Here is a 72,089-nt window from a genome sequence, read left to right as displayed (position 1 = left end):
CTATTTGACCCAGCTATACCACTCCTTGGTCTATACCCAAAGGGCTTAAAAACAGCACACTTCAGGGACACAGCCATATCAATACTTATAGCAGCACAATTCACAATAGCTAAATTGTGGAACCAATCTAGATGCTCTTTAATAGATGAATGGATAAAAAATGTGGCATATATGCACAATGGAATATTATTCAGCAATAAAAGAGAATAAAATCATGGCATTTGCAGGTAAGTGAATAGAGTTAGAGAAGATAATGCTAAGTGAAGTTAGCCAATCCCTAAAAACCAAATGCTGAATGTTTTCTCTGATATAAGGAGGCTGATTCATAATGGGATAGGGAGAGGGAACATGGGAGGAATAGATGAACTCTAGATAGGGCAGAGGGGTGGGAGGGAAAGGGAAAGGTCAGGGGGTTATCAAGGATGGTGAAATGTGATGGACATCATTATTCAAAGTACATGTATGAAGACACGAATTGGTGTGAATATATTTTGTATACAACCAGAGATATGAAAAATTGTGCTCTATATATGTTATAAGAATTTTAATGCATTACACTGTCTCATAAAATAAAAAAAATAATTAAAAATATTCTATTCTCATGTATAACTAAAAAAACAAATAAAAAATAAAAAATTAAAAAAATCAATGGAAAAAATAGTTTTGAGAAAATTAACAAAATTGATTTGATATACCCTTAGCCAAGCTAATGGAAAGAAAGAGGGAAAACTCAAGCTATTAGAATGTCTGATGAAAAAGGAAATATCAATGCAGATACTATTGAAATAAAGAAATTACCAGAAACTTGAAAATTATACTTCAATAAACTAGAAAAATCTTGATGACATCAACACATTCCTAGAAACATGACCTACCCAAATTGATCCAGGAGGATATAAACAATTTAAACAGATCAACTTCAGAAAATGAAATTGAGGAAATCATCAAAAGCTATCAATAAAGAAAAGCCCAGGACCAGATGGACTCTAAGCCAAGTTCTACCAGACCTTCAAAGAAGAACTTACATCAATTCCATTCAAATTATTCCATGAAATAAAAAAGGAGAGAACCCTTCCAGACTCATTTTATGAGGTTAGTATCACCTTGATATCAAAACCAAAGACACATCAAGAAAAGAATACTTCAGACCAATATCACTGATGAATATAGGTGCAAAAATTCTCAATAAAATACTGGCAAATTACATACAAAAACATTAAAAAGATAATACATCATGGTCAAGTGGGTTTCATCCCAGGGATGCAAAGTTGGTTCAACATATCAATATATCAACAAATCAATAAATTTAATTCATCACATCAATAGACTTATAGACAAGAATCATATGATTATTTCAATAGATGCAGAAAAAGCATTTGACAAAATTCAACATCCATTTGTATTTAAAACACTAGAAAAATTAGGGTTAGAAGGAACATACCTCAACATTGTAAATGCTATACACAACAAATGCAAAGCCAACATCATTCTGAATTGAGAACAACTGAGCACTATTCCCTCTAAAAGCAGGAAACAGACACAAAAGACCACTTTCATTATTCCTATTCAACATAGTCCTTGAATCTCTAGCCAGAGCAATTAGGCAAGAGAAGGAAATTAAAGGGATACAAATAGGAAAAGAAGAGCTCAAATTATTTCTGCCAATGACATGATCCTATAGAAGATCCAAAAAAAAAAAAAACTCCACCAGAAAACTTCTAAAACTCGTAAATGAATTCAACAAAGTAGCAGGATACAAAAATCAATACCCACAAATCAATTTGTATATTCCAGTGATGGATCTGTTGAAGAAGAAATTAGGAAAGGTACCCCAATCATACTAGCCTAAAAAAAATAACCCCCAGTGTTTGGGAATCAATCTAACAAATTAGGTGAAGAAGTCTACATTAAAAACTATAGAAAAATAAAAAAAGAAATTGAAGAAGAGCTTAGAAGATGAAAGACCCCCCATTCTTGGATAGGTAGAAATAGTATTGTTAAAATGGCCATACTAATAAAGGTGATTAAGATAACAACATTTCAAAAAGTAAATACTCTCAAACCACTGAGAAACATAAATTCAAGAAATAAGAAAAATTAAAATTAAATATTTCAGATCATAACTTGAGCCAATTTATTATAACTTTCAATTTAATAAGGTAGTATTCCTAAAAGTAAAGACCAAAAATTGGTTCGCCAATTTACACAGAATCATTTTGACATTTTATCAAAGCCAGGATATAAACTCAGTCTTTTTGTTTGGTAAAGCACATGTGTTTTACCATTATATAATGTCTTCATCTTTGCTCTATGTTAGCTTCTTTGTACTCTAACAAATACCTGAGATAATTAACTTTTAAATAAGAGAAAAGGTTTGTTTTGGCTTACAGTTTTGAATGTTTCAGTCTATGAACAGTTGGCTCCATTGCTTTTGGTCCTATGGTGAGACAGTACATCATGGTAGTTCTTTTTTTTTTTTTAATTTTATGATGCTGGAGATTGAACCCAGAGCCTTGTGCATGTGAGGCAAGCACCCTACCTACTGAGCTATATCCCCAGCCCCATGGTAGTAGTTCTTAATGGATAAAACCTTTTACTCTATGTCTGGGAAGCAAAAGAGAGAATGAGGAGGGGCCAGGGTCTCAGTATCCCCTTTTTAAGGGTAAGCCTCCAATGACCTAAAGACCTCCCACTAGGACTAACATTTTAAAGGATTTACTACCTCTCAATAGTGCCAATAGTGCCTCAAAGCCTTTAAAACAGTTATTCAAACCATAACAAACTTGAACTGTGTTTGGTGGTCATCAAGCCATTAACCTCTCTGACCCAATTTTTCTTCCATAAAATAAAATCAGAATGCTACACAAGGTTGAGAATATAAAAATATGAGAAGACACAGATACAAGGGATTTGTAGAGGGCTGGCAGAATGGTAGGAATCATCATGTGATCAGGGAATGTCCACTGACCATTGAATATATACTTTAATTACTCAAAAGCAGTTATTTTTTTCTTTTCTTTTAGAACATTTAAAAATGCATTTATTATGTATTATAGTTATACATAATAGTTGGGTTTACTTTGATATTATTATACATTTATGGAACTTAATTTATTCCATTTCTGTCTATTGACCATCTCCTAACTCATCCTTCTTCCCTTCCCACTATTCCCTTTCTTTTATTGCACTGGTATTCTTTCCACAAGTATTCTTTATTTATTCATTATTAATTGGTGCATTATAAATATAAACATGAAGGTGGGATTAACTGTGGTATATTTATACATGTATTGTTATAGTTTGGATTTGTGGTGTGCCCAAAAAGCTCATGTGTGAGACAATGCAAGAAAGGCTAAAGGTGAAATGATTGGGTTATGATAGTTTTAACCTAATCAGTACATTAATCCTCTGATAGGGATTAACTGGGTGGTAACTGTAGGCAGGTAGAGTGTAGCTGAAGATGTGGTCTCTGAAGGTGTGTCTTTGGGATTTATATTTGTTCTTGTTGAGCAGAGAAGTCTCTGTTTCCTGGTTCCAAGTATGACACTGTTTCCTCCTCAACACCTTTCTGTCATGATTTGATGCACATAGGACCCAAAACAATGGAGTTGGCCATCTATGAACTTAGACCTCTGAAACTGTGAGCCCTGAGTAAACTTTTTATCCTCTAAAATTGTTCACAACAATGAAAAACTGACTAAAGCAGAAATGAGTACCAGGAGTGGGGTCGTTGCTGTAACTAACCTGACCATGTGGTTCATAACTTTTGGATCTTTTTGGAATTTGTGGGAGAAATTTTGAGACATTTAGGGATGCACACAGGAAAAGTTTTAGATTGTTGTAAGTGGAACTTAATGGATGGATTCCTGTGGGAGTTCAGAAGTCCACGATGAGCTGGTTGTTCTGGTGCATGCTTGTAATCCCATTGGCTTGGCAGGCTGAGACAGGAAGATCACAAATTCAAAGCCAACCTCTGATAAAATTAGTGAAACCCTGTCTCAAAATAAAACATAAAAACAGAGTTGGGATGGGGCTCAGAGGTTAAACACCCCTGGATTTAATCCTTGATACAAAAAAAAAAAAGTCCAAGATGCTGACAGGACTGTGGACAGTAGACTGGGTTTGTGAAGTTTCAGAGGAGGAAGAGGTCTCTGTTGGAAATTGGACTAGAGGCCATTCAGGTTACATTTTAGCAAAGAAGTTGTCTACATTTTCCCTAAGAAAATGTTCTCTCTTAAAGTCTTAAAACTTTCTGTGGGGCTGACTTTAAACCTGATAGACTAATTAATCTGAGAAAAGAAGTTTATAGGAAGCACAGCATTCAGGTAGTTGCATGAGTTTTGCTGACAGCTTTTAGCAAAGTTTACTGTGATGAGCAGGAGCAGAAAGCAGAGCAGAAAGATTTGAACAACTTGAAGTTCAGCTAGATAAGTGTAAAACTAGGGCTAAGTACTTTGTAGTCGTTGAAGACTTTATAATCACTACGGTGATTCTAAATACTTTACCCAAAGACACCAGGATGGCTTGAGGGCATCTGAGGAATTGGCAAGATCACACCCATCTGAGTCACAAGGATGTAAAAGTAAAAATTCCTTTGAGAAAATACCACTGGGGTACCCTACTTGCATGAGGGAGGATGGGCAGGAAGTTGTTTCATCAGTTCAGCCAACCAGGCACTCAGAGGCTACTGGAGCCCTGGTTCCAGGAGGTTTGTCTACTGCTAGAGATGGCAGCAGACGTTGACATAAACAATATGATACTAGTTCTGCAGGATTACAGGATACAGGAGCTAGAAGGTAATGAAGGCTTCCACTGAGATTTCAAAAGAAGGCCTAGGAAGCCAATCAAAGTGCAGCAGGGTTGGAGTCCCTGCAGGCAGCCCAGGAGGGGGCAATATGTGAAGATGTGAGAAGGAACCTGAAGCTGCTGTGGAGACTCTCAAATTAAGAAATGCCAGTAGTGCAAAACATGTGCTGAGGAAATCTGGAGAAATAGAGTACAGATAAGCCAAGAGAGAGGCCATGTGGGCTAAAACCAGCAAGGCAATAGGGGTGGACCTATATAAGCCCTTTGAAAAGAATAGCATGATGCCTTGTGCTCCAGACACTGGACATGGTCCTATGGAACTTGTTTGCCCCACTGAAATTTTGGTCTTGCTTTGCTTCCATCCCCTTTTCTATGCCTCTATTTCTTCCTTTTCAATGGATACGTTTACTCTGGGTCTTCATGTAGAAGACATATGTAAATTGCTTTTGATTTTTATGGAGGATCATACTGAGAGTTTGCCTTGAGTCTCAGAGGAAACTTGTAGTTTTTTTTTAAAGAGAGAGAGAGAGAGAGAGAGAGAGAGAGAGAGAGAGAGAGAGAGAGAATTTTTTAATATTTATTTTCTGGTTTTCGACGGACACGACATCTTTGTTTGTATGTGGTGCTGAGGATTGAACCTGGGCCACACGCATGCCAGGCAAGCACGCTACCACTTGAGCCACATCCCCAGCCCGGAAACTTGTATTTTTGATAAGGCTGGAGTTGTTAAGACTGTAGGGATGCTTGAAAATGGACTATTTTGTTTTGTGAGATGGGCATGAGCTTTGGGGGGAAAGGGGTCAAAAGTTATGGTTTAGCTATAAAGTGTTCCTGAAAAGCTCATGTGTGGGACAATGCAAGATAGTTTACAAATGACGTGATTGGATTATGAGAGCTTCAACCTAATCAGTGCATTAATCTTCTGATAGGGATTAACTGGATGGTAACTGTAGGCAGGTAGGGTATAGCTAAAGATGTAGGTTACTAAGGGTATGCCTTTGGGACTTACGTTTCGTCTGTATTGAGCAGAGAAGTCTTTCTCTGTTTCCTGGTTCTAAGTACTAAGCTGCTTTTCTCCTCCACACCTTTTTGACATGATATTCAGCCTCACCTCTGGCCCAAAGCAATGGAATTGGCTATCTATGGTTTGAGACCTATGAAACCATGAGTACCAAATAAACTTTACACTCTCCATAATTGTTCTGGTCATATATTTTCATCACAATCATTAAAAAAACCTGGCTAAAACATGAACATAGAGTATTTTTGTCACATTCATTCCACATTTTCTTCCTTTTCCCATTCCTCCTCCCTATCACTCAATTTCCTTCTTATACTCTATTGGTCTTCCTTTTATCCTCAGAATACTCCTTCCCCCACATTTTTTCCTTACTTTTCTCTAGCTTATGAATAGGAGAGAAAACATTTGACCCTTGACTTCCTGAGTCTGGCTTATTTCACTTAGTATGATGTTCTCTAGTTCTATCAATTTACTGGCAAATGTCATAATTTCATTTTTCTTTATGGCAAAGTAAAACTCCATTATGTATATATGCCACACTTCATTAATCCATTTTTTTCTATTGAAAGATACCTGGGCTGGTTCTATACTTGACTATTGTGAGTTGCAGTGCTATAAAGTTGCATTGATGTGGCTGTATCATTATAGTATGCTATTTTAGTTCAATTGGATAAATGCCGAGTAGTAGCATAGCTGAGTCATATGGTGGTTCCATTTAATTTTTTGAGGCATCTCCATGCTGCTTTCCAGAGTAGTTATACTAATTTGCAGTTTCACTTATAATGTGTGAGTATGTACCTTTCCCCCACATCCTTGCCAGCATTTATTATTTGTGTTCTTGATAATTGCATTCTAACTGAAGTAATATGAAATATTAGTGTAGAATTGATTTGCATATCCTTGATTGCTAGGGATGTTGAACACTTTTTCCCCCCACATATTTGTTGGCCATTTGTATTTCTTCTTTTGAGAAATGTCTTTTTAATTCTTTTGCCCAGGATGTTAAGTTTTTTGAGTTCTTTATGCATTCTGGACATTAATTCCCTGTTAGAAGTGCAACTGGCAAATACTTTCTCCCATTCTGTTGGGGCTCTCTTAAACTCGTTTCCTTTGAACAGCAGATCATTTAACAAATTCTTTTTATTTTTCATAGTTTTTAATTGGTGTATTATAGTTGTAAATAATGGTTGTTACATATTTGTATGTGCACACAATATAATAATATAATTTAGCCAATATCATTTCCAAATGTTTTTCCTTTCCCTTTATTCTCCCTCTCCCTGGGTCCTTTTTATTTACTTTTCTGATCTTCCTTCAATTTTTATGAGACACCCTCTATCTTTCTTTTACTTTTTCCTCTGTAGCTTTCATATATGAGAGAAAATATGCAACCTCTTATCCTTCTGGATTTTGCTTAGCACAATTCTCTCAAGTTGCATCCATTTTCCTGCAAATGACAAAATTTCAGTTTTACTTATGGCTGAATAAAACTCTATTGTGTATATATACACCACATTTTCTTTTTCTGCTCATCTACTGATGCACACTTAGGCTGGTTCCATAGTTTGACTATTGTGAATCATGCTGCTCTGAAAATGGGTATACATGTACTGCTATAGTATGTTAACTTTTATTTTTTAGGATAAATACTGAAGAGTAGAATAGCTAATTCATATCATAGTTTCATTCCTAGTCTTTTGAGGAATCTTCATACTGATTTCAATATTCATTGTACTAATTTACAATCCTACCAACAGTGTAAAAGTGTTCCTTTTTCTTCACATTGTCTCCAGTATTTATTATTGTTTGTATTCTTGATAGCTGCCATTCTGACTGGATTGAGATGAAATCTCAGAATAGTTTTTATTTACATTTCTTTAATTGCTAATGATGTTGAACAATTTTTCATATTTTTTTGGCCATTTGTATTCATTCTATTTAGTTCATAAACTCATTTATTAATTGAGTTATTTTAATTAAAAAATATTTATTTTTTAGTTATAGGTGGACACAATATCTTTATTTTATTTTTATGTGGTGCTGAGGATTGAACCCAGTGCCCCACCCATGCTAGGTCAGCGCTCTACCTCTGAGCCACACCCCAACCCTATTTGATTTTTTGTTAAGTTTTTGAGTTCTTTACATATTCTGGATATTAATGATTTGTCAAATGAATAGCTTGCAAAGATTTTTTCTTATTCTCTCTTCATATTTTTAATTATTTCCTTTGCTGTTCAGAAGCTTCTGAATTTGATGCCATTCATTTATTAGCATGCCATTATTTTCTGAGCTTTGAAAGTTGTTGCCTGTATGTTGAAATGTCAACTCTATGTTTTCTATAAATTGCATAGTATAATTCCTACATCTGTGATCAATTTTGAATTGATGTTTGTGCAGGGTGAGAGATAAGGGTCTAGTCTCGTTCTTCAACATTTGATTAACCATATTTCCTAGGATCATTTGTTTAAGATTGTCTTTTTCTCCAATGTGTTTTTGGTACCTTTGTCAAAGACTGCTTCTAAGTACATTATTTCTGTGTCTTTTATTCTGTACCATTGATCTATGTGTCTATTTTTATGCCGGTACTTTGCAGTTTTTGTTACTATTCTGTGTAGTATAGATTGAAGTCAGGTATTGTTATGCCTCCAGCATTGTTTTATCATCTTAGAATTAGTTTGACTATTCTGGGTCCTTTATTCTTTTAAAAGGATTTTGAAGAATGCTTTTTTAGTACTGTGAAGAATATCATTGATTTTTTAAAAAAAATATCTTTCTTTATTTTTATGTGGTGCTGAGGATCGAACCCAGGGCTTCGCATATGCTAGGCGAGCGCTCTACTACTGAGCCACAACCCCAGCCCCTCATTGATATTTTGATAGGGATTCCATTGGATCAGTATTTTGCTTTTGGTAATATGGCCATTTTAACAATATTAATTCTGTGCCTATCTATGAGAATGAAAGGTCTTTTCATCTTCTTGTCTTCAATTTCTTTCTTCAGTATTCTATAATTTTCGTTGTAGAGGTGTTTCATCTCATTGGTTAGATTTAGTCCTAAGTAGTTTATTTTATTTTTATTTTTTAATGTCTTTTAGTTGTAGGTGGACACATATGTATTTACTTATTTATATATGGTGCTGAGGATCAAACCCAGTGCCTCACACATGATAGGCGAGCACTCTACAACTGAGCCACAATCCCATCCCCCTGTTTTATTTTTTGAAGCTATTGCCGCAGTCTGGCTGGGCACAATCAGGAGCCACTTGTCAAAAGAAACTAACTTTATTTTTAGAACCACACACGCCAAACAAAACAGCCTCTCAGGAAAAACCCTCAGAGCCTCAACTGCCACCACTGGCTTTCCACAAGCCTCTCTCTCCCACACAAGCTTCTCTCCACCTCCCACAATCCTCCTGCTCTTGAGGCCGATTGGCTGGGTCACGTGGGCGGAGCCAAAAAAGTCCCCCAATGAGCAGCTCCGTGGTCTGAAAGGGCAGGGAAACAGCCCAATGAGCATCACCGCAGAGGAGCCAATCAGCTAGATGTTGCTGGGGCTGCTGTGAGCCAATCATCAGCCGGCAGCTGGAAGTTTGCTGGGGCCCCTTCGGCTGTGGCTCTCAACATCTCCCCCTCTCTGTTTAAACAAAAAGCATGTGGCTTAGGGACCGTGCCTGCCTTAGGTTGTCCAATAGTACATATGGTCCTTACCCGTTAGGTTGGTACCATTGCAATTGGATCTTACCCGTCATTGACTACCGGTCCAATATACAGCCACACCTGTGGAGAGGTCTTTGTACCAGCGGGGGGGTGAGGTTCTTTGCCTCACCTCTGTTGGCCCCCAAATTTTAGCTGGACAATCATGACAAGCAGAAGGGAGGAAGATACACCAAGCCAATTGACGGCTCCTTTTGGAAAAATTGTACCACCGATGACATCATCAGCAAAAATACGCCAACACTACCACAAGTCGCTGCACCAACAGATAGTTCACAATGCATACAGGTGAGCTCACAATGTGTCCAGGCAAGTTCTGCAAGCAGTTCAGTGATGGGTATTGTAGAAGCTGTAGATTGGTTTTATCTTTGACTTCACCAGCACTGGGATGAAGATAGGAATTCTGGCAATAATGGCTAAAGAAAAAATTATGTAACATTACAGAAGGCAATAAAAGAAAACAATTTTCTTAACAATTTACATTGTCTTCACCGGCACTGGGATGAAGATAGGAATTCTGGCAATAATGGCTAAAGAAAAAATTATGTAACATTACCGAAGGCACTAAAAGAAAACAATTTTCTTAGCAATTTACATTGTCTTCACCGGCACTGGGATGAAGATAGGAATTCTGGCAATAATGGCTAAAGAAAAAATTATGTAACATTACCGAAGGCACTAAAAGAAAACAATTTTCTTAACAATTTACATTGTCTTCACCGGCACTGGGATGAAGATAGGAATTCTGGCAATAATGGCTAAAGAAAAAATTATGTAACATTACAGAAGGCACTAAAAGAAAACAATTTTCTTAACAATTTACATTATCTTTAAGAGAATTATTAAATATAATGAAAAGGAAAGGTGAAAGTAAACAAACAGATCTGTTAACCTTCTTTTTTGTTTACATATTAAAACAATCCTCAACAGTTGTTTACCCAATTTAAATTAAACCATATAAATCACGTGAAAAAAAAATATTTGGATCCATTTTATCATGAGCGCTCATCATATATGATATATGGACATACATACATACATTCAAACATATAACACAAAACACAAGTGTGCACACATAATATAATACATACAACACATAACATTATAAGTAAGGCCTTATAACTTTTTACAGGTGAAATCTCCATTGCAATGTTTAAAAGCTCTATAGTCAAAAAATAGAACTGATCAGCAAAACATTAACTTAGGTCTGTATGAGCTCAAAAAACAAAATAGAACTTCATGATATGGCAAAGGGCAATAATAAAATAGATATTGAAAAAAGCATCCTGGTTCTGTTGCAGATGTAAGAATAGCCAAACTGGAGTTTTGGATATCAGTTGTTATGGATTTGAGCCAAATCATCTTCTTTTTGGTCTGTAGAAATCACTTTAGTTAATCTTTCTGGAATCCAAATCGGCTGCTGTTCTCCCTGTGGAAACACACAAACAGACCCCCGACTCCAGACAATTACTGGGTCAGGACCTTTCCATTGTCCTGTTAGAATATCCTTCCAAAGTACCTTGGGCTTATGTACATTTTTTGGACACATATGCCTTTCCGCAGCACTAAGTCCTGATGAATCCAAATTTAAAAAGTTTAGAGTAAAAAGGGTTATTTTAAGTTTGTCTTTGGGGAATATATACCCCTTCCCAATTCCTTCTTTTTGCTTTAATAAGTACATTTTAATAGTTTGATGAGCTCTTTCAACTATGCCTTGTCCCTGTGGATTGTATGGGATTCCTGTTATATGAGTAATGCCAAATGTTGAGCAAAATTGTTTAAAAGAGGTAGAAGTATAACCAGGGGCATTATCTGTTTTTAACTGTTTTGGAACACCCACAGTGGCAAAATTTTGTAAGCAATGAGCTATAACATCTTTAGTTTTTTCTCCGGCATGAAAGGAGCCCATCAAAAATCCAGAAGAAGTATCAACTGTAACATGCAAATATTTTAATTTTCCAAATTCTGGCAAGTGTGTGACGTCCATCTGCCAAATATGGTTAGGTATCAATCCTCTAGGATTGACTCCAAGATTAACTTGTGGTAAAAAGGTCACACAATTTTGACATTGTTTTATTATTTGTCTAGCTTGTTCCTTAGTTATTTTAAAACGCTTTTGTAAAGTATTAGCATTGACATGGAACTTTTTATGAAAATTTATAGCTTCTTCTAGTGTAGAGAAAATATGTATGTCATGTGTAGTTTTATCTGCTAAATCATTGCCCAAACTAAGGGCTCCAGGCAATCCTGTATGTGCCCTGATATGTCCTATAAAGAATGGATCTTTTCTGTCCCAGATTAGACTTTGTATAGTGGAAAGCAAAGAGAAAACAGTAGAAGAAGGGGAAATCCTACCAGCATCTTCAAGAGATACTATAGCATTAACTACATACTGACTATCAGAAAATAAATTAAATACAGAATCTTTAAACATCACAAAAGCTTGTAAAACTGCATTAAGCTCTACCTTTTGAGCTGATTGTTTGGGTACTAAAAATGTAAAAGTTTGATCAGGGGTAACTACTGCTGCTGTACCATTATTTGACCCATCAGTGAATATATTTGGAGCATTCATGATAGGTGTTTTTCTTGTCATTTTTGGAAAAATTACAGGATGCAATGACCAAAAAGACAATAAAGGATTAGATGGTAAGTGGTTATCAAATGAAACATTAGATTTGCACATGATTATTGCCCAAGTATTTAACTCATTAGCTAACTCATCAATTTGATTCATAGTATATGGAGTAATAATTTTACTGGGAGAAATTCCAAACACTCCCTTTGCTGCTTTTATTCCTTTGAGTATTAATTGTCCTACAGCCTCAGGATACCTAGTAAGAATAGTGTTAGGAGAATAAGATAAATGTATTTATAATAATGGACCTTCTTGCCAAAATACTCCTGTAGGAATATTTTTTGTTGGTAGTACAATAAATAATAAAGGCAAACTTATATCAATTCTATCCAAATGCGTATTTTCCATATATGTTTCAATGATTTTTAATGCCTTTCTTTCTTCAGGCGTTAACATTCTGGGTGAATTTGGATCTGATGGACCTTTTAGGATATCAAATAAAGGTCCCAACTCTCCTGTTGGTATACCTAAATAAGGCCTTATCCAATTTATGTCTCCTAATAACTTTTGAAAGTCATTAAGTGATTTGAGTTGATCCACTCGTATTTGAATTTTTGGTGGACGGACCATGGTTGAGGATAATAGAACTCCTAAATAATTAATTGGAAAATTTAATTGTACTTTATCTATTGCTATCTCTAGATTATAATTTTTTAATAAGTTTGTAAGTGTGGCATAACATTCTAGCAATGTGTTTTTATCTTTGTATGCTAATAATACATCATCCATATAGTGAAATACTTGTAGTTCAGGATTTTGATTTCTAAGTGGCTGGATTACTTTGTTAACATAAATTTGACACATAGTTGGGCTGTTAGCCATCCCTTGAGGGAGTACTTTCCATTCATATCTCTGATCAGGACCTTCATGATTCAGTGCAGGGATAGTAAATGCAAAACGTGGACTATCCTCAGGATGAATTGGAATTGAAAAAAAACAATCTTTAATATCTATAACTAAAACATACCAGGTTTTTGGCAAAGCAGACAATTGAGGAATCCCTGATTGAGCAGGTCCCATAATAACCATCTCATTATTAATGCCTCTTAAATCTTGCAATAATCTCCATTTACCAGATTTCTTTTTGATGACAAAAATGGGAGTATTATGGAGAGATACAGAAGGTTGTATATGTCCTTCCGCTAATTGTTGTTTGACCAGGTCATGGGCTGCTTGTATCTTTTCTTTAGTCAGGGGCCACTGAGGAACCCATACTGGTCTTTCTGATTTCCAAGTAATTTTTATTGTCTCAGTGGCCCTTTCTGAAAATCCAACCCATGTCTGTCTGTTCCTTGATCTATTTGTATTGGTGCTGCTATACCTTGTTCTTGTTTTTCTAATCTTTTTCCTTTCCTAAAACCTTGTCTAGTCATAATAGTGGGTGCATTTTGGTTGATGTTATTTGTTAATGTCAAACCTAATTGATCTAGGACATCTCGTCCCCATAAATTTACAGGAAGATGATCCAATACATATGGCTGTATAGTTCCTTCACATCCTTCAGGATCCTTCCACTCTAATACCATTGCACTTCTATGGGGATTAGTCGCCACTCCTTGGCCTCGAAGCGTTTGAGTGGCTTGTTGTAATGGCCAATGTTTTGGCCATTCTTGACGAGAGATGATGCTAAGGTCTGCACCTGTATCCAGTAGCCCATTAAATTCATGTCCTTGAATATTTAGTTTTATCATGGGGCGAGAATCTAAATTTAAAGAAAGCATAGCCCAATCTACACCTGTGGAGCCTAATCCCTTGGAACCTCTTTCTACAGTACGACTGGAAAATTTATCATGTAGGCTGGGTAGTATTAGTAACTGTGCTATTCTATCTCCTGGTGAAATTACTGATATACCCTTTGGAGAACTGGCTATAATTTTTATTTCACCTTCATAATCGGGATCAATTACCCCAGGACTTATCATAAGTCCTTTTAGAGTAGAAGAGCTGCGTCCCAATAATAAGCCTACTGTTCCTTTGGGAAGAGGTCCTTTCACCCCTGTGGGAATGATTTGAACTCCCATCTCTGGAGTTAGTACTGCTCTGGCGGAGGCGCAGATGTCCAACCCTGCACTCCCTCTGGTTTGTCTGATGAGGGATCTGATGGACAATGTGTCCTGGGCACTACCCTGATGGGGTTGCTGGGTTCCTCCAGTGCTCCGTATATTTGTGGTTTTGGGCCCCGGAGCATTGGGCCCCCCTGTCCATTTTTTGGCAATGGAGCCCGATGCCTTTCTCCATGATATCGTGGATAAACACCTGGTCCTTGTTCGTTTTTTGATAATGGAGTACCCTCTATGGTGGTTTGAGAACGGCATTCATTAGCCCAATGTCTCCCTCTACGGCATCGTGGGCAAATACCTGGTATTCTACTCCTTTGATACCTAGTTTTGTTAAACCCTCCTCCAATGGGGCAATTCCTTTTGAAATGTCCTGTTTGTTCACAATTGTAGCATGTTCTTGGCCTGGCATCTAAAGCCTGTTTTACTGCAGCTGCCACAATTTGCCCTTGTTCATTAATGTCTCTGGCATCTAAAGCCTGTTTTACTGCAGCTGCCACGACTTGCTCTTATTCATTAATGTCTCTACATAATTTAATATATGTGTTTAAATCTTCATGTTTCCATGGTCTAATGATATCTCTGCACCAACGATTCGCTTGCTCATAAGCCAGGTGTTTTAGTAATGGCATTGCTTGTTCTGTATTCCCAAAAACTCTGGTAGCTGTTTGAATAAGCCTATCTACAAATTCAGCATAAGGTTCATTAGCTCCTTGTATTACCTTAGATAATTGACCTTGTAAACCTCCATGTCCTTGTAAAGTCTTCCATGCCTTAATTGCATCTACAGCAATTTGTGCATATACACCAGGATCATATGCAATTTGTTGCTGCTGATCCTCATAAGGTCCCTTTCCTAACAACATATCTAGATTTCTCTGAGGATAACCAGCTGCTGCATTTCGCCTAGCTGTCTCCTTGCAAAATTCCTCATTGGCAACCTTCCATAGCAGGTATTGTCCTCCATTTAGCACAGCTTTACACATATTAGCCCAATCTGCTGGCGTCATGTTCAAGTTGTTAATGGATTCGACCATGCTTACAGTGAAGGGTGCTTGAGGACCATAGGTTGTTACAGCCTCTTTTAGCTGCTTCACTGTTTTGAAATTTAAAACTTGGTAAAATCGCTGCCCTCCTGCCTCAAATACAGGGCATGTTAATATTTGAGATCTTGTCTCAGGATCCCAACTATCAACTGCGGGGGTTGGGGACCTCCCAGCATATGGAGGTGGCCTTGTTAGTTGGACACTTACGTCCTCTGGTGATAGAAAGGTGTTAGTAGCAGTCTCCTGTAGAGGTGGTGCTGTTGGTTGGACACTTATACCCTCTGGTGATAGAAAGGTGTTAGTAGCAGTCTCCTGTTGTAACTTTCCCCCTGATGGCTTTTTCTGTTTTACACTTTCTTTCTCTGTCTGACTAGCTTGAGAGGCCTTCTCTTTTACTTGAATCTTTTCCTCTGTCTGACTAACTTGAGAGACCTTCTCTTTTACTTGAATCATTATGTCTTCTTCTTCCTCTAGCATTGTCTGAACTGAAGGCTTTGGACTAAGCAAACAAGATATGAACGTCCACAATGGCAATGTGCCAACTGGCAGAGTCCCTGGGCTTTTCTTTTCTATTCTTTTTAAATCTTCACCATGATGGTTCCATTGTGATATATTTAACAACTCCTCCTTAAAAAGCCATGGGCTACATTTTTGTATTGTATCAACGTATGCCCTGATTGTTCTTGATTTTACTGAGATGCCTCCTTCCTCTAACAATTTACTTAACACTCTTTCAGTTTGTTTTTTACTAATTTCTGATCCCGTATTTCTACTATAATACAACCCAACAAGATAACGCCTAACAAAACTGAAACTGAGTGAAACAAAATTGGAACAACACAAAATCATTATAATAGCCTCCTGAAATGTCCATCCGTCCTTTCTCCCTATCTGTTCCTCAGATGTGAGCAGTTTTTCTTCCATCTTACACATCTCCAGGGACAGGCAACTTAAAACAAAAGTGAAACAAAATAACAAAAGAGGAATCTTAAAATGGCTACCCATCCTCTTGCCCTGCCCTCAGGGGCGAGCAGTTTCACTTACCCTCAGTCGCTCCCCGTGCGGCCCACCAAATGCCGCAGTCTGGCTGGGCACAATCAGGAGCCACTTGTCAAAAGAAACTAACTTTATTTTTAGAACCACACACGCCAAACAAAACAGCCTCTCAGGAAAAACCCTCAGAGCCTCAACTGCCACCACCGGCTTTCCACAAGCCTCTCTCTCCCACACAAGCTTCTCTCCACCTCCCACAATCCTCCTGCTCTTGAGGCCGATTGGCTGGGTCACGTGGGCGGAGCCAAAAAAGTCCCCCAATGAGCAGCTCCGTGGTCTGAAAGGGCAGGGAAACAGCCCAATGAGCATCACCGCAGAGGAGCCAATCAGCTAGATGTTGCTGGGACCACTGTGAGCCAATCATCAGCCGGCAGCTGGAAGTTTGCTGGGGCCCCTTCGGCTGTGGCTCTCAACAGCTATTGTGAATGGGATTATTTTCCTGATTTCTTTCTTAACAGATTCATTATCAGTGTATAGGAAAGTTATTCATTTTTGTTTATTGATTTTGTAACTTGTTACTTTCATGAATTTGCTTATTAGCTCTTGTATTATTTTGGTGGAGCTTTTTTGGATCTTTTAGGTATAGGATTATGTCATCTACAGTGATACTTTGACTTCTTCCTATCCTATTTTTATCCCTTTTGTTTCCTTATCATGCCTAATTGCTCTGGCTAGAATTTTTAGCACTATATTAAATATGAGTGGTAAGAGTAGAGTAAACATTCTTGTCTTGTTTCAGATTTTAAAGAAAGTACTTTTAGTTTTTCCCCATTCATTATGATGTTGACTTTGGGTTTTTCATATGTAAGCTTTTTGATATTGAAGTAGGTTTCTTCCATCCTTAGCTTCTTTATGTTTTGATTTTAAATAGATGCTGAATTTTGTTGAAGGTATTCTTTGCATCTATTGATATCCTTAATTCTATTTATATGATAGATTAAATTTATTCATTTATGCATGTTAAGTCATCCTTGAAGTCCCTGGGATAGAACCAACTTAGTCCTAATATATAATCTTCTTAATATGTTGTTGATATTATTTGCTAATATTTTACTAAGGATTTTTGAATCTAAGTGTATCAGAGATAAATCTATAATTTTCAGTGTAGAGGTGTTTCACCTCATTGGTTAGATTTATTCCTAGGTAGTTTATTTTATTTTACTTTTTTAAAAATGTATTTTGGTTGTAGATGGACACAATACATCTATTTATTTATTGGTCTGTAATTTTCTTCCCTTTATGTGCTCTTATCTAGTTTTGATAAGAGTATGATATTGACTTCATAGAATGAAATTTTCATTTCATGGAACAATTTGAGGAGCTCTGGCATTAGTTCTTCTTTAATAGTCTGATAGAATTCCATTGAGAATATATTTGGTCCTGGGCTTTTCTTTGTTGTATGGCTTTTTATTATTGTTTCTATCTCATTGCTAGTTATTGGCCTGTTTAGATTTTTCATGTCCTCTTTATTCAATTTTGGTAGATCATATGTGTCTAGAAATGTATCCATTTCTTCTAGGTTTTCCAATTTACTGGAATATAAGTTTTCAAAATAGTCCCTAATGATCCTCTGGATTTCTTTGGTGATTTCTTCTTTTTCATCTCTTAATTTTATTAATTTGGGTCTTCTGTCTGTTTCTTTTGGCTGGTAGGTCTAAGGCTTAACAACCATTTTTATTTTTCAAAGAACCAACTCTTCATTTTATCAATTCTTTGTTTTCTTAATCCTCAATTTTATTGATTTTGTCTATTATATTAATTATTTTCTTCCTTCTACTGGTTTTGAAATTGATTTGTTCTTCTTTTTTCAAGGGCTTTGAGATGCATCACTAGTTTGTTTATTTAGAATCTTCCTGATTTTCTTATGTAGGCATTTTGGGGGTCTTTTTGAGAAAGTCAGTGCCAGCACCTATATGATGGAGTATTGACCCTGTTTTCTTTAAGAAGTTATAAAGTTTCTTCTATAATTCCTAAGTCTTTGATCCATTTTCATTTAAGTTTTATTCAGGATGAGAGATAGGGGTCTAATTTTATTTTTCTACATATAGTTATTCAGATTACCCAGAACCATCAAATGGATATTGTTCAATATCCATCTGTTTATATTTTCTGTAGGGTTTCTTGGTATTTTTTTCCAGTTTCATTTCATTATGATGTGATAAAATGCAAGAAATCATATCTTTTTTTTTTTGGTATTCACTAAGAGTTGCTTTGTAGCCTAAAATTCAAGCTAGTTTGGAGAAAGTTCCACAAGCAACTAAGAACATATAAGAATATTCAGTTTTTGTTGGATGAAATATTACGTAGATGTCTGTTAAGTCCATTTGATTCATAAAATTGTTTTGGTCTAAAGAGACTTACTGGTTTATGTATGGATGACCCATCTGTTGGTGAGAGAGGTGTATTGAAATTACCCACTATTATTTTACTGGGGCCTATGTGAGGTGATTGCTTTAGAATCATACATAGTAATTGAGTTCATCCCAACAAATTCACGATCCTCTCCCTTTTGCCTCCTCATTTTTATTCTTATCCTCCCTCCCCTCTTCCATGTCACTTTATATATAAATACGTAAATATTTATGGTAGTAAATATTTATGCCTCAAATATTTATGCCTCAAATTTTACATAAAATAGGAACTACCAAATTCATACAATTACTATGTATGATTCTAAAGCAATAATAACATTTGAGGCATAAATATTTACTATCATAGCTTTATGCGGGATTGTTCTCTTTACCACTAAGAAGTGATCTTATTTTTCTCTTGTGGTTAATTTTGACTTGAATTCTGCTTTGTAAGGTATAAAAGTAGCTAATCCTGCTTGTTTTGTGGTTTCATTCACATGGTATATCAATTTCCATCCTTTTACTTTCAGTTTGTGGCTATCATTGCCATAAGATGAGTATCTTACAAACAACATAGAGTTGGGTCTTGTGTTTAAAATTCATTCTTCCAATTATCAAGAATGCAAGCAATAATAAGTGTTGGTGAAGATGTGGAGAAAAAGGTACCCTCATATATTCCTGGTGGGACTGCAAATTGGTGCAACCACTATGGAAAGCAGAATGGAGATTCATCAGAAAACTTGGATAAATGTGATGAATAAAACAGGCAATGTGTCTGCCACAGAGACATGTCAATTTAATTAGATATTATCAACAAGTCCACATGGGAACTTTGCTAGTTTTCCTCAGATTACTCTGGGTTCAACGTGGAACATGGCTGAAGACAGAGACCAGGTAGGGACAATATTTTCCAGCAGTAGAGGGAAATTGACTGTGGCAGTGTTGCTGAAGTGGGACAAAAGATAAGAATTAAAGAGGACTTCTCAAATCTGATTTGAGTGACTGGGTAGTGAGGTGCATTTCTTTTACTGAGATGGAAATCCAGAAGAAGGTATGGATAAAGAGAATGAATTTTTAGAATTGTACTCTTTTCTCACAAAAATTGATAAGCTTCCGTTCAAATAGCTCACTAAATCATATTTCTAAACCCATATGTCTAGTTTTGGTTAAAATTGCATGTGTGTATATATGTAACATTCATCACAGATGTGGTGAAGATGTTGAGTGTAGAACACATACTCAACAGTGGGCTTTTTGTGAGAGCATTATTCCTAATATAAGATTCTCGAGAATCTGGAAAGTCCTGTTTTACTTCTAGGAAGGATGCTTAATCAAGGGTCTATATAGGTCTACATTTGAGAGACTGTGGATGGATGATCGTTTGGAGAAAACTATAATGTTTGTATAGCTGCTACTTACTACTAGAGTTTCAAAATATGGAGTAAGTTATGGATCTGCATTCATGCCACCAAACTCCTACTGTTCAGTCTTTTCTATAGGCCCTTACAAAATCTTCTTGTAAAAGGCATTCCCTTATTTCCTAAAGATAAGCTGACAAAAGATAGCAAGACATACAGTGTTTAGAACTTTGATTGTGTTCCTACTGGGGACAAATGTACCAGGAACCAATGTGATGATTATCACATAGATTATTAAAGAAAATAAGGTACTGGAATGAATAATAAACCAAATAATCATTTGTAACATGTTACATAAACAGATGCATTTTTACTAAAATGAAGTAGGACAACTTCAAGCTTTATAGATGGATATGAAGCCAAAATATGTATTTTTTCATATGTAAGATCTAACGGGGAGGGTCACCACATGAGAATGCAGAGACTGTGAACTGTAAAACTCCAAGGATGAGATTCATCTAAGGTGTTATAGAATTCTGTACAGTTGTATGATGTGGTAGTCTAGGTAAGAGTTAGGACTATGTGGAAAGACAAGGTAGAAATAATCCCAACCCAAGGGAAGAAGCCATTTTGGGCATCAGAAATAGGGGGTGAAGGTCAGAGGGGAAGACTGGGGATGCAGAAAAGGGCTTGCCAAGAAGTCTAGCATGGAAAATGACTGGTTTTTACCTGAAATAGGGAGAACAGATGTTGAAGAGATGAACACAAGTATTTACTATTGGAGGGAAGGATATGGAAAGACAAGTGGGAACTGGATGCTCAGAGCAGTCCTCTGAGGGCAGGTGTTTAGCTTGTGACACTGTGACTGGCCAACTCCAGGGCATCATCCACTTGGATGGCTGCTGCTGCAGGTTTTTTTCTATCAGGAACCCTTCACACAGCTGATTCTCTGAGGTTGGTACAGAAGCTGTTCCTTCCCACATAGGGCCGACTCTCTTCCTTACTGGGAAACAGATTTACTGTCTGTTTCTAGATTCCCAGTCAGAGGTTATGGATCTATGTGTCCCTACCCAAATCTGATACTTTTTCTTGATTATTGAGACCAACCATAAGACCATAAAGGGTGCTTTGTGGTTTTAATGGGCCATACAGAGACCCTACACAACTGGTGCTATTGCTAGTTTTTCCTGCAGCATAGGTAGGGCTGGCTTTGTAGGCATGGGGTCCATGCAGTTGTCCAGAGCTTTGTGCTCAGCAGGGCTTTGAACTTGGTTTCATTGTTTTTGTCATTGCTTGAAATTTTGCTGTTGTCTTGAAATTCTCAATAATTTTAAACAGAGGCCTCTTGTTTCCGTTTCGTACTGGGAAACAGATTATGTAGCCTGTCCTGACTGCAGGACAATCATTTACTTTCCTTATTTTTACTTTAACAACTAGCTACTTATGCAGATCTGGTAGTAAAACTAAGTCTGAGCCTGATGTTGGAGAGAACCAATATAGGGACCCACCTGAGCTTAGTAATTGTATTGTAGCATCAGAGAGGGAAATAACTATGCTGATAGGCTTTGCCTTCAGAACTCTGGGGTGACTGGGTGGAAAGGGCACAGGGAAAGTCTGAGTATTACATAGTATCACTATTGCCAACACAGAATCTCAGGCCTTTATTCCCTTCTTGGTAAAAGGCCAGGTGTCTAAACACCCCTTTCCTACACTTTCTTCACATTGACTTATATCTGCTTAGCCATTAGCTCTGGCTGAACAGGTGCTAACCTTCTAGAAAAACTAAATGTGCCAATAGAACTTCTGCCTGAACAGCACAGTTCCCAAATGCCCTGCTCCATGACTCATTTTCCTCTTAATGCCATTAAAGCAAATCAAACCTTCTCAGTAATCAGGACATTTCAGCTTATTTCCTTCTCCCCTAATCTTTTGTGACTTCCAATTTAAACCAAAGGCCCCTTTTTGTCAACCTTGCTAATCAGACCAAATAAATTATGCCAGGTCAGAAAGTCTAGTCCATGTTCAAATATTGTTAGAAGTGACCCATGGACTCAGCTTATAAGAATTTCATTTTAGTTAACTTCCATATCAGCAAATAACTCCTGCCAAAGCCACATGAGATAAGGATGTAAATGAGTGGATAAGGTTTAGTTTCTCTCCATTTCCTTATGGCAGTAAAACTCAAAGTGCAAAGTTAGAAAACCATCAGTTGGAAGGAAACTGTTCTTGTAAACTTGTCATGACAGGCTTATGAATATGTGAACCTGCTCTTAGCTTACATTGTCACTTTTATTGGTTTTATTCATCAATATGACTTCAACTCCTAGGCTGTGACTCTGAGTAATGAATGAAAATGTTTTTAATGTATTTTATTTTCTTTCTGAAAAAAAATCAATACACTGTAGCTTCAATAATTCCTATGATGAAACAAATAGTACATGGGTAGGTATGGCTTTTTAAGCAAAAAGAGGTATGTGCTTATATTGAACTGAAATCAGGAAAAACTATGGTTGACAGGTGGTTCTGATTTTCTTTTTTTTTCTTTTTTTTTTTTTTACTGGTAGATTCCATATTCATGAATTATAGCAAACCTGATCTTAGCAATTGTACTGCTATAGCAGAGCTTTTAGGTGAATATAATGCCATTAATTTATATGAATGGCACCCAAACCAAGGTCATTTTCCACAAATATCATTTATTTGGTTTTTGCACTTGTGTTTTCACTGATTAAATTGACAATTTTAACTTCTTCATGAAATTTGACAATATTATTTCTGAAAGTTTTGCATTACAAAAAATAGTACACAACTGGAGGTTAATATGAAAAAGGTCTTTATTCATCCCAATTTATGATAAATTTAGTGAATAAAATTATTAAACGTTAGTATTGGCAGTTTATATTTAATCAAACTATCCTTTCCAGGACTCTTAAAGTTATCTTTAATAGTTTATTATCACACAGGATAAATTTAAAAGTTCAGAAGTATCCTTACTCATATTGCTTTTGTTTTTTAAAACTCTGTTCTAGGTCTTCTTGAAGAGTTTCTCTTCTTTAAGATACAAATAGTGGTACTTAAAATAATACTAACAACCACAACAGACCCCACCACTGATAGCACCACTGTAGAAATATTAACTCCAGAATCATGATTAGGATGACTTTCACCAGGATTAGGATTTGATTGGCCTTCATCAGGACCAGGATCTGCTTTAGGGATAAACAAAGCCACTTGTGCAATATTGGATACTTTTGAAGTCAAATTGCTTTTGTCTACACTTTGAATGGCAATGAATATGTGGGTTATGTTTTCTTCTGAGATGTTTCCTAGTTTAAATGCAAAGGTTTCCTTGGAATTCGCCTCTTTTGGTGATAGGTCGGTAGTGTTCACTTGAAGTGCATCATCAAAATTGTCTCTTAGATCAATGATACTTCCACTTATTCTTATGATATACTCTTGGACTAAGAAAAGAGTTACAGGCAGTTTAGTAACTGTAGCATAGATACCATAGTAAATTTCTTTCCATTTACTCTCAAAAATGTTGTTTTTACTTATGCATAGTGTATACTCACATAAAAAACATTACTGCTTTTTAAAGAAACCTGAATTCTGACTTTTAAGCTCCGCCAAATGCTACTATCTTTGCATGAGAAGTAAAACCATGTTAAAATATCTCCTGTTTGATTGATTAAAAAATATCAGATTATAAAATTAAAAGTTCAGTGAGCTGTCAGTCAAAAACTGTTCGTCCCTAACCTGCCCATACACCCTTGCTTTTGCAATGAGCACCTGCAACTTAAGTTGAAACCACATGATACTTTATGCTTACCTGTTCCAACATCAAAATTATCTCCTGGCGCAGTCCATGTTAGGTTGATCTGATCCCGCTCAGATGTGGCATCAAGGTCTGTGATTTGACTTGGAGGGAACAGGTCAGGCAAGGGAGCATTTGTAGTGTCTGGAACTTGTGATACCACAAATGCACCTCCAGATGCTGTTCTGCTGAAATTCTCCAATATTGTCTGAGTATCCTCATTAGTTTCGGGTCTTGGCGGGTTCACTTCAATTACCCCTGCATTAAAAATTCACTAGTTCAAAGTTAGCAAACAAATCACCTTCTTCATCCCACTGGTTTTTCCCCTCTTCATATGTATAGTCAAATTGTTACTAAGTCTTCTGACACAATCATAAGCACCAATTGCTGGGATAATTCACGTTTTAGTATCCTTTAGGATAAAATGGGATAACAAATTGCTCTAAAATGAGGACTACACTAAACAAGAATAAAGGTATATAATAATTCAATAATTCAATATATGCCTTTAAAAAATGTTGCTTTATTTCTCAAATTATCTTCAGGCTGGAATATACCTGGGGAAAAGCCAGTTTCCTTTCAACTACTCCACGCTGCAAGTGCTAAGGAATAATATTTATGATGGTATTCTAATTGCTAAGAAACAGCCCCTAAAAGTCACAAGAGAAGTAACTATGCAAAGCAAAGTTAGCAAAGAATGCATTCTTCATTCTTATCATCACCTTGCTGTACACATTTTTTCTTTTGATTTAATGAAAACATTTCAGTGTATGACAAAAGGACAGTTAGTTAAATAACACTCTGAATACACTTTGTGTTAAAATTCACAGGAAGGATTGTTCTTAACAAAATAGACTTGTAGACCAATGGTAGAGAATAGAGGACACAGAGAAACCCACATAAATAAAATTATCTCATATTAAACAAAGGTGCCAAAAATATACATTGAAGAAAAGATAGCCTCTTCAACAAATGGTGATGGGAAAACTGGAAATCCTTATGCAGCCAATTGAAATTAAGCTCCAATCTCACACCATGCACAAAACTCAACTCAAAGTGGATCAAAGACCTAGGAATAAAACCAGAGACCCTGTGCCTAACAGAAGAAAAAGTAGGCCCAAATCTCCATCATACTGGATTAGATCCCAACTTCTTTAATATGACTCCTGTAGTGCAAAAAATAAAATCAAGAATCAATAAATGGGATGGATTCAAATTTAAAAGCTTCTTCTCAGCAAAAGAAACAATCAGTGATGTGAATAGAGAGCCTACATTTTGGGAGCAAATTTTTACCACACACATATCAGATAGAGCACTAATTTCTAGGATATATAAAGAACTCAAAAATATTAACACCCAAACAAAACAAAACAAAACAAAACCCCAATCAGTAAATGGTCCAAGGAACTGAACAGACACTTCTCAGAAGATGATATAGAATCAATCAACAAATATGTGAAAAAATGTTAACATCTCTAGCAATTAGAGAAATTAAAATCAAAACTACTCTAAGATTTCATCTCACTCCAGTCAGAATGGCAGATATTAAGAATACAAACAACAATATATGTTGTCAAGGATGTGGGGGAAAAGGCACACTCACACATTGCCAGTGGGACTGAAAATTGGTGCAGACAATATGGGAAGCAATATGGAGATTCCTTGGAAAACTTAGAATGGAACCACCATTTGACACAGCAATCCCACTCCTTGGTCTATATCCCAAAACAGCATCCTATAGTGAAGCAGCCACATCAATGTTTATAGCAGCACAATTCACAATAGCTAAATTGTGGAACTAACCTATATGCCCTTCAGTAGATGAATGAATAAAGAAAATGTGGTATATATACACAATGGAATATTACATTAAAAGAGAATAAAATCATGGCATTTGCAGGTAAATGATGGAATTGGAGAATATTATGCTAAGTGAAGTAAGCCAAAATCTGAATATTTTCTCTGATATGTAGATGCTGATCCATAATGGTGATGGAAGGAGAAGTATGGAGGAACTCTAGATAGGGCAAAGGGGAGGGAGAGGAGGGAGAAGTTTTGGGAGTAGGAAAGATGGTGGAATGAGATAGACATCATTATCCTAAGTACACATATGAAGACACAAATGGTGTGACTCTACTTTGTATACAATAAGAGACATAAAAAATTGTGCTCTATATGTGTACTATAAATTGAAGTGCATTCTGCTAGACCTCCATAACCATCTTTAGTTGGGGCTACTACCTGTTTAGAACATCAGATAACCAGGTGGTATTTTGTTTATATTGGGATCTGTTAACATTGTCCTTCCCCTCAAAGGTGAGGTATTGGAACCCTACAGGGCACTACAAGCCTTCAGGGTAAACATGGGAATGCCTCAGATCCACAGAGCTGGAAAGGAAGATACCCGAGCAACATGGAAAGACAAGGGAAAAAACTGCCCCAAACAAATCAAGATACCACATTATTAGAATCCATGGCCAGAACAACAGATGAAATTACAGCAAAGGAGTTCAGGCTTCACATAATTTAAATGTTCTGTCAATTAAAGGATGATATAAGAGAGCAAATATGAGTAGCAAAAGATCATTTGACAAAGAGTTACATAAACAAATTCAGGAAGCAAAAGTTTACTTCAATAGGGAGATAGAGGTTCTAAAGAAAAACCAAACAGAAATCCTCGAAATGAAAGAAACTATGGGGTGGGAGCTCATAACCCACTTGAATCAAATGTATGAAATATGATATATCAAGAGCTTTGTAATGTTTTGAACAACCAATAAAATAAAAAAAGAAACTATAAACCAAATTAAAAGCTCAATTGAAAGCATCACCAACATATCAGACCACTTGGAAGACAGGACCCCAGGCAATGAAGACAAACTATATAATCTTGAAAAATAATGTAGACTGCACAATGAAAATGGTAAGAAACCATGAGCAGAACATTCAAGAAATATGGGATAGCATAAAAAGACCAAATTTAAGAATTATTGGGATAGAGGAAGTCATAGAGTTCCAAAGCAAAGGAATGAACAATCTAGTCAATGAAGTACTATCAGAAAATTTTCCAAATATGAAAAATAATTTGGAAAACCAAATTCAAGAGGCTTACAGGCCACCAAATGTACAAAATTACAACAGATCCACACCAAGGCACATTATAATGAAAATGCCTAACATACAGAATAAAGAGAGAATCTTAAAAGCCATGAGAGAAAGGAATCAGATTACATTCAGGGGAAAACCAATCAGGTTATGTGCAGATTTTTTAACCTGGACCCTAAAAGCTAGAAGATTCTGGAACAACATAGATCAAGTTCTGAAAGAAAATGGATGCCAACCAAGAATCTTGTAACCAGCAAAATTAAGCTTTAAATTTGAGATTGAAATAAAAACCTTCCCTGATTAACAAAAGTTAAAAGAATTTACAACTAGACATCCTCAAGGCTACTTATGCTAAGCCCCAGGCCAACATCATTCTAAATGGAGAAAAATTGAAGACATTCCCTCTAAAAACTGGAAAAAGACAAGGATGCCCTTTTTCACCACTTCTATTTAACATAGTTATTGAATCAATGGACAGAGCAATGAGACAGATGAAAGAAATTAAAGGGATATGTATAGGGAAAGAACTTAAATTAGCACTATTTGCTGATGATATGATTCTATACCTAGAAGACCCCAAAAGCCCCACCAGAAAACTTCAAGAAATTGTAAATGAATTCAGCAAAGTAGCAAAATACAAAATTAACACCCATAAATCAAAGGCATTTCTGTTTATCAGTGACAAATCCTCTGAGAAGAAAACTACCCCATTTACAACAGCCGCAAAAACAAATAAACAAACAAAAATCAAAAAAACTTGGGAATCAACTTAACAAAAGAGGTGAAAGGTCAATACAATGAAAACTACAGAACCCTAAGGAAAGAAATCAAAGAAAACCTTAGAAAATGGAAAGACCTATCTTGCTCTTGGATTGGCAGAATTAATATTATCAAAATGACCATACTACCAAAAGTACTATACAGATTTAATGCACTTCCAATCAAAATACCTATGGCATTACTCATAGAAATAGAAGAAGCAATCATGAAATTCATCTGGAAAAATAAGAGACCATGAATAGCTAAAGCAATCCTTAGCAGGAAGAGTGAAGCAGGTAGCATCACTATACCAGAACTTAAACTCTACTACAGAGCAATAGTAACTAAAACAGTATGGTATTGGCATCAAAACAGACTGGTAGACCAGTGGTGCAGAATAGAGGACACAGAGACCAACCCACAAAATTACAATTATCTTATATTAGACAAAGGCACCAAAAACATGCATTGGAGAAAAGATAGTCTCTTCAACAAATTGTACTGGGAAAACTGGAAATCCATATGTATCAAAATGAAATTAAACTGCTATCTCTCACCATATTCAAAACTCAACTCAAAGTGAATCAAGGACCTAGGAATATGACCAGAGACCCTGTATCTAATAGAAGAAAAAGTAGGCCCTAATCTCCATCATGGGGGAATTGGCCCCAACTTCCTTAATAAGACTCCTATAGCACAAGAATTAAAAGCAAGAATCAATAAATGGGATGGATTCAAACTAAAAAGTTTCTTGTCAGCAAAATAAACAATCTGTGAGGTGAACAGAGAGCCTACATCTTAGGAGCAAATTTTTACCCCTCACACATTAGCACTAATCTCTAGGGTATATAAAGAACTCAAAAAGTTAAACACCAAAAAACAAATAACCCAATCAATAAATGGGCCAAGGACATGAATAGACACTTCTCAGAAGAGGATATACAATCAATCAACAAATATATGAGAAAATGTTCATCATCTCTAGCAATTAGAGAAATGCAAATCAAAACCACTCTAAGATATCAGCTCACTCTTGTCAGAATGGCAGCTATTATGAAGACAAACAACAATAAGTGTTGGCGAGGATGTGGGGGAAAAGGCACTTATACATTGCTGGTGGGACTGAAAATTGGTGCAGCCAATATGAAAAGCAGTATGGAGATTCCTTGGAAAACTAGGAATGGAACCACCATTTGACCCAGCTATCCCTCTCCTCGGTCTATACTCAAAGGACTTAAAAACAGCATACTATAGGGACACAGCCACATCAATGCTTATAGCAGCACAATTAATAATAGCTAAACTGTGGAACCAACCTAGATGCCCTTAAATAGATGAATGGATAGAAAAAATGTGGCATATATACACAATGGAATATTACTCAGCAATAAAGGAGAAAAAATCATGGCACTTGCAGGTCAATAGATTACGCAGGAAAAGATAATGCTAAGTGAAGTTAGCCAATCCTGAAAAGAACAAATACCAAATATTTTCTCTTATATAAGAAGGCTGATTCATAGTGGGGTAGGGAGGGGGAGCATGGGAGGAATAGGTAAACTCTAGATAGGACAGAGGGCTGGGAGAGGAAGGGAGGGGTCAGGAGGTTATCAAGGATGGTGAAATGTGATGGACATCATTATTCAAAGTACATGCATGAAAACATGAATTGGTGTGAGCATAATTTATATACAATCAGAGATATGAAAAATTGTGCTGTATATGTTTAATAGAATTGTAATGCATTCTGCTGTTATGGGAGCAATCACTGATTTTCATTTTGATGTGAGCTACTGATGTGTGTGCATCTTCTGGCTGTACTGTAGGAATACTTCAATTCACTGGGAACATGCTCTCTTGCCTGTATTTTAGTAGTAGAAATCTGATAGTGAACCTTCTGAGACAAATTATGCTTGGTGTATTCTGTTGCTTTATATCTCATTTTAAATTGAGCAGTAAGGGAATACATTATTGTAGTTGTAACTTTGCTAATATATCTATCTAGAGACCTGTTGCCATTGCTGTCTTCAGTGAAAATTTTGTTCCAGGAAAGGCAGGATTGCAATTTTTTTTCTAACAGAATGTATTGCTGTAGTGTATTCTTGGTTATCAAAAATGCTCATGTAGCTTTGGGATTTTGAACTGGTGAATATTCATGATACACAGAAAAGCCTGATTCACACTATGATTTCAATCACACAAAATGAGATGTTGTATATGGACATGCAGGTTCTGAAAGGACACGTCCAGCTAAGCTACTTGTGACTCCACGACTTTGTTCTTTGCTTGTGTTTTTCTGTTTCCTATAATGTGCATATTAAATTTTAAAATATAAAAGCAGTTTAAAAGCTAACAAACCAGGAAACACCATTACAAATAAATGTTTATTTTTAATAGCACTTGTAATCTGAAGGATAAATTCTGCTTATACTTAGGCTCATAACATATTGATTTGTTTTCATTTCCTGACCTGAAAATTTGGCATATTTTGTGGATATCATGAAGGTTTCCCAAACTAACATAATTCTAGCTAACAGTTTTTAAGTGCTTACTAGGCGCCAGGCATTATTTCAAAGCCTAGATTAATTTGGAGAGAATTAGCTAAGAACTTCATTCCAGAAGTGGGAAAAGCTATATTGTGAGTTGTAAGACGTTTGAAGCCTCAATTATATCAAACCCCAAATATTATTCATTCTATGCATGAATTCAGCTGCCATGAGCTACTCACCATCTACCACCCAGCCTGGTATATAGGCAGCTCTATTCAGTGGGTGCCGCAAGCTTCGTCTGACAGAGTCTGTTCCTCCGTGAGCCCGCACTTTTAAGTTATATCTGCCATTTTCTGAATAAGATGTAAAATACCTGGAGTAGACCCCGTCATCTTTGAAAGAATCAGCACCTTATCATAGAAATGAAGAAATAAATGATTGTAAATACAAAGAGAAATTCATGCATTTTCCCAAACAACAAGCTGTGGCCTCTATAACATGTCCTCTCCACCAGGCTTCATATTTAGGGTTTGACCTTTTGGAGAATATTTCCATTATGCTCTGTCAGATCAAAATATTGTTGAATTGAGACTCAAGTTATTTTTATACCTTTATATCCATATACCACATATACACACATTTATATTTGTGTATGTATAATAAACATAAATACCTCATATTTTTATCATTTATCAATTTAAATATATTTTATGGTACTACTCTTACCATTTCTCTGCCATTTGCTTTGCTTTCACCTTAATTTATCTAGTCATATTAATTAATCTAGTCATATGTCATCTCTGTATTTAAATCAAGAAATGTTCACAGTAGGAAAAAAAAATGACTTAGTACAGGATCTAATTCTCACTCAAGCCAACTACTATTACTTGTTTTGCTTTATCTTCAACAACTCTTTCTTTTTCTTTTCTCTGGTCTTTGCTGATCCATTAATTTTCTGTTCTGACACAGAAAAATCCCATCTGCTTTTGGAATAAAAATTGGAGGATTTCAGGAACACTATTTCATAAGTATACTTCTTGATAACACTAGCATTCCTGTCATCTGTTATATTGCAAAACACATATCTTGTGGGCCATAAATTCTAAATCAGAGGGTATGAAGTGAAGTCCTTGAACCACCACTATCTGTATCTCTATAAGTGTAAAGATATTTAGACATGTAAATTTCTCATACTACCTAGGGAAGGGCCTTGGCATTCCATATTGTAATCAAACTCTCCAGATTATTCCCTGTATGCTAAAATTTGAGAATGCCTACACTAAGCCATTGTTAATCACCAATGTCTTCTTAGGCGAAGGCATTTCAAACTAGATACTTCCCCATTAGCTAAATATTCATCTTATAAAATGCTAAGAAATCAAACAAGATATAGATAGGTTTATATACTGCAGATAGTTTTGTGGAAAGGGAAAGAAAAAGCAAAGGACAGTGGTGTAAATATTGTCATGCCTGAAGAAGGAATTGAGTTGCATGTCAGAATAATTTGCCAATTCTAGTTGAATACAGTATTATCAAAGGACTGAAAATTACATTGTGAGAGGTACTGATACAAACTGTAATAATTCAGATGTGTATCAAATTGCTTATTTCCTTGCTCACTGACCTCTTACCAGAAGGTTCTGTTGTCTAGGACCATCCAGACTCTGGAAAGGATCTATAAGCACCACACACCGATATGAACCAGGGAGACAGAAAATGACTCGAAAGTTCCCTGTTTTCTGTCCTTAAGACCTGGTATCTGATGCCCCAGTGGTGAGCCCTCCTCTTTGTGGTAACTCTGATAGCCCCTGGGCCTTGGCTCTAAAGATTGACTTTTTTTCCCAGCTCTTGGGAATTTTTCCTACCAGGAGCCCAGGTTCTACCACTAGATCTCATTTGGCTGCTTGTGCTTCACCCTCCCTGAGCACACTTTCTTGACGATGTCCTCAACCTTCTGAATGAGATCTACTTAAATGATGACAGATATTGGTTGATAAACCAATGACAAACAATAATAATAACAACAAATAACATCTATTGTCAACATTTTGATTGTAGGCTTTATCTGATATAATTTCCTGCTGTTCCTTCATTCCATAGGATTCTGTCTTACTGACCTATGATGCCACAGGGACCCTTACCATATCCTGAGTTATGACATATAGGCTTATTCATAAAACCTGTGAATTACCTGCACCATTGTCCAAAAGTTCCAAAACTTGTGTTTTTCCACTGTTTGATTCAATGATCGCAGTCACACTGGCTCCAAGAATGGGGAGATACCCTTGGAGAACTTGTGCATAAACTATCATCGGGCTGGGGAAGCTGTTTGTGTCTTTGTTCATTTTAGCATTCACTGTGATTGGAGGCACAGAAGAACTTGCTGCCCGAGAAGTTACTGTCATGGTTAGTGTTTCTGGGTTTGCTTTGGCCTGAAGACTGTAAGTCCAAGTGCCCACCTAAAATTTCCAGTGGAAAGATAATAAGTTTCCAGAGTCAAATGGTATCCTGATTCCCACTATGCAAATCTACAATAAATCTTAGAAGTGTGAGTATGATGAACAGGTTTTTGGTGGTTTGAGGTTTTAAAATGGTGTGAGTTAAGGTTCAGGCAGGTACTCTGATTATTGTCATGCATGGTGTCTATATTGTGTGACATCTCATCTGAAAAAAATAATTACCGGATAGTGTAGTCTGCCTTTGCCCTTATTCATTGACCTTAACAGCAATCTGTACACTAACTGCATAGTGTCTTCCCATAATTTTACTTGAAAGTTTTTGTTAGATTTTTCTCCTGAAGTAAGAGTTCTTTCTTTATTTTTTCTGCCATTCACCACGGTCTTTAGGATTACAAAGGCAAGGAGACTGCATGGCAAATTAATTTTGTCGATGATATAATCATCAATACATTTATGACATAAAACAATTTATTTCAGCTTTCAAAAATTCAGAGAATGACATAAAACAATTTCAGCTTTCAAAAATTCAGAGAATGTCTAAAAGCTGATCACTTACCTGTGCAGTTCCTGGAATGCTGAGATAGGCCATTTTAGAAAGAGTGTCCCGTGTGAAAGCTTCTGTCAGTGTCCCATTGGGATTCCAGAGTGAAATACTGGGAGGCTGTTTTTCCCACGTGATGAGAAAGAATGTGTCCTTTCCCACAGTGCTATCAATTATTACAGTGTCATTCATCCAGGTATCATTGTTCAGGGTTAATCCCTTACTTTCGAGCTGTTTAGATATATTTTAAAAATTAATGACTATAGAATAGAATAATTTTATTTTTTTCTTTTAAAGATCATCCATGATTTCTCATCTGAATACAATCTTATACATGGCATGCCACCTTAGACTTGGGATCTTTCTGAAAGATCATTGGTACGTAGAAGTTGTTAGCTAGAATGTTGAAAATAGAGGGTCTGAGAAAAGAATAGGGTATAAAAGAGCTATAGAGCAGGAGAATGAATTTACAGTTGGGAGCATGAACCAATTAATTTTTTTTTCATTTTTTTTGGATAAACACCCATGCCAGTCGTTAGTATTAAGGGGTGCTATGGACAGAGATGGACTATTGGGGGTGTATATGTGTATGAATGTTTGTGCATGTGTGTGATTATCCTCAATTCCCCATCTACATGATGATACAAGATATAATGTTTATGTGTCATTAGAGTATTTGACAGAGAGAGTGAGGGCTTTATAAATATGGAGCATAAATCATTAGAAAAAAAGCTCTCATGGATATATTTTCCTCATCGGGAATCTTGAAATAGTTTTTCACACAGGATAGAGAATGAAGCTCTGGAGAGTAAATACAATAGGGGAAACTAATGTGTACAGGATGGAATCCTGAGAAAAAAACAATAAAGCATAGGATCTTCTCAGAAAGAAACTTTAAAGAAATTATTTAAATCTCTGTGGATAGCACTTAGTCTAGGAGAGCCAACTCTTTTGCTTTAATTATTATTTTTTAAAGTGACAAAATGGTATAAATTTATCATATACAACATGAAGTTTTGAAAAGTGTACACATTATAGAAAGGCTAAATCAAGCTAATTTACATGAGCATTACCTCACATCCTTGTCATTTTGTTTGTGTGTGTGTGTATTCGTTGAAAGAGCTTAATTCCATTTTGAACAATTTTGAAGGATAAAATACATGTTATTAACTATCATCACCATATCTGTATGATAGATCTCTTGAACTCATTACTCCCATCTAACAGAAATGTTGTATTCTTGTCTAACATCTGTCTGAGTCCAACATCCTACCAGCCGCTTATAATCATCATTATACTATTTGCTTCTCTGAGTTCAACTGTGTAAGATCATGAACTTTTGTCTTTCTGGGCCTGGCTTGTTTCAAGTAACATAATGTCACAGAAGATCCAACTTGATCCACTCATTACATGTTTCCTAGGTGGAGCCTTCTTAGAACAACAAGAAATCCCATTTCTGCTTTAGCTTACTCCACAACCCAAAATACCATCATGCTGATAAAAGTGAGTGAATTCTACTTTGAAGCATCATTGTTATAAAAGTCTTCATCTCCTGTTAAGTGAATATGTCTTTGATTTAAGAAAGTATTACTATTGAGTTAAATCTCCAAACCAGTATGTACATATTCTAAGCCATAGGCGATAGCATCTATGCTCTTCTTATTGTTGGAAAATAGGTTTGTCTGGGTGATTATGGTAAGTTTTAATATAGACAGTGACTTGATGAATAGGAAAACGGAAAACAGAAGTCTTGATATAAGGAGGTATGAAATAGACTTTTGTAAATGGAGAAAGAAGAGAAACAGATATTTTAAAAAACATTTTGATGGGAACAGGCTATGTGGACATTGTACATGGGATCTGAATTAAAGAACCAAAGCTTAATCAAACTTCTTGAATCTAAGTATCTAAATGTGGAAACATGTAGTGAGTGGATCAAGTTGGATCTTCTGTGACATTATGTTACCTGAAACAAGCCAGGCCCAGAAAGACAAATGTGCATGATCTTAAACAGTTGAACTCAGAAGCAAATAGTATAATGATAATTACAAGCAGCTGGTAGGATGTAGGACTTGGAGATATGTTAGACAAGGACACAACATTTCTGTTAGATGGGAGAAGTGAGAAATGAGAAAATAATGGTGCTATTGTGATATAGATGAGAAAAAAGTTGAGTTCAGAAGAGAGGTGAGTAAAATAAAATCCCAGCGAAAAATGTGGTTGAAGAGATAGGAGAATCCCTAGCCTTTCTTTCTTGTGTTTATTTCCAAGATATATTTCTTCTATTTGCAAATTAGGTGCTTGAGTTCATGTGTCTAAATTTATTTTATAACAGTGAAGTGTAAGGAAAGCTTGGAAACATGAGTTTTGTTTTAGTTTTTCATTCAAAATGGTTGCTTTATTTTGGGTGAAGTCTTTTGGTGGAAAATGGATGTGATTAGGTTTTAACATTATCCCTTAACCAAATTATATGGGAATATGAAAAAACAATCTTAGCTATCTCACCATTTATTTTACTCCTATCTTAGCACTTAATTTTGTTATAGCTAAAGTATATTTCTATCTATGGCAAAAGTTTTGATTTTAATTAAAAATTCACTTTGAGATAAATATAGAACTCAAAACTTAAGACTACCAAATTCTTCTGCTCAGTTATGGTAAATGCAAACACAAAAATCCCAAGAGTGGCAACTCTGACCTGAAGTGACTTCTGGGTGGGATCAGCATTTTCTGATGTAAGGGCACCAAAAGCATCAATGAGGCCATTGTTCACGGCTTCATCTGAAGCAAAAACATGCTTTCCTCCTAAAATATAAATGCATTAGCTAGTTTTCTTTCTTGAAAATGAGTAAATTTTAGTGATTAATAATATAATATTTTAAATAAAATCACAGTTTCAGTATGTATTATTTAAACAGACCAATGTCAAATAGCTATAAGATTTAACTCTGAAGTGCTAATTTAAAAATGTTATCACGAGGAAGCATAAGCTACTTTAATACCTCTAAATCAAAATCTCAGCTAGCTGAAATACATCAAATAATCATAGACTATGAAAGAAGATGTTACAATTCCACATGGTGAAGCTCACAGACTTTACATACCCCTTTAGGGTAATTTTTACTTTTATTTAAGATATAGTTGTAATGAAGTTGTTTTTTAGATTTACAAACATTATATCAGAATTAGTCAATTAGAAAGATAGTAAATAAATTAGAAAGATATTGATGTATCCTGGTAATAACTAACCAGAGATAGAATAGTAAGCAGTCGTGACAAATCCTAAAAAGTAGTGCTACTGAATGGAATATTTGGAAGAGGAATAAATTTTACAATGGCTATAAAAGCACTTTGAACATTCATGGTAGCAAAGGCCTCTAATCCCATCTACTTGGGAATCTGAGGTAGGAAAATTACAATTTTGAGCCCAGCCTTGGCAACTTAAGCAATTCTGTCTCAAAACAAAATAAAACACCAAAAACAAACAAAACAAAACACCGGAAAACAATGAGTTTGTACAACTAAAAGCAGGTTTATATTTGGTGTCATTAAAACCAATTTGATAAAATGGTACTCATGAATTATGTTTTCTTCGCTATTTTTAGAAGGCATTAAAACATGTAATTTATTTACATCATATCTGTGTATCTAAAATAATAGCTACCTAGTTAATATTTATCTAGAAACTTTATTGTTATTTGGATATTTTGGCTGAGCTGCTGTTAGTCATGACCTCCTACCTCACAGAGGGGCACCTATGCTCTGACCTTACAGGAACACTATTGCTTCCATCACATTGTCTCACATTATCATTCAAACATGATTTTTTTTTTTTTTTTTTTTTGCTCATGGCCTGATTATCTTCTCTCTCCCATTTTCCTTCCTGGAGAAATTTAACCCTTGTTCAAGCACCAGCAAAGAAGTCACTTCATTGTTCAGACCTCCTTGCCCTTATTCTCTACAACCTTAGGAGAACTTATGGCTTTTTCCCACATAGAAATTTATTCTTTGTTATTTCTCATGTTGTCAAGGAATGTTATCAGCTTATGTGATCTGATTTGTAGTGTCATTTGCCTTTCCACGCAACAGGATTCTGAGTTAGAACAGAGATTGCGTCTGGTTTGACTGGGATTTTCAACTCTTGGCTCAGCATCTGCAAACCAGGTGCTCAAGAGAAGTTGTTGAATTGTCAGCCTCTTTATATACATTAGTATTAAAGGTCTAGAATTTTCAGATCATGTTTTACCTGTTTCATTGCTCATCTGTATTACTGCTTTTTCAGCATCTGGCCCCAAAGCAATTAAATGAATGATGGCCCCACTCTGTTTCACAGCATCAGTACATCTCCCTGTAGTTCTGTCCTCCCCATCTGTCAGCAGCACTATTTCAGATCCATCTATTTGGGGGTTTAGCTTTTTAATCACCTGCAAGCATAATTCAGACCACAATTACCATCCTAGATCCAAAAGACCGATGGGAAATTAGAGAAAAATTCAGATGAATAAATGATAGTGTAAGGAATAGAGGTGTTAGTCTCTTTTAAAATCATAGAATCTGAAATCAACAATCCCTGGGGAAATTTAAACATTACCTTTTCCTGCCCCACCTCCATCCCTGCCTATTGAAGAGAATATTTACTCAAATGTAGGTAGCTGGGAGAAGGGCTTTGGAAAATCCTGCCTGGACCAAATGACAGTGGTATCTCAGCCTGGAAAATTCAGGTCAACTAGACACCTACAATATAATTGTGGAATATAGAAGTGATATTTTTCTGCTTTCTTTGACTGACTATCCTACATGAAACCTTTAGTGTATAGTGCCGATTGTATATACAGATGGATACATTAAGAATCCACCTCAAGAAAGGGAACAGAGGGAACAAACAGGAAGTACTAGAGTCTAAATTGGAGCAAATTTTATTTCATCCTCATATAATTTTGTCAAAAAGAACCCTAATATTATGGGTAACTAAAATGAACTAATTTGAAAAATAGTGTCCACTCAAAATAAAGAGTCTTAATTTCAAATTAGAAAACTCTTAGCGTACTTTTCAAAAAGATATGTTCAATTATAAGCATGTTGAGGTTAGGGACGCTGTATAACTTTATTTTACTCTTAATAGTAACTGGCATAGAACTAAACATATTAGTGGTATTCAAAAGACATCATGAATAATAATTGTTGATTTTTATTTGCAATTGAATTGCTTTCCTAAAAGTCCAACAGTTTGAACCTTGGAGCTCTAAATGTAGATGGCTGTGTAAGAGGATAAAGAGAACTTAGCCTGGGATAACTATTATATTTCAGCTTCTGTGACAGCTTTAATTAGTGGTGGCCTCTTTGAGCACCATTTTGGGAAGTTGAGAGTAGACTTCAAGAAAAAAAAGTCAGGTTATCAGTGGCTTTCTTGTTCATGGAGTGGAGGTATGCATACATTTATAGAATAGGTTTTAGAATGTAGAATCCCTAATAAAGTTCATATCAAGGGGAAAAATCACCACCCTCATTACGATTTGTTCAGATTTTGAGTCAAAGAGACTTATACATATTGTAATATATGAAAAATATACTCAGATATGCATTGAAATGAAACTGAAGAATAGAGGAGGCTATATACATTTATGGTATTTATACTGCATTCATAAGACACTACTCCCTCACATGTAAATGCAAAATGAAGATCCAAAGATGAAGTAACATTCTCTCTTCTTCATCTCTCCTTTTTAAAATTAGTATATTCACTGAGCATTTGCAGTGGGTCAGCCACTACGCTGGAATTCAATAGGAACTATTGCTCCTGCATTCATAGAAAAAATTCAATTCAATTCAATAATATTTACAGAGTTGCTGATACTGAGGAGATGTAAAGAAGAGTAAGATAAACACAACAAATATGTTCAACAGAGTACTCTGTAGTTCAAGAAAGATGACAAAATATTAGAGATATCCCTTTTACTGAACATTAAATATGTGTTAACTATGTTTTATATGTTATGTAATTTATGTAATTTCAAGCCCAAGCTCCCAAACTGTCTCCACATTACCACTCTTGCTCCCTACACGTGGTTTTACATGGGGCAACAGGTTACCTTCATAAAACATAAATTGATAACCAGATTCTGATGTTTCAAGCTCTTCAGTAGCTGTTTGTTATTGTAAAAAAAACCAAAAAACAAACAAACGTAAAAATCTCTCATACTTTTGAAGCTTTGAGTTTAGCCATAATCTAATTTTCCAACCACATTTCATACCCCCTCATTTGCTATTCTCCAGTGCCACCAGCTTCTACCATTTCTTGCGATAATCCATTTTTCCCCAACTCTATCTAAAGAACTTTGTACTCTCCATTCTACATGAACCATTGGCTCTTTCTTATCCTTCAAATCTTACTTTAGATGTCACTTTTAGGGAAGGCTTCAATGGCCTCTTTTTCTGAAGTGATTCCCTCCTTTCCTAGTTACTCAAAATCATATCACCCTGTTGAGTTCTTTCACAACACTGTCTCCATAATGTGCATTACTGTTTGTATTCACCTATATGGTAAAATCTGTTCCCCATGGATATAGCAAACACCACAGAGGGAAGCAGCTAGATATTAAATGCATGTTAAATAAATGAAAACATGAACAACCTTATGTGCTGGCTTTCATTATCCCATTTTACTAAGGAGGAAATCAAGGATTAGAAGGGTCGAGAATCATGCTTAGTGTCACAAAGCTAATAGTGACAATTGTGATTTGAATGCAGACCTTTATTTGATAAACCTATACTTAAAAAGCCATGTAATTCATAAAAGAGACTCTATAGGGCTGTGTAGGGGCAGTAAAAGCTAAAAAGAGAGAGGATTTTGAAGAAACAGTAGAATTTTAACATGTCAAGATGAGAAAGAAGAAACCGTTTTAGGTAGAGAAATTGCATGTGCATAGGTACAGGGACAGCTAGCATACAGGGGGCTTGGAGAAAAATGTGTACTATAAGTTTGTGGGGCATAGAGCATCAGGAGTGGAGAACTGAGAAAAAGGTTGGGAGATAGAAGAGGGCAGTCTTAGCCTTAGGAGACTATGGAGTAATTTCAGACTGAGGAATTCAGATTAAATTTTTTAGATTGTGAGGGGATGAAGAGGGTTTCTAAGAAGGAAAATGAACCAATTGACATTAATGATGTGTTCAATATGATCATTTGGATAAAATTTACTCTATAATACAGCAAAGATCATTCTAAGTATGTAACTATATAAGTTCACATCATTTTCATAATAATCCTATGAGTAGGCATTCCTCTGTCCTCTATTGTTTAGATAAGGCATATAGAATCCATAGACGCAAAAAGTTTGCCTCAGGTTACAAAGCTAATAAACAGAGCCAGTACTCTGATACTTACACTAGATAGGATTAATAGTCCCTATTCCATCTGTTTTAATAAACAAGCATCAGTTTGCCCTGTCTGAATGCCACATAAACTGAAAGGAGAACTGGCCCAAAGTGGAATCATACCAGGTAATTTGCTTCATTGCCCCCAAAGTTGATGGCTTTTGTGCCCACAAACTATTATTTACTTAATTGACATTTATTTAACACCAACTCTTCTATGAAAACAAGAGCAAAATCTCTGGTCTTATTGGTCATATAATGTAGTGGCATTTTTATACTTATTTTTTTCCCTATATTTTATTCATTGATTCACTGATCCATTAAAAACCAAGTGGATTTTTTTCTGTGTGTTCTGTGCCTTTTAGAATAAATTATGTTAAAACTAGGCAAAATGTATGTGCAGCAGCATTTTGTGGTAAAACATGCTGAAAATAAACAAAGAAAAAAGGAAAAAATATATTTGCAGTATGATTTTCACCTGAAATGCAGTTGTAATTCCAGAGCAGATGGAAGTTCCTCCAAGAGCTACAGTAGGTAAGCTCCCCAAGAGCTTGTTTTTTTCGCTGTCACTTTTTATTTGGATTAGCTCACTTTTAACACTGGCTGCACTATCAAAGTGAACCATCCCTACCCAGGATCCATTTTCAACAGTCTGTAGTAGGAAATATTTTGCTGCTTGATTCATTCGATCGAGGCGAGTAGAACTCTGAGAGGAGAACTGAAAAAAGACAAGAAAACAATCAAGTGGTTTTCATATAGAATATAATAGCAGATCACACAAAATGAGTGGATAAACTTTATTGGTAAGAAATTTCTATAACTATTAATTGGTATTGTTGAAGAAAGCAATTATTTAATTGGTGAAATTAAAAAATATGGTTATGTCTGTTAAGGAACACATACAGAATAGTAAGGAGCTTAGATTTTTCAATTAGGAATGATTCCTGCTGCTAAGTTAGAGGTGGAAGCTAGGGAGGAGATTGAGTTGCAAGTGAAGATACACATTTTATAGCCTCTCAGATTCCTCCTGGGAGCCTCTGTGCCTCTTGTCCTAGGATGAAATCACACCCCAGAACTCCCAATCCAACCAGACTATCTCGACCTCCACCCAGAGCTCAAATGGTCCATCTACTAGGGACTAGTCTTCCCAAAATGCAAAACTTACTTGAGCTGCAGTAAATGCTGAGAAGCCCAGTCCCTCCCTCCCTCCTTTCCCTTTCTCTTAACCTTCCCCACCACTTATTCATCTATGGATTAATTTGAATTGGTTCTTTGGTAACACTTCAGGACTCACATCCCTCTTCCTGGTATTGGGTTTTTGAGGATGTATACTTCTTTATAATTTGTCCTCTCCATCCCTCCTCACCACACTCAGAGGGTTCCTCTCCACAACCACACCCAAGTTTCTCTCTGAACTTCCTGAACAAATTACAGGGAAAAACTTCTACACCCCCATATTTGAGTATTCTACACCACTTTGTTTCTTTGCTTTGACTTTAACCCTGTATCTGCCAGCACCCTGTTTAGGGAAGACTCCTCAGCTGCCAATCAGGAGCTTCTTCTTTTCTCAGTGACATTTTCTGGTCACTTTACGGGCTGCTGTATAGCATTTTGCTGCTCTCTTTCTGGAACTCTGAGTTATTGTGGTTCATTTCATTAATCTGTATCTTTCTCTGCCCTTTTTTAATAGCCACCCTTTCCCTATTTGCTGAAGTTTTTATTCCTGGCCTGCAGCATGCATGCTCTGTCTGCTTCAAACTTGCTGTCCTCTGGGTGCTTTATAACATTGCATTTGCTTATTAATAGTCCATTCATTTCGACAATTTTTTTATTGACTAACCCTACATGATAAACTCTGTTCTAGGCCATGGGGATACAAAGATGCATCAGATAAGGTTCTACTTCCTAGAAGAGCTCCCAAGCTAGTTGGGAAAGACACATTAGTTTCAATATAATATATAGTAAACAGATGTATTCACAGGCAGTGTTGCAATCAGAAGAGCATATAACAGCCAATAAATCCAGCCCCTATCTCCTGAGTGAGTGCTTCTCCCAAATTTTGTAGAATAAATATGACTAATCCAGGTAATGAGAAAAATTTTTTCTATTGGACTCTCAATTTCTGAAGGACATGGACATATATTCTCAGAGTCCAATACAATGCTTTCTATTCACCAAATGATCATGGAATGAATGGCTACAGCTATATATTCTTTTTTTTCCCCACATGATAATACATTTTATTGCCCCAGGAGAACTATTAGTACTAGATAGCCTAACCAGACTATCTGGACCTCTACCCAGAGCTCAAATGGTACATCTACCGGGGACTAGTCTATCCCAGCATTTACTGCAGCTCAAGTAAATTTTGCAACTATTAGAACTAGATGGCCTGGTTCACAGAACTCCTGTAGGACTAGAGAACACATAACCATGGCAAAACAAAAGGGTCTCAACTTGGACTGGTCACAAGTGCCCTCTACACTCCTATGAGTGGAAACAGCCCAGCAGGTCAGGACAACAGCAAACTCAATCTGAATGAGCGGCAATCAAGGCCCCTGTGGTATGCTGGCAGGGTGAAAAGGGGCCTAAATGAGCTACTGGTTGTGGAAGAGAATCAGGCAGCCAGAGGGAGAGAAGTACCAGAGGAAAAGCTGGGCTCCCAGGAAGCAGCACACACAGGCCAGGTGGAAGCCAGCTGCAGGCAGAGAAGGAAGCAGGCCCTCACTCCTATATGATGTTTTTTGTGTGTGTCTTCAAGTATAAAGAGGTCACTTGCACAGTTGATACAAATAAGATAAAGCTGTGTTCAGAATTCTGCTGATTGTTTTTGTTCCTTGAACTGGAATGGGGTTTAGCAACCACTAACCCACTCTATCTCCATGTCTCAAGCATTTTCAGTACAAGGACCATGGTTTAAAACAACTTCATATTTCAATGTCTAGTTTTAATTTTCCAGCTAAAGACTTATATCTTCCCCTAGTAAACATCCATTTTCTGGGGAAAAATGGATATTCTTATGTTATTAGGTTATTAGAATATTCTTAACTCTTTTGTCATCTTTCTTCTGCTACAATAATGTTGCAACATCATGAGTTCATGATTACAGGAAGTGATCGTATTTTATGTTACTATGTGATTTAGAGCAACCCAGGTACAGATAAAGTTCAGTGTGTTCTTAGCATTTGATTATTTCCATTCCCACATTGAGAAAATATGGATCCATAAACTTACAGACATGCTTCCAGACTTATCAAGAACTAAGCACAGAATTCTTTCACTGATCCTCAACAATGAGAACACAGGTGGAGGAGGTGGTGCTGCCATGGGTGTAGTGTTTTTAAAATCCTCAGAATTGCTGATTACCTCCCAGGTACTTCTAAAATTGCACTTAATGTTTTGTAAACTTGGAGCTTCTTGGTTATGGTTTTCTGCATTACAAAACTCCAACACCTAAAAGATTAATGAAATAAAAAAATAATTTACTATTATTATATGCACTAAAAAAGTCTAATTTCAAAACTGGAAAAAATTTAAAATATGTTCTGCAAATACACTTTTACTGAATAAAATGTAATTAATGAGAATCAAGTAGTTTTACCACAATAGTGATAATGATAACAGGTTATACTATTTGTGTGCTTACCATGCACCAGCCAATGTTCAAAGAACTCTATGTTATTATATTTAAGCCTGACTTCACCTGGACATATAATTTAAAATAGGGTATGTGGGGCAGGGAATGTAGTTCAATGGATAGAGTGCTCATCTAACATGCATAAGGCCTTGGGTTTGACACCCAGAACCACAAAATAATAAAAATAAAAATGAATAAAATTAGAAATGCCCTTTGATTATAAATTCTGAAAATCATGATTGGCATACTTACAGAATCAATGCTTTGCATGAACATTATGGATGCTTTTTCTGTTTGAACTTTATTAGGGAAGAATTGACAGTCCTTTCCATACAATTTTGTTGTAGAATTAATTTTGCAAAAGTTCTCTGTACAACTGCCTCCTTGACACTTATAAACTCTATTTTTGCCAGTGATACCTGTGGAACACCTGAAAAATATGTGACAGTTAATTTTGAGGCATTTTAGTTATTACTGTTTGCACTTGTGTGACAAGTTCCTCTCCCCAGGTGGACATGTATCATTGATTGGGCACCCAGTTTTAAGTGGATTCCCCAACCACTTTATTTTCTTGATCTTAGAATCAAGCAGATAGTCTTTAATTAACTGTGATGCTAGATTGACATTCTAAAATGACCTCTATTCATTTCCAAGAAGTTACTAATTGGCTTCTTAGAGCATTTGGTTTCTTATTTAGCCCACATTTAGCAGTACTTTTGTTTACTTTATACAAACAGAAATAATTTTGATCAATTTTGTAGTTAGTCCACTATGTAGTGTACAATTTTAGTTTAAATGAGTTCTAGCCATTGTGGTAGACAGGTGTAAAATACACCAAAATGCCAATCAAATAATTGCCATCAAAGTTATGTGTATTTTAAATAGAAAACCAACTGCACTAAGATATATTTCCATAAAAAGAGTCAGTTCTGTAATATAGCACCTGTTATTTGCAAAAATGAGAAAAAAATGAATAATTGTGGTTTGAAAGAAGGAAAAAAACAGTTAAAAGTCTGAGGTCATTAGGAGAATATAAGTATCCATGCCTTGTTGCTTCAATTTTCTTTGATGTGCTGTTGTAGAAAGGCTTCTCTTCATTGTACTCATCAAACACTCCCCAGCGGAGATGAGCCCACTCATGGACAAACAATCTACCTGTAGGAAATTATTTCAAATGCATGATCATAATTCAGGTGAAAAATTTTGTATCTCAAAAATTTTAAGAAGATCTTTCCATTACAACATATATTTTTATTGAGGATTTCCATAACTCCTAATATTTTTGTTTATAAAAGACCCAGTGGTATTAAATGACTATACTGTTAAATAGTATATTATCTTTTTATTCTACAACATGTTAAATCAATGAAGCATCTATGGAGCATATGCTATCATCAAAGTAGACAAATATTTGGGGTTTGGTAGCTTGGGAGCAAAAGATATTACATAATATAATGATTTATGGTTCTCTAAACTTCAACTCTACCAACAGTACAATCAGATATATGATAATTAGTTTGTATTAAGATACCATATGATATAATCTGGAAATTTTGTCTAAAAATGCTCTTGAGAGAGTGGTAATGAAAAAACTTGGAAACAGTATTATAGACCACAGAGAATTCTGGGGGTGTCAAAGTGAAGTGATACATTTATGATACATGTAAGCACTAATTATATAAAACAATTATTATTTTTATTTATATACATTAAATGAAATATTGAGTATTTAAAAAATAAAACCTCAAAAAATTAAGGACCTAAAAAATGAAAAGTATAGACCTCAAAATATGGTTCTGGACCAGTAGCATCAACATCACTGGGGAGCTTGTTGGAAAAGCAGAATCTCATTCTACTCATTCTACTAAACCTACTAAATCAAAGTCTGGATTTTAACAATATCCCTAAATTATTGTTTATGCAATAAACTTTAAAATTTAAAACTTTATGATTTTCTGGGGAAATGAGACCTGGCTCGTGGGAGTAGAATTATAACCTTCAGTGTGGGAGGGAAAAGCCCTCATATCAAGTCCTACTACAGGATTTTGGTGAATTTTAAGAAAATTTAAAACTCCCTGCATCTGTGACTATCTTCTAAAAAATTCCACCCTCAGCCTTCTACCCTCCTCAAGTTGCTCTACGTACCATCCACACCTTAAAAACAGTCCTTCTGACTTAGGATTCCATTGCCAGTGACATGTGTCATTTCAGCTTTCATTGTTCTTATTTCTAATAGAATTTCTCTCTCTCTCTTCTTCCCCATGTGTGTGTATACACATTTGCACTTTCAATATCTGTGTGGCAGCCACCAGCCACACTGAGTTAGTTGCTGCCTGGTTGGTCCAAATGATCTTTCTATACACTATACTTTCGTAGTTGTTAATGAAATTATGTAGATTTTGAAGGCTCTCTTCCTCATCCTATTTTTCCAAAAGCCTTGTTGTTTTTAGGGCAAGGTTTGGAGAATGTGAATTTTATTTTACAAACACATACATCAAATGACATAACAAACTCCTGTCTAAGAGGAAGGGTGGAACTGTCAATAATAGAATAGATCTAAATTATGGGATATGAGGAAAGATCAAGAACTGAGATGGGGACACTGGATGTAAAAATTGGAAGTCTTTTCTATGACCAGTATAAGGTGGACATGAATTTGGGTGATAAAACAAAAAAGGTAGTGATTTATCATATATAAATAAAAAATTAATTAACAAACGGCAGTTAGTGACTTCAATGAGTTTGTTCACTCCAGGCGTCTGATAATTGATGGGAGTAAGGAAAGTGGCTAGAGATTCTTGACAAAAATGGTAGAAGCTTTGAAATAGCTACTATGGGAAATGAGAAAGGTAACTGAGAAGAGCCAAGTAAGAATACTGTTAAATAGACTTGAGAGCATAACTGAGCTTAGAAACTGTGTGTTTGTAATGATGCCAGTTAGTGTTATGTATTCCTTAAACAGTCTGGGAAACAGGTAACAGGAGCCAAAAAGAGACAGACAAGAGCATATAGTGCAGGAGATGGAAGTTAAGGATAAGAGTGGCTGGGGGATTGAGCTATTTGTATTTGTGGCTCAAGTGACTAGATTTGCTGAACCTGTCAGGGTAGAAAGAAATTACACTTATGATGGTGTGATATTTTGGGGAACCAATGAGAGCAATTCTTGTCAGGATAATGTGTGGAAGAGAGGTAAGATTGGGATGGAGGGGATGATAGAGCTTTCAAGGTTGGACAGAGGAACTGGTCCAGGTATTGATAACTATCTCTGGCTGTGTTGGCAGAAACAGAGACTAATGAACTTTCACTGAACAGGCAATGGGAGAGGCAATTATAGGGTATGGGGTTACATGAAAGTTTTCACTGAATAGTGACATGAGAACTGAACTCTCATTTAATAGTGATTTTCATTTTTGTCTGGAAAATAATTGCTTTCATTCATCTGAATAAATAATCTTAACATTTAGAATGAATTAGATGAAATTTCCATTTTAATAGGCCCAAATGATTAACTATAAACAATTTCATTTGATACAAGCAAGTAGTTTAAATAATTTCAGCAACTAATAGCCTATGAAATTTTCTCTTGAAATAAACAAATGGGACTTAAACTAAAAAGTTTTTTCTAAGCAAGAGAAACAATAAGAGAGGTAAATAGGGAGCCTACATCCTGGGAACAAATCTTTACTCCTCACACTTCAGATAGAGCCCTAATATCCAGAGTATACAAAGAACTCAAAAAAATTAAACAATAAGATAACAAATAACCCAATCAACAAATGGGCCAAGGACCTGAACATACACTTCTCAGAGGAGGACATACAATCAATCAACAAGTACATGAAAAAATGCTCACCATCTCTAACAGTCAGAGAAATGCAAATCAAAACCACCCTAAGATACCATCTCACTCCAGTAAGATTGGCAGCCATTATGAAGTCAAACAACAACAAGTGCTGGCGAGGATGTGGGGAAAAGGGTACACTTGTACATTGCTGGTGGGACTGCAAATTGGTGCGGCCAATTTGGAAAGCAGTATGGAGATTCCTGGGAAAGCTGGGAATGGAGCCACCATTTGACCCAGCTATTGCCCTTCTCGGACTATTCCCTGAATAACTTAAAAGAGCGTACCATAGGGATACTGCCATATCGATGTTCATAGCAGCACAATTCACAATAGCCAGACTGTGGAACCAACCTAGATGCCCTTCAATAGATGAATGGATAAAAAAAATGTGGCATTTATACACAATGGAGTATTATGCAGCACTAAAAAATGACAAAATCATAGAATTTGCAGGGAAATGGATGGCAGTAGAGCAGATTATGCTAAGTGAAGCTAGCCAATCCCTAAAAAACAAATGCCAAATGTCTTCTTTGATATAAGGAGAGCAACTAAGAACAGAGCAGGGAGGAAGAGCATGAGGAAAAGATTAACATTAAACAGAGACGAGAAGTGGGAGGGAAAGGGGGAAAGAAGGGAAATTGCATGGAAATGGAAGGAGACCCTCATTGTTATACAAAATTACATATAAGAGGTTGTGAGGGGAAACGGGAAAAATACAAGGTAGAGAATTGAATTACAGCAGATGGGGTAGAGAGAGAAGATGGGAGGGGAGGGGAGGGGGGATAGTAGAGGATAGGAAAGGTAGCAGAATATAACAGTCACTAATATGGCATTATGTAAAAATGTGGATGTGTAACCGATGTGATTCTGCAATCTGTATTTGGGGTAAAAATGGGAGTTCATAACCCACTTGAATCAAATGTATGAAAGATGATATGTCATGAGCTTTGTAATGTTTTGAACAACCAATAAAAAAAAAAGAAATTTTCTCTTGATCAGTAACTGGCATCAGGGTTCTCTCCATCTGGTTTTCATGGAATTTACATGTGATTGGTTAACAGATGTGGAGAACTAGAAAACTGAAATCTAAAAACTGTGCCTTAGAAAACATTTGTTAATTCTGCTGTCAAAATCTCTGAAACATATTGACACTAGATTGTATAACTTTACATGGATTATCTAGATTGTGGTTCACAAAAATTCTATAAGGTAGAAACTCAACTGGTCACCATTTTGCCAGGAATAAGCACAGACAGGGTGGGTCACTTGTTTAACATACACCTGGCAAAAAACAAAAACAAAAGACAGAGGAGCCAGGATTTGAACCCAAAGACTTTGGCTCCAAGATCTGTCCACTAAATCTGGGAACAGAAATGCTTACTTAAAATGAGTGGTTTTAGCCAAATTTCCTACCTGATGGTCCGTATTCATTTTGTTTTTTTCCCAGTACAAAGTCAGGGGTGAAATGAATGTACTCTGCTTTCTCTCCACATTCTGTGAACTGCCTGGTGTAGGGTTCATCTCTGCCTGGGAGGGCTGGTGCTGCAACTCTAACATCAGCCTGAGAATGTTTCAAAAGATCATTAAAACATGAAGAACACAAATGATAATATTTAGTTAGAAAGACTCTGGAACAATCAATTTGTGGTAAAATTGGGAAGCATCTGAAAATATACTTTGTTTTTGTTAGAGAAGATTTTGACACTTACTTGTTCATAGCTCTCATGTTTTGGCCTCTTGTATTCAGGACTTCCTTCCCAATTCTTAGGAATTAATATAGAAACATTTTTGAAAAAAAGTCTTTTCTGTGTGGCTTCAAATAAATAGGTAGATGCTGTAGTGACCATGTCCTATTTCAAAGAAAAACAATATGTGAGTATTGCTGAGCAAGAATGTACTGACAGAGCAGGACTTATCTCTGACATCCCTCTCTTGTACCTTTCAACACAAAAGCACTTGTCCGATGAACATTGTCTCTAACCACTGTTCCATTTCTGCAACCTGTCAAACTCAGACTAATGCTTTGTCCTATACATTGAAAGTGTTCTCAGTCTTCTGTTCTCTTACCCCAAAAGACAATTGCTTATGCTTGGTGTTTAGAGGAAATGATTAATTTGAATATGCACCTGGACTTTAGAGTAATTTTCTTTGTCTCAGTACTGTTGTTAGTACTTTCTGGTTCACAGGTTTTGGTTGATTTATGTAATACTCTGAAGTTTAATTACCTCATCTCTTTAACGAACCTTTGCTACACACCTATCTTGATGGTTGTCATAAAGATGGGATGAATTAGAAAATATTCTGCCCATAAGCAGTCTTAAACTGTTTGATATCATTACTAAAAATCCGAGACAAGAACATCTTTAACGGATGAAGCTGAGGAGGACAGTCTGTAGGAATTGGTATGGGGCAGGTTTCCTTCCCTACCATATCCATGGGGAAGCAACATGGTTGGGTGTCAATGGATGGGGTTACAGAGAAACCCACAGTAGTGGTAAATTTTTGATTGTGGAACTGTGGTTCTTCCACCAACCTGAAAATAATATCACCTAATATTTAGTAACATGATCCCAAATTTACAATGCTTAATAAGACAAATTGCCTCTCCACAGAGGGGAAATCAATGGGTAAAATACATTTATGGTGATTAATTCGACATGACCAAGCCCCTGAATAATTGTAAAATCCTGAGTAATGAATGGTAATGGCAACTTCTTTATCAGCTCTAAGGACCTCCATTCTCACTGTCATTTTTTTCAGGACAGGTTCCTCTGTGATTCATCCTCCTTTACCATAAGCCTACAAAAGAACTGTTGTTCAGGAATTCAAGGGCTCCTTCCTGGCTTTCTTATGTAAGAGAGTCCAATGTGTTGACTCACCTGTACTGTAAGAAGTCAGCAACCTGATTGTTTCAGAACCATAGGATCAGTCAGAAGGCCAGAGTTCAGAGAACTGAAGGCCCAGTGGACTGGCTAAGAATTAGGAAAACAGGCTTTGGAGAGCTGAAGAGTAGGTGCTGACCTAATTCAGATGAAAGAATTGTCTGTGTTTCCTAAGGATGCTTCTCTTCATTTGTCGCCCCACCCCCACCTCACTTTTTTAGTGGGTGGTGTGATATTTAGGTCTCAGCAGGTTGTCACATTCTGTTCAAATGATGGTTCTCTTTTCATATGGGAAGAAAGTATATTTGTTGGTTCAAATTGAGTTATGGATTGAACAGCATTGCTGTGTATGATTGTGTGAGTCAGGAATTACATAGCTCTAAGGGATTGTGTTTACTTTGGAGTTTCAATGGCCCAAGTGGGCTGTTTTGAATAGTGGTGGACTCTGAGGTTATGGAGGGGAACACTTGCCACCCCCTGGGGTATCCTGAACTAGCTCGTAATTGTTCCCTAAGATTTGGAAGCAGGAGCCCCATAATATTCCTTCTAAATTCTTTCTCAGAGTTCCTACAATAATCTCGTGTTTGCAGAAGTAATTACTCTCACACCAAGAATAAATATTAAAACACAGAAAAAGGAAACTTGAAAATTGAACATCTCAAATATCCCTAATAATGGGTTTAAGACCACATTGGTTTATAAGACTTTAGGAAAGAACATGTTGGTTTGAGTTTTTGCCATCCTATTCAAGCCAGAACTCAAAAACAGGTCTATCAGTCTTCAAAGCTCATGAGCAGGATCTCAGTTCTGATTATATTTAGTGTGACCTGGGAAAAATTTTCTATCTTTTCTGAACACCAGATTTCTTTTCTGTGTAATGTGGATGATAGTATTTCACTCAGTAACTGGATGATCTAAAAATAAGAACTTTGTAGAAAGCTAAGAAAATGCAAGAACCATTGTGAAATCTAGGCATGTCTGCAAGGACTTTAATTTACCATTTAGTTTTCAAAAGAGGACCATGTTAAGAAACTTTTTAAACTCATCAAAGCATTCTATCAAATACTGATTTCTTAGTTCAGAAATGTTTAAAATTGAATGTACAGTTTAGCTCTGTACACTAAGACCTTACAATTAAGGTTTATTTGTGCTATCTGCTCTTCCAACCCATATTTTCAACTAAAAGGAATTTTTATCTTTTCTGGAATTCACCAGGTACCAATAAACAAACACCTGTATGCTGCAACAAAATTTATAGGGAATGAACAATAAATAGTAGCCACGGAATCACCAAAGAAGACTTTTAAAGATGAAAATGAGGACACAGTCCTGGAAATGAATACAAGGAATGAGTACATGTAGAAGTCAGAGAAAGAGAGAAACAAGTCACATCACCTGTAAGCCCAATCTCTATATTATGTGGTATTTTATGGTTGATAGAAAGTTTAGAAAATTGCTATCCTTCATTTAAGATTGGGATCTGTCTCTTCTGTTTGCACTCAGCTAGTGGATTCATATCCTTTACACATTGAGGACTCTCAAATTTTTAGCTGCACACAAATTTTAACCATAAATTCAGTTTTCTGCCTTCTCCACTTGGATGTCTGATAAACATCTTAATTTCACAATGCTCTAAACTAACTCCAGATCTCCCTATTGCTGACCATTCTCCACTAACAGTTGTTCCTTCCTAACTGATGATAGTTCATCCTTCCTAGTGTTTAGACGAAAGTCTAGAACCTTTCTTGAGTATTACTTTCCTTCCTAAATTCCCCTATCCCACACTCATCTAAACCATCAGGAAATATTGTACATTTTACACTCAGACTATGTTCAGAATCACACACATTAACTATCTCTATCACAATATCTCTTTCCTTGTCACCATCACTGATCACCTGCCACAGCTTCCTACTTGGGTCCTTCTATACCTCTGTGATATATCAGAATTTACACAGGATGAGTGACAAGTGCCAATCCGTCACCATTTCCATCACCCCACAGTCAGAGCTATCTTAGAACATTTAGGAGAATGCCAACTCCTCTGCTCAAACTTTCCTGTTGATTCACATCTCAGAGTAGTTACCAGAGTCTTTCCAGTGGTCTGGGCTCTGTTTCATCTCCAGTTTCAGCTAGCTACACCCTTCCTCCTATTCATCCACATCTTTTCCTTGGTCACAGCAAGCATACTGTCACCTCCATGCTGTGCCCAATCCACAGGTTGTCAGTGGGCTCTTCCCTCACTCACCTCCATCTCTGCTGAGATGCCACCTCATCACTGAAGTCTTCCATGATGATCATACATGAAACTAACATGCTCCCCTGATTCCAGTCCCATCCACACTCTGTACTCCCTCTCCTGATTTGGTGTATTCTGAGCAACCTGCTAACATCTGACCTGCTGATTTACTCATTTTTATTAATTAGATCTCAGAAAAGAATACACACTCCATGAGACCAGGGGCCTTTTCCTTTCATTCACTGCTCTTTCCTCTAGCATACCATGAGTTAAACACTTATTTAAAAAGAGATAAGTACAACTACTGATTTACAGAGGAGGACACTGAGGATCAGGGAGGCCCTGTGCCTTATTGTAGGTGTTGTGGTAAGATTGGGAAGAACCCCATCTAGAACCTCCACCTTTCTCTGCACATCCCAACATTCCCCACTGCACCATACTGCTTTTGACCTTCATGGAGCATTCAGAGTTTCTGTAACAATTATTCACCATTAACATTTTTTCTTTTCCATAATTCAAACAGAAGAAATTCCATCTATCTTACCTTTAGTTGTTCAATTAGTTTTCCATCTTCTGGCACACCAGGATCTATAGCAATGACCAGGTCTTCATAACCATTGTCATTCAGCCTCACAAGGGAAGTGTTTGACCTCTGCAGCAGGAATAGGACTAAGAGGGAGACCAAACCTCTGAATAACCCCATTGTTCCTCCCTGGTTCTTCAAAAGGTTTCTTTCATCTTGTGTCTCTCCATCTATATATACCTCTAAAAATTATCAGTGTTGACTTACTCTGGGATGTTGACTGTTTAAAGGTCAATATTACATATATGGGAGAATATTTGACATCAGTTTACGCAACAGTTTTATTGTATGTTACTGTAAAAGTGATCAAGAATCATAATAGAAATCAGATCTTTCTATAAAGTGCACTGCCAATTTTCCTTTAAGATATATTTTTATTCTCCCTAATTTTGGTTAATTTCTTAAATATAGACATAGACTATATTTTATGTGGAGTGGAGTGTGAAAATTCATAAAAATTTTCAGTAAAAGGAGCAGACACTGAAATACTAATGCTGCTCTTCAGTATTACAGAGCAACTGAATTATTTAGGTTATTTATCATCAAGGAATAATAGTGTAAATAATGGAAGAAAATATAAGATCACTAAATATAAATAACCACAAATTAGTAAAATACATTTGAAATCCAAATTAAAGAACTTGAATTTTAATTATAAAGACTTTTATAATTAAAGATTTGATAAAGTGAAGTTATTAGCCTGAAATTTAAAAATCCTGTCCAGTAAAGAATGAAAAGAATTTGTTTTGATCCAAGCATACAAAAAAGACCTGGTTCTTTGCTGATTACTTAATTACAGGGAAAATAATATTAATTATAAATATTTATTTATTCTTTACCAAAGGTGCAGATTCATTCTCTTCATCCTCATGACAATTCTCTAAAGTAAATATATACACTATCTTATGTATGGAGAATCTGAGGCGTATAGAGTTTAAAACTTGTTAAGATCACACAGCCAGTGAATTTCAGAAGCAGGATCTAAACCTGGCATTCTTATACCATTAATCACTCCATAATGAGGCAATGTAGTTTTATGAGGCAAATAATACAGTAATTTTTTTTTAAATAGGAGAAAAGAGGTCAGGTTAGGAGTTATGATGATAAATCCAGAAGTCTTGTCCTAAAGTAGAAGGAGCTAGAATATATCAGAACCCGCAAAAAGACTGAAATAGACTACCTTCAATAGTTCAGATACAGGATACTATGTTGGATTGTTGGTCACATTCCCAAGATAGAGGCTTTGTCATGTATGCCCAGACTTTTACTTCTCAGGTGGCTCCTGTGCCCTCCTTCCATCCCCTTGGGAATCTGGCAGGATAATTTTACATTCATAGAATTACTGTGTTGTAGAAGATTCTGGTCAGAGCTGTTGCAGTGGCAACTCCAGGGAAACTTTGAAGTAGGTAGAGGATGGGGTATTAACAAATACATCTTATGCATTCTTTCCCTGGTCCTTTCCTGAGCTGCCTTCCAATTATTCCACAAATCTCTCTCAACTTACTTCAAGCAAACCAGGTTCATTCTGAGCCTCAGGAGTTGGTGCTTAGGAAATTGTTTCCACCAGTGGATTGACTGAATTACTAAATGACAGCATATAAGCCCAAAATAACAACACATCACAATGCCTCAACAGAAGCTTATCCAAGGTCTTTAAAACACTGGAGACACCTGGAGGACTTGAATTCTCTCCAATGTTTAGTGGATTAATTTATTTGAGGAGGTACTATTTCCTCCTCAATAAGTGTGAGAAAGTCTTTGTAATATGTTTGGAAGGGAGAGACTTCCTCTTTGCCAAAGTTGATGGAGAAATCTCCCTCCGAGCACCGGCCCTGAGCATATGAAGCCTGGTGAATACTTATAATAGGCCCCTTCTACTGATTCCTCATATCACAGGAAACTTGGAATTGGACTTCACCTATGCTCCATCCATCTCCCTGGTAGAGAGGGAAGTGGGGAGCTGCTCCAGTGCCCTCAGAGGCATCCCTGCTCATGACTAGTCCACTTTTCACATATTCCTGAGTGGCTGGTCTAGCTACAAGCCCACTGTCTCCATAATGTAGGAGTATTTTGGGTTGTTTGAAATGGTTTGTTCCCTTGCTTTTTAATATTGTTTGTCTGTCTACCCTCTATCTGAATGTATCTGAAGCAGCAGAGTTTCTACACTATAAACTTATAGTGTCCTTTTTGGTTTCTAGTACCTCACAGTTTAGGGGGAGCCAAGTAATACAGCAACCTATGTAAACAATACATAGCAATAAACTAAGTGCTTTGTTCCTATTATGACATCTATAATGTTAATTTTCACAATAAACAGAAATGGTAGGATCATTGATTTCCATCAGTAAGTGATCATGTATTATATATCTGGCATAAAATCACACCATAGGTGTTATCTCTGGCTTCTGTAGTATTACTTAGAACTACAGCCTTACTGGTGTGGTCTGGCATCATATACACCAATTAGCACTAAGATGTTAAGAATAGAGTTAATTAAGAGGAATGATGAAGGTATGGGAGGGCAGAAAAAAGTTCGAAATTTCAATAGGCGAATGTGGAAAGTGCAAAAGTGATGTAGAACATGAAAATTAGGTGGAGGGATGAGGGAGACATAAAAGTAAAAAAATAAAAGAAGAATAAGAAAAGAACAATAGAACTTGACTGTTAGCAAGAGAAGAGGGAGAAAGAGAGACAAGAGGAACAGAATTTTGAAAAAGACAATAGAACACAAAATCAAAATACACTAATCAAATACCCTAACCCTCGGCAGAGCAAGGAAAAATGACTAACTTCAAATGCAAGAAATGAAAAAACAGAAACAAATATGTATATGTATAAATATCCATGAATTATTCAGCATGCTAAGAAAAAAATTCCAAAATACAACAACAACAAAAAAGAAATGATTCAAAATTAAGGGACTGTTTACATTGCAGTGGACAAAAAAGTCAATGAGAATATATGTTCCCCATCTGTACCCAACTGTCAACAGTCTTTCTTTCCATTTCTTCCATGTGGCTTTTAATTTTTTTCTTCCATCTGAAGCTCTATTTTAATTTACCTCTCTACCATAGCACTTAGTCTGGTAAATAGCAGGATTCAATATGTCAGTTCACTGATGGGCAGATAGTCCTCAGTGCTAAGTTCCCTGAACTTCAGAGTTAGTAAGACAAACGTTCTAAACATGAGAGCTGCCATGAATTCAGCACTAGGTACATATAGGAACAGGGCCTAAACTCTGCCATTATTTAATGGAATCCACAAAATACTTGGAGGTTGGCACAATTGTCCCAGTTTGCAGATTACAATACTGTAAGTCTGAATCCAAAGTGTTCTTTTAAATTTTTAAAAACATTTTTAGTGTCATATGTACAAGGTTTAAAATATAAAATAGTTCTATAATACTTATAATAGAATTTAACAATTACTCTACAAATAAAGCCTCTCTTAGCTTCAAACATACTAATTCTTCTAATTTCCACTTCTTTATACTGTACTTCACAGTCAAGATTCTGAAAGAATCTTTGTTTACTCTCTTTATTATTTCTTTGTGAGAATTGCATTTATTAAGTTCACTGATCACTTTGTGTTGCTAAATTCACTGTCCATTTCTCAGCATTAATTGCAACAGTCACTTGCTCTTTTGTGCTTGCTTCCTGTTCTGCCTATGACCCCACACTCTTGGAAAATCGCAGTTGTCTTCAGAAGTCCTTTCTAGCCATTTGTTGTTTTTGTTGGGTGTGGGGATAAGTCAAGGGACAGCTCTTCCTCCCTATTCAATCTCAAAATATATCTATTAGTGTATGAAAATGGCAACTTCAATTCATCTGAAATTGTTTTTCCTTAGGCTCCTTACTGAACCAACAAACAAGCATTATAGAAGATTTACAAGATTGAGATTAAAATGAATACATAGACAATGACACATGACTCTGCAGTACAATAGGGGATTGGGCCAGAAATCTGTAATCAGTGCCACCAGTGTGGAATGAGTGTCACCATGTCACAAGAGCTCATAGCTTCCAGCTTTCTGCCTATTAAAATTACTAGGTTGTGGACAAGGACCACTCACTACCACATGAGGAAATTCCTTGTGATTCCACCATGTGGCATAATTGCATATTTCTGTGATTGTACAGGCTTAGCTCAGGCAACTTGGATGTATCGAAACTGCATCTGGCAGAAACTGTGATTCTGGGGTAGAACTGGTGAGAAGTTCTATGCTCTGTAGTATTCATAGTGGTTCTGTTTTCCCCATGGAATCTGGACTAATAAAAGGAATTGGCTATTATGCTAATCTGGTGCTGTGGACTAAATTATGCCAAAATTTAGTAGCTTAAAACAATAATTGTATTTTCTTCATGATTCTGTTTATTGACTGGGTTTAAATGGGAGGTTCATCAGATCCACTCACACCAGCCTGTGCAGGTCCCAGGCGCACAGCATGCGGGGCAGACACCCACCAGAGCCTAGCCTCTGGTGCAGGACCGCCCCTTTTGACCAGTAGACTACCACAGGGAGGTCAAGCCTGGTGGCCCAGAACCATCCACACCAGCCTGCATAGGACCCAGGCTCACAGGAAGCCTGGTTCATCCCTCCCCGAGTAGGGCAGTCACCCGCCAGACCCTAGTCTCTGGTGGAGGATCACTTCAGACTATTGGGGAGGTCAAGCCTGGTGGCCCGGATCCACCCACACCAGCCTGTGTCCATCTCAGGTGCACAGTAGGCCCGGTACACCCCTGGGTGGGGCAGACACCCACCAGAGCATAGCCTCTGGTACAGGACTGCCCCTTCCAACCAACAGACTAAAGAGGGAGGTCAAGCCCAGCAGCACAGATCTACCCACTCCAAAAGCCTGTACTACAGAACATCCTCAGCAAAATATTCCAAGAAGAGAAAATGAAAAACAATGATGAAAATCAGCAGAGGGAGGGATTACACTAAAGGAAAATCTAATTAGAGGAGAAACCAAGTTCTGTTAAGTACCAAGATAAGCAAAAATGGCCGGGAATACAAATCATGTCTCAATAATAACCCTGAATGTTAATGACCTACACTCAGCAATCAAAAGACATAGACTAGCATATTGGATTAAAAAAAAAAAAAGACCCACCAATATGCTGCCTACCAGAGACTCATCTCATAGAAAGAGACATCCATTGACTGAAGGTGAAGGGTTGGGAAAAATCATACAACTCACATGGACTGTGGAAGCAAGCAAGGATTTTTCTCATATCAACTAAAGTAGACTTCAAATAAAGTCAATCAAAAAGGATAAAGAAGGACACTACATACTGCTCAAGTGAACCATACACCAACAAGACTTAATAGTTATAAACGTATATGCCTCAAACAATGGAGCAGCTTTGTTCATCAAACAAACTCTTCTCAAGTTCAAGAGTCAAATAGACCACAACACAATAATTTTCGGGAAATTTAACACAACTCTTTCACCACTGACTAGATCTTCCAAACAAAAACTGAACAAAGAAACCATAGAACTCAATAATACAATCAATAACATAGACTTAACTGACATGTACAGAATATTTCATCCTTTAATGAATGAATACACTTTTTTTCTCAGCATCACATGGATCCTTCTCTAAAATAGACCATATACTATGCCACAAAGCAACTCTTAGCAAATATAACAAAGTAAATATACTACCCTTCATTCTATCAGATCATAATGGAATTAAATTAAAAATCAATGGTAAATAAGAAATAAAATCCACTCCAACACCTGGAGACTAAATAATATGCTACTGGAATGAACAATGGGTTACAGAAGATATCAGGGAGGAGATTAAAAAATTTTTAGATGTGAATGAGAACACAGATACAATATATCGAAATCTCTGGGACATTATAAAAGCAGTTCTAAGAGGAAAGTTCATTGCATGGAGTTCATTCCTTAAAAGTCAACAAATAAATGACTTAACATTACATTTCAAAGCCATAGAAAAAGAAGAACAAATCAACACCAAAAGCAGCAGAAGACAGGAAATAATTAAAATCAGAGCTGAAATCAATGAAATAGAAACAAAAGAAACAATGAAAAAATTGACAGAATAAAATTGACAGACCCTTAGTCATGCTAAGGAAGAGAAGGTGAGAGAAAACTCAAATCACTAACATACATGATTAAAAAGGAAATATCACAACAGACACTACAGAAATATAGACAATAATTAGAAATTATTTTGAAAACTTGTACTCTAATAAATTAGAAAATATCAAAGGCATTGAAAAATTTCTAGAGTCATATGATTTGCCCAAATTGAATCAGGGTGATATACACAATTTAAACAAATCAATTTCAAGTGATGAAATAGAAGACACCATCAAAAGTCTACCAACCGAGAAAAGCCCAGGACGAGACAGATACACAGCTGAGTACTACAAGACCTTTAAAGAAGAACAAATACCAACACTCTTCAATTTATTTCAGGAAATAGAAAAAGAGGCAGCACTTCCAAACTCATTCTATGAGGCCAATATCACTCTGATTTCAAAACCAGGCAAAGACACATCAAAAAAAGAAAACTTCAAATGAACATAGATGCAAAAAATTCTCAATAAAATTCTGGCAAATCAAATACAAAGACATATAAAAGACTGTGCACCACCATCAAGTGGGATTCATCCCAGGAATGCAAGGTTGGTTCAACAAATGGAAATCAATAAATGTAAATCATCATACCAATAGACTTAAAGATAAGAATCATATGATCATGTCAATAGATGCAGAAAAAGCATTTAACAAAATACAGCACCCCTTTATGTTCAAAACACTGGAAAAACTAGGGATAACAGGAACATATCTCAACATAATAAAGGCTATCTATGCTAAGCCCCAGGCCAACATCATTCTAAATGAAGAAAAATTGAAGGCATTCCCTCTAAAACCTGGAACAAGCCAGGAATGCCCTCTTTCACCACTTCTATTTAACATAGTTATTGAAACAGTAGCCAGAGCAATTAGACAGACAAAAGAAATTAATGGGATACACATAGATAAAGAACTCAAATTGGCACTATTTGCTGATGATATGATTCTATATCTAGAAGACCCTAAAAGTTCTACCAGAAAACTTCAGGAACTAGTAACTGAATTCAGCAAAGTAGTAGGATATAAAATCAACACCCAAAAATCAAAGGCATTTCTGTATATCAGTGACAAATCCTCAGATAGGGAAATGAGGAAAACTATCCCATTTACAATAGCCTCAAAAAAAAAATAAACTTGGGAATCACCTTAATGAAAGAGGTGAAAGATCTATATAATGAAAATTACAGAACCCTAAAAAGATAAATCAAAGAACACCTTAGAAGATGGAAAGATCTACCTTGCTCTTGGATAGGCAGAATTAATATTATCAAAACAATCATACTACCAAAAGCACTATGGAGATTTAATGCAATTCTGATCAAAATCCCAGTGGCATTCCTCATAGAAATAGAAAAAGCAATCATGAAATTCATCTGGAAAAATAAGAGACCCAGAATAGATAAAGCAATTCCTAGCAGCAAGAGTGAAGCAGGTGGCATCACTATACCAGATCTTCAACTATACTACAGAGCAATAATAACAGAAACAGCATGTTATTGGCACCAAATTAGACTGGTAGACCAATGGTACAGAATAGAGGACACAGAGACTAACTCACAAAATTACAATTATCTTATATTAGACAAAGGTGCCAAAAACAAGCACTGAAGAAAAGATAGCCTCTTCAACAAATGGTGCAGAGAAAACTGGAAATCCATATGCAACAAAATGAAATTAAATCACTCTCTCTCATAATACACAAACTCAACTCAAAATGGACCAAGGACTTAGGAATACAACCAGAGACCCTGCATCTAATAGAAGAAAAAGTAGCCCCTAATCTCCATCATATGGGATTAGGCCCCAACTTCCTTAATAAGACTCCTATTGTGCAAGAATTAAAACCAAGAATCAATAAATGGGATGGACTCAAACTAAAAAGTTTCTTCTCAACAAAAGAAACAATCTTTGAGGTGAATAGAGAGCCTACATCTTAGGAGCAAATCTTTAGTCCTCACACATCAGATAGAGCACTAATCCTAGGATATATAAAGAACTCAAAAAGCTAAGCACCAAAACAAAATACAAACAAACATAAAAACCCAAATAGCCCAATTAATAAATGGGCCAAGGACCTGAACACACACTTCTCAGAAGATGATATACAATCAATCAACAAATATGTGAGAAAATGTTCATCATCACTAGCAATTAGAGAAATGGAAATCAAAACCACTCTAAGGTTTCATCTCACTCCAGTAAGAATGGCAGCTATTATGTATACAAATAACAATAAATGTTGGCGAGGATGTGGGGGAAAAGGTACACTCATACACTGCTGGCGGGAATGCAAATTGGTGCAGCCAATATGGAAAGCAGGATGGAGATTTCTTGGAAAATTTGGAATGGAGCCACCATTTGATCCAACTAGCCCTCTCCTCAGTCTATACCCAAAGGACTTAAAAACAGCATACTACAGGGACACAGCCACATCAATGTTTATAGCAGCACAATTCACAATAGCTAAACTGTGGAACCAACCTAGATGCCCTTCAATAGGTGAATGGATTAAAAAATGTGGCATATATACACAATGGAATATTACTCAGCAATAAAAGAGAATAAAATCATCACATTTGCAGGTAAATGGATAGAGTTGGAGAAGATAATGCTAAGCGAAGTTAGCCAATCCCAAAATAACAAATGCCGAAATGTTTTCTTTGATATAATGAGGCTGATTCATAGTGGGATAGGGAGCAGGAGCATGGGAGGAACAGACAAACTCTAGATAGGGCAGAGGGCTTGTAGGGGAAGGGTGGGGGCATAGGGTTATAAATTTTGGTGGAATGTGATGGGCATTATTTTCCAAAGACATGAATTGGTGTGAATGTACTATGCATACAACCAGAGATATGAAAAATTATGCTCTATATGTGTAATAAGAATTGTAATGCATTCTGCTGTCATATATAAATAAAAAATAAAATAAAAAATAAATGGGAGGTTCATTTGCTGGTTATTCTTGAAGTTTAATGACTACAAATGGAAAAACATCTAGAGGCTTGTGCAGTCCTCTGAGGGCAGGTATTTATATTGTAACACTGTGACTGGCCAGCTTCAGGGCATCATCCGCTTGGATGGCTACTGCTACAGGTTTTTTCTATTCAGGAACCCTTCAGATAGCTGATTCTCTGAGGTTGGTACAGAAGCTGCTCCTTCTCACATAGGGGTGACTGTCTTCGTTACTGGGAAACTTAGATTTACTTTGTTTCTAGATTCCTAATCAGAGATGATGGGCCTATGGATCCCTTCCCAAATCTGAATCTTTTTCTTGATTATGGAGACCAACCATGAGATCATGAAGGGTGCTTTATAGTTTTAATGGATCATATAGAGACCTTACACAACTGGTGCTATTGCTAGTTTTTCCTGCAGCATAGGTAGGGCTGGCTTTGTGGGTATGGGGTCCATGCAGTTGTTTAGAGCTTTGTGCTTAGAAGGCTCTGAACTTGGTTTCACTGTTTTTGTCATTACTTGAAATTTTGCTGTTGTCTTGATATTCTCAATAATTTTTAAGCAGAGGCCTCTTGTTTTTATTTTGTACTGGGAAACATAAGTTGCCGCGTCCGGCCAAGGGAGCCGAGTCCGGCGAGGGACGGCGAGGTTAAAAGACACACAGGACACCAAGGTTCTTCATCCAGGAGTCAATAATAATCTTTATTGCTAATACACCTTTTTTTATACCCCAAGCAGCAGAAGTGGAAAACTACCCAAAAGCAGGAGGGAGGGGGGAGAAATTTAGTTTCAACATCTATTATTGTCAGGTACCGAAACCTCCCTTAACAATAAGTCCATCAGACCAGAAAAGGTCAAGGCATTCCCGTGGGATACATATGTCTCAGACGGACAAGCAGGAACAGAAAAACCGCAAGTTCGCCATGGCCTTGTGAGCTGGCCACACTGGCATGCAGAACAAACTAGTGGAGGTAGGGCTCCAGGGGCCAAGGTGGACCTGTTGCCAACAAGTCCCCCTCTTTTGTTTTTTGTATGTCAGTGGGAATCAAGTAGCCCCTGTCTTAGGTCGTTCACAGCCCTTGCGATGCTTACCCGTCTCTGGGAAGGCCCCGATTCCCTGTCTTAGGTCGCACAGCAAGCGTGAAAGTTGCCCGTCACTGGGTACTACAAGATCAGCTCAAGGTGTTATGACCTATCAAGACACTATTGCGGTAAACGCTTAACCGTCTCCACCTACGGGACCCATGACCGTCACCGCCGAATGGCAGATGTGATTGGACAGAGAGATTAGACAGCAAAGATCCTAGTACAGGAAGGCAAGAGGGAGAGGTATGCATAGAGAAAAGATATGGCAGGAGTTCTTCTTTTAAGGAGGACACTCATCTTTGGATAGGTCTGAAGTATATCTCAGAGAGGCAATCATCCATCTTTAAGCGTTGATAGTGAACCTGTATTGGCTTAGAGGCTAAGATATTAATTTGATCTTTAATGAATTGTACTATCTTATTTACAATGTAGGGTCCTATTGCCACTACTAGAAGGAGGCTTAACAATGGTCCCAATAAGGGAAGAAGATAAGGCAAAAATCCATTAAGTCCAGTTCAGAGAGGGTTCTCAAATAATTCCCTCCTCCTTTTTTCTAGGTCTTCTTGGAGTTGTTTAATTTTTGTTCGAACTATGCCAGACTTGTTAGCATAAAAACAGCACCTCTCCCCAAGGGCTAAACAAATTCCCCCTTGATTGGCAGTAAGCAAGTCTAAACCCCGCCTGTTCTGAAGAACTACTTCTGCTAGGGAGTCTATCTGGTCTTGTAAGTCTTTAATGGTTCCCGACAGGGTTTGCACATCATCTATAAGCTGTTGAGATAGGCGGCGGTAAGAATGTATAGCCGTACCCAATCCTGCCGTGCCTGTACCCACAGCAGCTGTTATTCCAAGGCCAACAAGGAGTGGTAAGGCCTGAACAGCTCTCTTGTGTCTTCTAACTAAGATGTCTAGGCTAGGAATGGGTAGGGGTTCATCTCCTGAGATAATCGTGATATCAGGAAGCAGTAATGCCAGAACGCAACCACCAGTCCAATTTGTTGGGAGCCTGGGAAAAGCTAAATTTCCACCACACATAAAGACTGTACCATTAGGGGGACAAATGGGCGGAGTAGGTGAGGAGTAATTCTTTATTAATGAGCAGTTTCCAAAGGAAGAGACTCCAACATCAACATCATAGGTATTATTTTGCATCATGCCCAGAAGGCATGACATAAAACCACCTAGAGGCTGCACCTTAAAGGGTAGCCCAGATTGACATGTGTTGTCATCATCAATGGTATAATTGATGGGAACCGCCAATGGCATGATTGTACCTGCCGTCATGCAGAGCCAGCAATCACCAGCAAGGGTAGGGTTGGAATTGTTAAGTAAAGAAAAGGTAGTTTCTAGGATATCTAATATATTGGCATCTAAATCAGGAAGCTGGGATTTGGGCAATATCAAGGGGTGGTATGTAGGCTTAGGGATCTCTGGCTTTAAAAGCTTAATCACCTGAAGGTGTTTGATAGCATCAGTGGGTCCCCCTCCGTCAGAGATTCCGATAGGGGCCTGCATGGGCCAGCAGGAGGGTTTACCCACGACGCCCTCACATCCCGCCTCCGTTAACCGAGTCGTGATGCCTTCCCCTCCCCGGTCACCAAGAAAAGGAATATAATTATAAGTGGTCCCCCATTCTCCACGGGTGTTAGTTAGGATGGCCTGAAAATACTGTTTTTCTTGATTATTAACACAAATTGAGGCCGATGTATAACAGGAGATGTGCATTGCCGGGGTGTAATGAGAAGTGGCCGGGACAGCTTTCAAGAGTCTTGGTCGGATTAGGGACAACAAGTCCGGGCTTATTAACACATACCCATTTTGGTTGCTTAAATCCTCCGATGTTTTCATTGAGTTCAGCCGCCATATAGGCTACTTTAGTCCCACAATCAATGCTCTGGATATAACCAGAGGGGGCCGAGTGCAGGGACCCTCCCTTACACTCGCAAGGGGCTCCAAAAAGATATTCATGAATATTCCCAGGTGGGGGGTCAAGCCCTCCTTCAGCAAACCTGTCCAGAAGGAATGCCACAAGAGGGGTCCAGCTCATGAGGTGTGTCTCGGCACTCACTTGAAGGGGTGAAAAACAGCGGCAGGATCAGCCATCTTGGGAACTTCATTTTGTCTTGAATTTTTATTTACCGGTCTGGTGCAGCGCTCCGGGATCCAAATGGGCTTCTCAGTTCCTGGGGGAAAAACACATATAGCTCCCCTCACTCTAGCTAAGAGTGGAGCCGGGGGTTGCCACTTTCCAGTGGATAAATCTTTCCACCTTATTTGAGCATCTTGTACAGTGGGAGGGGAAAAGTGGCGTTGTGCAGCCGTGCGCCCTCCAGTGTCAGTGAGTAAAAAATTTAAAGTAAATAAGGTTATGCTTAGAAGTGCTTGTGGTCCCTGACAATTCCGGTATATCTCCCCCTCTTTTGTTTTTTGTAAATAAGTTTTTAAATGTTGATGGGCTTGTTCCACGATAGCTTGTCCCTGTGGATTATAAGGGATTCCAGTCTTATGATTAATTTCCCATTGGGTGTAAAACCGTTGAACCGCCTGGCTTACATATGCGGGACCATTATCGGTTTTGAGGCATCGTGGGGTGCCCATGGAGGAAAAGGCTTTTAGAAGATGACTGATTACATCCTTAGCCTTCTCTCCAGTATGTAAGGTGGCAAAAATGAAGCCAGAATATGTGTCAGTGGAAACATGTATAAAGGAGAGCTTACCAAAGCTAGGGAAGTGTGTAACATCAGTTTGCCAGACATCATTAGGTTGTAGTCCTCTTGGATTAACCCCAAGGGAAGGAGAATGAATAAATGGTGCACAGGTTGGACATAATGAGACAATCTGTAAAGCTTGGTCTCGTGAACATCCTGTGTGGAAGCGTAAAGACTGTGCATTTAAATGAAATTTGTTATGGAATTGTAAGGCCTTATCATATTTTGTCGTCACACAGGAAAGGCCAACAGCATGAGTAGCAGCGTCTGCTTTTGCGTTGCCCTCTGACAAAGGTCCAGGGAGCCCTGAATGGCTTCGGATGTGGCCAATGTATAAAGGATCTCGTCTAGCCCAAATGAGAAGCTGAACTACCTGTAGTTGTTCTGTGATGGTGGATTGCTTTCCAATATATGATGTTGTTTCTATGACTAGAGCCAGATTGGCTACATACAAGCTGTCAGTATATATATTAAGAGGAATAGAGCTATAGACTTTGAGAGCTATGATTAAAGCTTCAACTTCCACCTTTTGGGCCGACTGACCTGACACAGGTTGTCGGAGAATTTGAGATCCATCAAAAACGATGGCAAATCCATTTTTGGCCCCATCTGTATATACAGTTTGGGCCTTTGGAATAGGTTCCCTTTTCATAATCTTTGGGAAGATAATGGGACACCTTTTAAAGCCCTCCAAAAGTCTATGTTTAGGGAAGTGATTATCAATCTGACCCTTGAAGCTGCACAGGAAAAGACACCAAAGGTCATGTTCTTGTTGTAACTTGTGTATCATATCTTGAGTGTAAGGTTGAATAAGTATGTCAAAGGTTTTTTCAAACAATGCATCACCCAAATATTTAGCCTTCCAAATTAAGTTAATAACTAGCTCATAAAAGGGAGTCAATACCCGGGGGTTAGAAGCCGGCAAGTGGACCCAATAAATGGGACCTGTTTGCCAGAACACTCCTGTGGGAGTAATTTTAGAAGGTAGAACTATAAATGACAAGGGCAGAGAATAATCTATCTGTGTAATCTGCATGTCCTGCAGAGCCTCTTCTATTAGCCTCAGTGTTCGTAAGGCTTCTGGTGTAGGTACTCTACATGACGTAGGAGAAGGATCTCCTCGCAAGAGGTCATACAGGGGTTTGAGCTCTCCAGTTGGAATATGAAAGGACGGGCGCAGCCACTGTATTTCTCCGAGGAATGTCTGTCACTGATGTAAAGTTTTGAGTTGATTTATCTGGAACTGGGGTCTCTGGGGAAAGATTTCTATGTTATTAATGATGTATCCCAAATAATTGTAAGGGTGTTGAAACTGCACCTTTTCGGGTGCTATGACCAGCCCTGTCCCTTTTAGAAGGGATTGGAGGACTTCATAAGATTGAAGAAGACTTTTTTTCTTGGGCCCTGCCAGTAAGATGTCATCCATATAATGAATGAGGTAGAGCTGTGGGAACTGCTGTCGAAAGGGTCGCAAAACCTCAGCTACAAAATATTGGCACATTGTAGGACTATTAGTCATCCCTTGAGGTAGGACGGTCCATTCATACCGTTGGTAAGGTTCCCTAAAGTTTGTGGAAGGCAAGGAGAAAGCAAAACGCTTTTGGTCTCGTGGGTCTAAGGGGATAGAGAAGAAACAATCTTTTAAATCTATGACAATAAGATGCCAATCCTTTGGGATCACAGTAGGAAAGGGTAGCCCTGGTTGTAAGGGTCCCATGGGTTGCATAGTTTTATTAATAGCTCGTAGGTCCTGAAGAAGTCTCCACTTCCCAGACCCCTTTTGTATAACAAAAATAGGGGTATTCCAAGGGGAGGTAGAGGGCACCACGTGTCCTAACTCAAGCTGGTCCTGAACTAATAGGGAAGCGGCCTGTAATTTGTCCTTAGTTAGGGGCCACTGTTCTACCCACACAGGGTCATCTGATAGCCAAGTAATGGACAGTGGAGGTGGCCGCACTTCAGTGGCCCCTAGGATAAATTTCCCAGTCCTCTCCGGTCTCTTCCCCGCCGGGTAACCTGTTCTGCTGGATCCACGGGTGATATTCTGCCCTCATGTCTCTTTCCTAGTCCCCTTCCAGGGATCCACCCCATGTCTAGCATTGAATCATCAACAAAGTTATTATTTTCTTTTAAAGTCTGGGTAGTGAGAATAGCCCCCATTTGATGAAGCAAGTCCCTCCCCCAAAGGTTCGTGGGGAGTCCAGTCACTACATAGGGCTGGAAATGGCCACTATGTCCTTCGCCATCTCTCCATTTTAAAAAGGAAGCACTTCTTTTTGGTCGGGTCTGTCCTATCCCCTGTAATATGGCCGAGGGACTCTGGAGGGGCCAGGCAGGTGGCCATTGTTTTTCAGAAATGACAGAGACATCCGCCCCCGTATCTAGTATTTCCTTGAAAGCCTTGTCCTGTATCTCAATGGTCAGGTTGGGACGCGAATCCAAATGAGCTACCCAAAAGGCCTGGGGAGTTCCAGTGGAGCCAAAGCTGCCGTCGCCCTGGGACCCACGGAGGGCGTGCCCAGGAATGGAAGCTAAAGGTAGCAGCAGCAATTGAGCTATACGCTCCCCGGGGGGAAGAATAACAATTTCTTGGGTAGCTTCTACTACTATTTTTATCTCTCCCTGATAATCAGCATCAACAACCCCCGTAAGAATCTTCAAGCCCCACTGAGTTGCGCTACCTCGTCCCAACACTAGTCCCACCGTCCTCTCTGGCAGGGGTCCAAAAACCCCAGTAGGCAGCGTCTGAGGTCCCATTTGGGGAGTTAATACCGCTCGGGAGGTGGAACTGAGGTCCAGTCCTGCGCTTCCTGGTGTTCCCCTGGGGAGTTCCCAGATAGAAAGGGGTTGGTCAGTGGGAGGCGGCGGAGACGCCCACTCCCTGGGGCACTGTTCTGTCCCTGCACTGCCCCGTACACTTTGGCTTCCGGGGCCCGGGGCGGGCCCCTGCTCCCGTTTCCCGACGGTATTGGGTTACCCTGGATGTCAAATTTTGACCTGCACTCACTGCTCCAATGATTTCCTTTATGACATCTAGGACAAAGTCCAGGCATCCCTCTGCCAGCACCCTCGCTCCTCTCCGGGCAGTTTCTCTTTATATGTCCCTCTTTCCCACACTTAAAACACCCCTTAGAGCGGGTTCCCCTGTTATCAGCTTTTTGCATTCCAGTCTTAAGGGCAGCAGCCAAAACCTGACCAGTAATATGAGGCCCATCTATATCTTTGCATGCTCGAATCATGTCATCTATACTTTTGGCCCGGGAGGACTTAATAGCATTTTGGCAGTAAGTGTTAGCGTTTTCATATGCCAGTTGTCTAATAAGTGGCATAGCCTGTTCTAGATTAGGGAATATTTTTCCTGCAGCCTGCATTAGGCGGGCTATAAAGTCCGAATAAGGTTCAGAGGGTCCTTGAGAGATCTTGGAAATTTTTGCTTCAGTCTTAGAAATGGGCAGGGCTTTCCAGGCATGAACTGCAGCTGAGGCTATTTGAGCATAAACACCTGGGTTGTAATTAATTTGTTGGCCTATGGTGGCATACTGCCCAGTTCCTGTCAACATTTCAGCATTTCGCCGTTGATGGCCCGCATTCAGGTTAATCTGAGCCAGCTCGCGGCACCTTTCATGATATTCACTTTTCCACAATAAGAAATCCCCTCCAGATAACACAGCCCTGCAAAGTTGCTGCCAATCATTAGGTATCAGTTGACTGGCTGAGAAAGACTCGAAGAGGGTCAATGTGAAAGGGGCATGAGGTCCATAATTAATGACCGCCTCCTTAAGCTGTTTTATGTCCTTGAAGTCTAGGGGGACATGGGCTCTGGCCGGCTGTCCATCAGCATTGGCGTTTTCAATCATTGGAAAAACCTGAGCCGCTCTAGAACCCCAGTGGACCCCCACCCGTCTAGTAGGGGCGTCCTCATTCCAATCAGGATTATAGGGAGGAGGTGCGGCAATTGAGGGGGCCCTAGGCACCCTCACATTTGCCCTTTTAAGGCGATGTTCTAGTTCCTCTATCTCCCTTTCTAATCCCTCCTCTTCCTCAGAGAGAGAACTGAGGTCCTCAGGATCCTTTTTGGGCTTAGAAATCTGGAGGCGTTTCCTACCCTCCGAGCCTGAGTCCTCAAGGGGACCCTCATCCTTTAAGGATTCTGCCATTTGCTCTTCTTGCACCTGATTAAGGGCCTGTTCACATTCAGCAAGCTGATCCTTGATCTTTACTTTATCTGTTAATAAAGCATCCTTTACCAACCTCCATAAGGAAAAGGTGGCAACTGGGACACTGTCCGAGCCCCGGTCCCTCAATAATTTCTGAAGGTCATGCCTCACCAGGTCCCAGTCACTATTATTAAGAAATCCTCCTGTCAGAAACCAAGGACAAGCCTGGGCAATAATTTCAACGAATTCGGTTGCAGTCTTAGTTTTTATTCCTGTTCCTTGTGTATTTAACAGCTCTTTCAGTTCGTTGGCCAGACGAACCTTTGCTGTTGAGTTACCCATGATACGTACCCTGTCTCTTTAAAATATCTTTAAACCAATCCTCCCCCTTCTTTCTTAGAAGGTGAGCCCCGTCCGCTTACCCCTGCTTTCCGGATCTCGGTGGGACCTCCAATTGCCGCGTCCGGCCAAGGGAGCCGAGTCCGGCGAGGGACGGCGAGGTTAAAAGACACACAGGACACCAAGGTTCTTCATCCAGGAGTCAATAATAATCTTTATTGCTAATACACCTTTTTTTATACCCCAAGCAGCAGAAGTGGAAAACTACCCAAAAGCAGGAGGGAGGGGGGAGAAATTTAGTTTCAACATCTATTATTGTCAGGTACCGAAACCTCCCTTAACAATAAGTCCATCAGACCAGAAAAGGTCAAGGCATTCCCGTGGGATACATATGTCTCAGACGGACAAGCAGGAACAGAAAAACCGCAAGTTCGCCATGGCCTTGTGAGCTGGCCACACTGGCATGCAGAACAAACTAGTGGAGGTAGGGCTCCAGGGGCCAAGGTGGACCTGTTGCCAACAATAAGTTATTTTCCTGTCCTGACTATAATAATAACAACAATCATTCTGTTTTCTTATTCTTGCTAATTAACAACCCATTACTTAAGCAGATCTGATAATAGAACTAAATCAGAGCCTGATCTTGGAGGGAATAGCCCAGGACAGGGACCCACCTGAGCCTAGTAATTGTACTGTCATATTAGAGAGGGAAATAACCATGTTGATAGACTTTGCCTTCAGAGCTATCAGGTGGCTGGGTAGGAAGGAAAATGGGAAAAGTCTGATTATTACATAATATCACAATTTCTAACACAGAATATCATACCTTCATTCCTCTCTTTGTAAAAGTCCAGGGGTCCAACACTCCTTTCCTACATTTTCTCCACATTGACCTGTATCTCCCTAGTCATTAGAACTGGTTGAATAGATGCTAACCTTCCAGAAGAATTCCCAGTGCAATAGCTGT

General features: G+C 37.6%; 1 protein-coding gene across 2 annotated transcripts; it reads right to left on the bottom strand.

Annotated features, from left to right (window-relative positions):
* Positions 1 to 22,866: 22,866 nt before the first annotated feature.
* On the bottom strand, positions 22,867 to 53,883 carry LOC124091907 (calcium-activated chloride channel regulator 4-like). Of its 2 annotated transcripts, none has more exons than XM_058579025.1 (14): positions 53,725 to 53,883; positions 49,769 to 49,909; positions 49,473 to 49,620; positions 45,262 to 45,370; positions 44,468 to 44,645; positions 43,813 to 44,031; positions 41,057 to 41,284; positions 37,454 to 37,631; positions 35,906 to 36,012; positions 33,223 to 33,438; positions 32,399 to 32,666; positions 30,447 to 30,617; positions 23,862 to 24,115; positions 22,867 to 23,496 (listed from the first exon to the last, which is right to left on the bottom strand). In XM_058579025.1, exons 1-14 carry the CDS (start codon positions 53,881 to 53,883, stop codon positions 23,056 to 23,058), a joined length of 2,817 nt encoding a protein of 938 aa, XP_058435008.1. In that variant the 3' UTR covers positions 22,867 to 23,055. The 2 variants fall into 2 exon arrangements, with proteins under 2 accessions (XP_058435008.1, XP_046299093.1); XM_046443137.2 differs by having other exon boundaries at positions 22,867 to 23,504; positions 23,873 to 24,115.
* Between the last annotated feature and the right edge of the window lie 18,206 nt (positions 53,884 to 72,089).

Source organism: Marmota monax, unplaced genomic scaffold (assembly GCF_021218885.2).
Source record: "Marmota monax isolate L192 unplaced genomic scaffold, Marmota_monax_Labrador192_F-V1.1 WCK01_AAM20220418_F8-fsc00046, whole genome shotgun sequence".
Lineage (NCBI taxonomy): Eukaryota > Metazoa > Chordata > Mammalia > Rodentia > Sciuridae > Marmota > Marmota monax.
Note: the sequence above shows the minus strand (reverse complement) of the source record. Positions and strands in the feature narration are given on the sequence as shown.

What these genes read in the sequence shown, in the direction of transcription:
- LOC124091907 (XM_058579025.1), bottom strand. Translation starts at nt 53,883, where the DNA reads ATGGGGTTATTCAGAGGTTTGGTCTCCCTCTTAGTCCTATTCCTGCTG. An exon ending in AACATGAGAGCTATGAACAA is followed by an intron (nt 49,621 to 49,768) that starts GTAAGTGTCAAA and finishes AAACATTCTCAG; the next exon opens with GCTGATGTTAGAGTTGCAGC. An exon ending in GAATTACAACTGCATTTCAG is followed by an intron (nt 37,632 to 41,056) that starts GTGAAAATCATA and finishes TTATGCTTGCAG; the next exon opens with GTGATTAAAAAGCTAAACCC.